This window comes from Bufo bufo, chromosome 5 (genome assembly GCF_905171765.1).
Source record: "Bufo bufo chromosome 5, aBufBuf1.1, whole genome shotgun sequence".
Taxonomy (NCBI): Eukaryota; Metazoa; Chordata; class Amphibia; order Anura; family Bufonidae; genus Bufo; species Bufo bufo.
The window spans coordinates 122,624,517-122,696,605 of record NC_053393.1 but is presented as its reverse complement, the minus strand read 5'-3'; the positions used below and the strand labels follow the sequence as shown (position 1 = coordinate 122,696,605).

The following is a 72,089-nucleotide window of genomic DNA, read 5'->3' as shown; positions in this document are numbered from 1 at the left end:
ACACTATGTCATAGGTCCATGCTGTTCCCACCCTCCGCACTTCATGACTGGTCCACTATTTTAGCTTTCGGCCTGGCTAACGTCATCATTAATTTGACCTTTCTTCTGATCTGTCAGAAGGAAGGAAAAATGAGACGCACTATGGATCCTGTCTGAGTAGCAGCTGTAAGGCCTGTATTGTCCCATCAGAATTGGCTTATGATTTGGTAGCCAAAAGCAGGAGTGGGTACAAAATACAGAAGACATGCAAATATTCCATTCACGTGTCATCTCAGTTTTTCTGGCACTAGCAATACTGATGGATTATTAAGCAAATTCTGACCGAGTGAAGGAGTATGCTCCACAGACAGGATCCGTTTTTTGTGGTTTATTGTTCTGATGGATCAGAGGAAGGGCAAATTAATCAGTGACATCAACACAAAAACTTTCTGCTGACACCCTCTCCACTCTGTCAGGGGGCTCAACTTGTATAAGTGTTTAATAGCACAGGTTCTGTAGACATCTTTCTGGAATCAGCTGACGATGGTGTAACAGGAGTGCGCTTCTTCTTCACGCTAACATCGACCTGTATTGAATTATTTGGTCAGTTTTGGCCCCGTGACTGCCCTAATAAGTGAAGTGTGCAGTGATTCTAAGTGCGACGCCTGTCATCTGCATGTCATTCGGGTTCACAGTATTATTTCACTACCACAACAGACTTCCTATGTGTGTTACTGCAAGGCACCGTGTTCTACACCACTATAAAGGCTCTCTGCAGCCAGTAAATAGCAATTTTTAAATATAATTCGCAGCTAATAATTTCGGATCGAACTGAATTTTTCCCAAAAAATTCAGCAAATTGGCGAATCAATTTTTTATTTTATTCGCTCATCTCTAGTTACAATAATAGATGCAACTCAACGTCACATGGACACCATCCATATTTTTTGTGGAACCGTGTTTTGGGGACCACAAAATACGGTTGTGTGAATGCATCCTAAAGCAAAGGAATGATATACAGTGTGAAAGAACAGGCATACAGGTTTTTTGTATGAGACAGAGGTTTTTGATTGTGAACCCCAGTGAACACGGGCTAATACAATCCTGATCAAAAGTTTAAGACCACTTGAAAAATGGCAAAAAAATCATATTTAGCATGGCTGGATCTTAACAAGGTTCCAAGAAGAGCTTCAACATGCAACAAGAAGAAATGGGAGTGAGACAAAACATTTTTTGAGCATTCAATTTAATGAAAACAGCGAATAAACTGAAACAGGCTGTTTTTCAGCTGATCAAAAGTTTAGGACCACACCTCCAAAAAAAACTAAACCCCCCCAAAACAGAAATCCAACTTCCAAAAATGAACTCAGTAATGAGTAGCTCCGCCGTTATTGTTTATCACTTCAAAAATTCATTTCGAGATGCTTGATGCAAGCGTTTCCATGAGGTGAGTGGGAACATTTCTCCAAGTGGTGAAGACGGCCGCACTAAGGCCATCTACTGTCTGGAACTGTTGTCCATTTTTGTAAACTTCCCTTGCCATCCATCCCCAAAGGTTCTCAATTGGATTTAGATCAGGGGAACACGCAGGATGGGCCAAAAGAGGGATGCTATTCTCCTGGAAGAAGTCCCTTGTCCTGCGGGCATTGTGTACTGTAGCGTTGTCCTGTTGAAAAACCCAGTCGTTACCACACAGACGAGGGCCCTCAGTCATGAGGAATGCTCTCTGCAACATCTGGACATAGCCAGCGGCCGTTTGACACCCCTGCATTTCCTGAAGCTCCATTGTTTCATTGAAGGAAAAAGCACCCCAGACTATTATGGCGCTCCCTCCACTGTGGCGCATAGAAAACCTCTCAGGTGGGATCTGCTTGTCATGCCAGTAAGGTTGGAAACCATCAGGACCATCAAGGTTACATTTTTTCTCATCAGAGAATAAAATTTTCTTCCACCTTTGAATGTCCCATGTTTGGTGCTCTCTTGCAAAGTCCAAACGAGCAGTTCTGTGGCATTCAAGGAGACGAGATCTTTGAAGATGTTTTTTTGTTTTTGAAGCCCTTTAGTCTCAGATGAAGTCTGATGGTTATGGGGCTGCAGTCAGCACTAGTAAGGGCCTTACAGGGAGTGCAGAATTATTAGGCAAGTTGTATTTTTGAGGATTAATTTTATTATTGAACAACAACCATGTTCTCAATGAACCCAAAAAACTCATTAATATCAAAGCTGAATATTTTTGGAAGTAGTTTTTAGTTTGTTTTTAGTTTTAGCTATTTTAGGGGGATATCTGTGTGTGCAGGTGACTATTACTGTGCATAATTATTAGGCAACTTAACAAAAAACAAATATATACCCATTTCAATTATTTATTTTTACCAGTGAAACCAATATAACATCTCAACATTCACAAATATACATTTCTGACATTCAAAAACAAAACAAAAACAAATATAGCCACCTTTCTTTGCAAGGACACTCAAAAGCCTGCCATCCATGGATTCTGTCAGTGTTTTGATCTGTTCACCATCAACATTGCGTGCAGCAGCAACCACAGCCTCCCAGACACTGTTCAGAGAGGTGTACTGTTTTCCCTCCTTGTAAATCTCACATTTGATGATGGACCACAGGTTCTCAATGGGGTTCAGATCAGATGAACAAGGAGGCCATGTCATTAGATTTTCTTCTTTTATACCCTTTCTTGCCAGCCACGCTGTGGAGTACTTGGACGCGTGTGATGGAGCATTGTCCTGCATGAAAATCATGTTTTTCTTGAAGGATGCAGACTTCTTCCTGTACCACTGCTTGAAGAAGGTGTCTTCCAGAAACTGGCAGTAGGACTGGGAGTTGAGCTTGACTCCATCCTCAACCCGAAAAGGCCCCACAAGCTCATCTTTGATGATACCAGCCCAAACCAGTACTCCACCTCCACCTTGCTGGTGTCTGAGTCGGACTGGAGCTCTCTGCCCTTTACCAATCCAGCCACGGGCCATCCATCTGGCCCATCAAGACTCACTCTCATTTCATCAGTCCATAAAACCTTAGAAAAATCAGTCTTGAGATATTTCTTGGCCCAGTCTTGACGTTTCCGCTTGTGTGTCTTGTTCAGTGGTGGTCGTCTTTCAGCCTTTCTTACCTTGGCCATGTCTCTGAGTATTGCACACCTTGTGCTTTTGGGCACTCCAGTGATGTTGCAGCTCTGAAATATGGCCAAACTGGTGGCAAGTGGCATCTTGGCAGCTGCACGCTTGACTTTTCTCAGTTCATGGGCAGTTATTTTGCGCCTTGGTTTTTCCACACGCTTCTTGCGACCCTGTTGACTATTTTGAATGAAACGCTTGATTGTTCGATGATCACGCTTCAGAAGCTTTGCCATTTTAAGAGTGCTGCATCCCTCTGCAAGATATCTCACTATTTTGGACTTTTCTGAGCCTGTCAAGTCCTTCTTTTGACCCATTTTGCCAAAGGAAAGGAAGTTGCCTAATAATTATGCACACCTGATATAGGGTGTTGATGTCATTAGACCACACCCCTTCTCATTACAGAGATGCACATCACCTAATATGCTTAATTGGTAGTAGGCTTTCGAGCCTATACAGCTTGGAGTAAGACAACATGCATAAAGAGGATGATGTGGTCAAAATACTCATTTGCCTAATAATTCTGCACGCAGTGTAATTTGGGTCGAGGATCGTCCAGTGTCTTGACGGACAGCCAATTGGAACCTCCGGCTCAGTGCTGATGAAATTTTTTTGTGTCTTCCACTAGATTTTTTGTTCCATAACCCTCAGGATCATTTAAGAAATTCCAAATGACTGTCTTACTGCGTCCCACCTCAGCAGCAATGGCGTGCTGTGAGAGACCCTGCTTATGCAGTTCAACAACCGAACCACGTTCAAAAAGGGAGAGTTTTTTTGCCTTTGCCATCACAACGTGTGACTACCTGACAGAAAATGACAATGAATCCACATCTTTGCACAGATTTGGCCTTTTAAAGGCATGTGATCCTAAACTTTTGATCAGCTGAAAAACAGCCTGTTTCAGTTTATTCGTTATTTTCAATTAATTGAATGCTCAAAAAATGTTTTGTCTCACTCTCATTTCTTCTTGTTGCATGTTGAAGCTCTACTTGGAACCTTGTTAAGATCCAACAATGTAAAATATGATTTTTTGCCATTTTTCAAGTGGTCTTAAACTTTTGATCAGGACTGTATCTATGATTGGAATCTCTGTACAACGCTGTGGAATTTGTCAGCGCTTTATAAGCAATATGAATGAGCGAAGACATAAAAAAACAGGCTGTATAGGGGTGATGTGGAAACACAGATTGTGTCTCCAAATCGCAATTTGTCACGGATTTAGATTTCCTCATCGGTAATTTGGAAACATGTGAATCATTGGCAGCATGTACACATTAACTAGTAAATAGTAGTCAAAACACTGCATCTTTATGACTCGATTTCCTTCAATGATTTTTCTGAGACAGTTAGGTTTCCAATGTGTCATTTTTGTATCCTGTGCTACTACCCTTACATCTTTTCATTCTTCCCATCATGCCAGGGCCATACTTGTGTTGTCATAAGCAAGTGGAAAACCTAGTTTCTGCCCACACTCCAAACATGACTGCCTATTAAAGTCCCATTGTGTGTTAGATAGGAAAATTATCTGATGAGTCCCACTGGGGACAGTGACTGACATGAGCAATAACAATCTCTGAACACTGCTACAGAATATGGTGGCACTATGTATTCAATAGACAATGGTTAAATAAGAGGGGTAACAATAACAAACAGGAATTACATATACAGGAGGTAGACCATGGACTGACTTTATAGAACATCTAATACAAGAGGAAGATAAGAAATTCCTTAGATAAGAACCATAGTAAATGATCACACTGTCATAGAATTTCTTGGTAGTGTATAGGACAGTGATGGCTAACCTCCGGCACTCCAGTTGTGATGAAACTACGCCTCCCAGTGTGCTCCATTCATTTCTGTGTTCTAAGAACAGCCAAGCAAGTGTGCATCTTGGGAGTTGTAGTTTTACCATAGCTGGAGTGCCAGAGGTTATCCATCACTAGTATAAGTAGATAGATTCTTCCCAATATGTCTGCAGTAAAATAGCATCATATACTGAACCGATATGTGAGGTACAAGGTATAATAGATGCAGTGCCTACAGATATGTAATATATACAAGAGTGTACTGATATGTGAGGTACAAGGTGTAATAGACGCAGTGGCTACAGATATGTAATACATGCAGCAGTGTACTGATATGTGAGGTACAAAGTGTAATTTATACCTCACATATCAGTACACTGATGTATATACTATATATCTGTATACACTGCATCTATTATACCTCGTTACCGTGTGACCTCTGACATCAGACCTCCGTTTACCCACTCCATTCAACCTTCTACCAAAAGGCTCTCTCCCTAAAACTCGAGCCTCACTGCCCTGTCCTGCAAGTCCCAAACAGAGGTTAGACATTTAAATGGGGACAATGCTGCTGTAAACAGAGGTAAGATATTTAAATGGGGACAATGCTGCTGTCAGTGGGGGAAGGTTTGTCAGAGACAATAATGCTGGGTATTTCGTACTCATGGTGGTATTTATTTGGCACTGTTGGGGAGATATTTTGTTCTGCAATATGGTATTTATATGGGTCTTTGGGCACAATTCAGATTCTTGCTATGGGGCCTAATGATTTCTGTGTACGCCCCTGCTAATGATTCTCACTTTTCAAATATGGAGTGAGTGGTATAAAAATGTAAAATATGTCACAATTTTTTTTTTGTTCAAATAAGTCCAAAAAGTTGAAAAATAAGCCCAGAAAGCGATTGACAGCTATTTCTGTATAAACAGTCTTACAGGGAAGGCGGTTAATGACTGACAGGACCGCCTACTGGACTTCTAGGCTCATAATAAGCAGGAATCAAAATGAACTATACATTGCAATGAATCTCTTCCCACAAAACTATACACAGGGCCGGCGCCACCAGTAAGGCGAACTAGGCAGTCGCCTAGGGCGCCATTTAGCAGGGGGCGCCTGTTGCGGCTTAAAAAACAAAACAAAAAAACATTGGTTATAAGTTCGGGCAGGCGGCTGGCGGCGCCCCTCATGCTGCGCTGCGCCGCCTAAGCGGCTGAGGCTGAGCGCTTTGCCGCTCTAAAGAATCTCCGGCCGGGCCGCCTCCGGCCGCCGGCTCACTGCTGACTGCTGTCGTCCGGTCTGACTACTAGTGACTAACTGCGTCTGCTGCTGTGCACAGTGCTAGCTTACCTGGCTGGCTGCTGGGCTGCTGAGGGTGGAGCGGAGGCGGAGCTCTGCCGCACTCCCAGGCTCCCTGAATGATCTTGATCTGGACTGTCTGAACCCCCTGACCCCTCCCACCCTTGAGCACGTCACGTGACGCAGAGAGAGGGGTTGAGCGAAGGAGGAAGAGAAGGCCGCTGTAATGACCGGCGACACGCACAGGGAGGGAAAAGGGAAAGCCCTGCCCAAGGGAGAGGGTAAGGTGGTGACCCCTGACTCACCTTGCGGCTGGCACCTGACTGCCCTGACGTCCCTAGACGGGTTCCTCACCCGTGCGGCGATCACGTGCCAAAACCCTGGCTTTCCCTAGAATGAGCCCTAGATAGTGAACGGGCTGGTGGGATCGCTAGTCCGCACCACTGACACTAAGAGGGAAACACCAGGGAGAGGACAGACAATACAGACAAACACATACACCCAGGTGGGCGACCACAGCAGACCACAAAGGTCCAACAGGGATCCGGAGGGTAACGTTCTGGACCAACTACCAGAGGACGCAGCAACACAGCTCCAAAGGGTCAGTATAGAAGTCCAGGCAGGAAGCTCTATATCTGGCAACCAGAGAAGTGTGAGAGGGGAATATAAGGAGGTTGGGAGTGCTGGACAAGGAACAGCTGAGGAGAAGGAGCATACGGATCCCTGAGTGATCCAAAAGGGTTGCAAAGCAAACCCAGAAAGCTACCATAAGGAAACAGCCCTATCTTACATAGAGCACGCAGCCAACCGCTGCGACTTCCTGACCCCGGGTATAACGGAGTCAGGCGTGGTTCTTGACACCCTCGTGACAGCCGCACACTGAGCAGCAGTTGAGCAGCCAGCCAGCCACGGCCACGGTCCAGCAGTCCCACCACTAGGCCAGCAATTTGCCTCCCCCGACCCCCAGTGCGGCAGCAGCAGCGGCAGTGCCTAAATTGCCTTCTCCTAAAGTCCTAGTTCTGGGACAGAACAGAAGTGGGCTCCAGACCATCCTACCTGGATTGGAGTGCAGGACAGGTGCAGCTGCTTTCTTCTTCCCCAGGACGGACGGACCCCAGGGCGACATTGGTGAATTACTACCTACCGTGTGTTTGTCTCCAGGAGCACCAGGACCATATGTAAGGGGTGGAACATATGTGATGTCATGATATGGGCAGATCATCTGATAAGGGGGGGGGGGGGGGGGCGGCAATTTTTATCTTGCCTAGGGCGGCAAAAATCCTTGCACCGGCCCTGACTATACATCAATCTGCTCTGCTCCTCTTGCTCTTTAACATACTGCCTGAGGCTCAGACACCATGCCACAAGTTCCGACACCATGCCACAAGTTCCTTTCAAACCCAGCTTTTCTAATTGGCTTTTATTTATCTGCTCTGACCTTCTGTTCTCTGTGCTACAAAAATGATTCTCCATCCAAAAGGATTAGCAATGTTAATACTGGAATATGCTTACCCAAAATTGGAAAATAATAGAAATATCATTCAAATTGTTAAAGAGGACAAAAGAAGACAAAACGTTCCCTTTGCATCTCTCTAATAGTCGTGTGTGCACAAAGCACTTTCAGTAGGAATCAAACATTGCTCTCATTACCCAGGTTATATAACACTCTTGTTATGTCCTATTCAATGATCAATTAGCAGTTTGCTCTGGGGGTGTTGTTTGACCATGGTGGCTTGCTGTAGGCGCTTAACTCCAAGCCGAGGGGCTTCATTAACATAGACCAGCCAAGCATACATCCTGATCTCTGAACTACCTGGAAGGACATGTAATGACTCTAATATCTGCTTATTTCGTACACTCCAAATAAAAAATCACTACCAGTTAGAGAGCATGTAAAATGACCCAATCCTGACTTGTTGTGTGACACAATATTACAAACCCTCTCCAATACACTTTATATTTCCCAATCAGTGAAACAGGTAATTACTTTTTGCTAAAATTAATAACATTAATGCTATTAACCAGCAAGTCTGCTTCAAGCAAGTGTTCTTTGATGTAGGAACAAGAAATGGTTACCATTGGTGGGACAGTATGGTAAAGGTGTCATCACATGTGGAGGAAGAATCTGCTAGAAAATACACCAGTGCAGATTTTTACATTCGGATTAGGATGCAGATTTCTTGGGCTTCTGTCACATTTATGGCTATGCCTTCCAGTAGGCTGCTTCAGCGTAGAATGCAGGCAATCGGTCAGACAGCAGTAAAGGGCAGCCCACCCGCAATCACTTGGGAATACACGGATCACGCCCTAACTATAATCCAAAACAAGGAGAGATGTCCAGATTTCCATAAAAAAGTGATAGCCTTTATTCTTTAAAGCAATAAAATATCCAATGACACAGTACAGACGCACAGCGTTAGCTTCTACCCGTTTCGGATCTTAAAATGTGACCCTTATTCGTGACAATGCATTGTCACGAGTAAGGGTCACAATACATCAGTCAGTGTTATACAATACATTCCAGAACTGTAAGGGTTACATAGCATCATAAATCATTATAATGCTATACGACCCCGTCAGTGCTAGGGAGGTCAGGACGGGAGCTGCCGCAGACAAATGCTGTGAGTTCAATGCATTGGACTCGCTCATGTGAAAGCGGCCCTTGTCTAAGTTTTCTAGTTATCTAGAGGTCCCTTTACACTGACAGATGACGATTGTCGGGAAGAAAGCGTTCGTTCCTGACAATCCCCTACTTTCCAGTGGAGGAGACACCTGCTATTTCATGCAGTGATCTTCTCCACAGTATGGGGAGAAGTAATCACTAATGCATCGCTCATCCTGATACAGAGTCATTGTTTGCTGGCAGCTGTTTAGACAACACGATCTGCTGCCGCCAAACGATGATTTAGGTGTTCGCATCAATGATCTATTACCCAATGATCGAGTGTTTCGCTCATTCATTGGGTAATCGGCGGCACCTTTACATTAGCAGAAGATTGGGCAATGTAAAGGGGCCTTTAGTAAACCTGGCCCACTGTGTGAAGGAGCCATAAAACACATAAGGGTACTTTCACACTAGCATTATTCTTTTCTGGCATTGAGTTTCGTCCTGATCAGTTTTATCCTAATGCATTCTGAATGGAGAGCAATCCGTTCAGGATGCATCAGGATGTCTTCAGTTCAGTCTTTTTGACTTTTCAGGACAGAGATAATACCGCAGCATGCTGCGGTTTTATCTCCGTCCAAAACTCCGGAACACTTGCTGGAATGCCAGATCCGGCATTTTTTCCCATTGAAATGCATTAATGCCTGATCCGGCCCTGAGTGTTCCGGCAAAACAGATCCGGAATTGCGGTCTGCGCATGCTCAGACCACAAAAAAATTTGAAAAAAATATAAATGTCGGATCCGTTTTTCTGGATAACACCGGAGATAGGGATCCGGAATTTTGAATGCATTTGTCATACGGATCAGGATCCTGATCCGCCTGACACATGCCATCAGTTTACATACGGTTTGACGGATACGGCAGGCAGTTCCGGCAACGGAACTGCCTGCCGGAATCCTCTGCCGCAAGTGTCCTCTGCCGCAAGTGTTGAAGTACCCTAACTTCCCTACCTCACTTTACCTTACAAGAGGTCTCTATTGCCAGGGTTTGTATGGTCTCATAGGGTATATTCACACGACCGTATGTGTTTTGTGGTCTGCAAAACACAGATACCGGCCGTAAGCATTCCGCATTTTGCGTAACAGCTGGCCCATAATAGAAGAGTCCTTGTACGAAATGCGGACAATAATAGGACATGTTCTAATTTTTTGCGGAACAAACATGCGGACATATGGATATGGCATGCACATGGAGTCATTTCTGTTTTTTTTGGCGGCTTTAGTAAAGAATTGACTAAGATTCATATGCCTTCAGCCGTGCTGTGTAAAAAAGTGAATCACTTTGCAGACCTGAAAGAAATTTTTGCTATGCCCTGACCATGGCTGTAAGGTGACTCATTATATCTCCCTGTCTGGGCAGCCCTGCCTGGTCTACAAAGACCTCCTGACTGTTCTCCAGGTTCTCCAGGTAGATTTTGATGAAAATAAACATGCATGCTTGGCCACAAGAAGTGCATATATTTATAAGGAGGCTGTAGGAGATACCTGTGAGCTGGGCAAGCATTCACCCAACAGCTATGTAATGCGAATGGCCAGTTTAAAGGTGGCCATATATATTAGACTACTGATGTCCGACAGCTATTCTTCCCCAATCCCCACATTCACATGCACTCTGGGCTCGGTTGAACTTGGACTTATGTCTTTTTTCAACCGCTGTGGTGTATCTCCCTTGAGAGCAAAAGGATTGGGCATGTTGGATTTCAACATACTGTATGCTGTTGGGGGAGAGTTGGGACACACCTATGCACACTAGATGGTCATTTAGACCTGCCAAAATTGTATACCGTTATGGGCCACTTACCAGTGTTGTCATCTAGTTTCACCGCAGAGCAGCACCCCTTTCTATCAGATCTTGAAAATGGTGGAAAATGAAACTGAGGATCTCATTTATCAAGACTAGTATGTGCTGGAGAAGGCATGTAATTTATGACACTTTGAGCTACTGTAGATTTCCGTCATTATTTATGCCAGTTTCTGGCTTAAACAACGATAAATTAGCTGGGACTAATAGACTTGCCCATAGAACCCCCTACTCCGACCTTGCCACATCCCTTTTTCGTACATTTGGTGTCGTAAAATGCAGAATGCAACTAGAAAAGTCGCAAATCCATTGAAAAGTCGCAAATCCAATGGATTTGGCCTCATTCACACAAACATAGCAGGTTTGTGCCCATATTGTGGCCAGCAAACAGCAGTTCTGTAATATACGGGCACCGGCCATGTGAATGCCGTATTATGAATGTGGACCCAATGACTTGAATGGGTCCGCAATCTGGAAGATACGGTGCAACAGGCCCCGGACTGACCCACAGGGGTACAGGTGAATCCACCGGTGGGCCCCTAGTCTTCCACCCCCTGCACAAGTGGCACATAACACAGTAAGCACTACATACAGTGGCGTACCGCCAATATAGGCAGGGTACGCCACTGCTATGGGGCCCGCGGCACAGGGGGGACTGGAGCGCATGGAGGGCCCCGCCCCCTACGTCTACTCTGCATAACTATTCATACTATGAATGAATGGGCCGGCATTGAGGTGGCCCGGGGCGCCCCACCCCCCTGTTTATTTACTTCTGTCAAATGTGCAGGCTCAGGAGGCCGGCAGGGCAGCAGCATTACACGCTGAGCCAAGGAGGAGTGGGCTCTACACACGTGACTGCTGATGCTGATTGATGCTGCCAGGTCCACGCTCAGAAGGAAGCATGCAGAGCAGAGGTCAGGAAGAAAAAACCTCTCTGCATGCTATCAGCGGTGCTCCCCCTCCTCCTCCGTGCCTCCTGACTGCTCCTCTCCTGCAGCATCCAAGTAGAAAGGTAAGGGACCAATCTGTGTTTGTTTTGTGTGTATATATATATATATATATATATATATATATATATACACACACTCACCTAAAGAATTATTAGGAACACCATACTAATACGGTGTTGGACCCCCTTTTGCCTTCAGAACTGCCTTAATTCTACGTGGCATTGATTCAACAAGGTGCTGATAGCATTCTTTAGAAATATTGGCCCATATTGATAGGATAGCATCTTGCAGTTGATGGAGATTTGAGGGATGCACATCCAGGGCACGAAGCTCCCATTCCACCACATCCCAAAGATTCTCTATTGGGTTGAGATCTGGTGACTGTGGGGGCCATTTTAGTACAGTGAACTCATCGTCATGTTCAAGAAACCAATTTGAAATGATTCGAGCTTTGTGATATGGTGCATTATCCTGCTGGAAGTAGCCATCAGAGGATGGATACATGTTCTCATTCTGTTTACGCCAAATTTAGACTCTACCATTTGAATGTCTCAACAGAAATCGAGACTCATCAGACCAGGCAACATTTTTCCAGTCTTCAACAGTCCAATTTTGGTGAGCTCATGCAAATTGTAGCCTCTTTTTCCTATTTGTAGTGGAGATGAGTGGTACCCGGTGGGGTCTTCTGCTGTTGTAGCCCATCCGCCTCAAGGTTGTGCGTGTTGTGGCTTCACAAATGCTTTGATGCATACCTCGGTTGTAACGAGTGGTTATTTCAGTCAACGTTGCTCTTCTATCAGCTTGAATCAGTCGGCCCATTCTCCTCTGACCTCTAGCATCCACAAGGCATTTTCACCCACAGGACTGCCGCATACTGGATGTTTTTCCCTTTTCACACCATTCTTTGTAAACCCTAGAAATGGTTGTGCGTGAAAATCCCAGTAACTGAGCAGATTGTGAAATACTCAGACCGGCCCGTCTGGCACCAACAACCATGCCACGCTCAAAATTGCTTAAATCACCTTTCTTTCCCATTCTGACATTCAGTTTGGAGTTCAGGAGATTGTCTTGCCTAGGACCACAACCCTACATGCATTGAAGCAACTGCCATGTGATTGGTTGACTAGATAATTGCATTAATGAGAAATAGAACAGGTGTTCCTAATAATTCTTTAGGTGAGTGTATATATGCACAGTATTTATGTCTATATGTCTATATATATATATATATATCTAGGTATGCATGTGTGTATATATGTATGTGTCTCCCTCTGTGTGTGTGTCACCATCACCATGCCGACAGTGTTCCTATGTCTTGACGCGGCTGCATCAGGACGTTCTGTGCGGGGAAAGAAGAAGAAGAAAGCGGAGGCAGCTCTTTGGAGTCCATGGGAGAGACACAGGGAGGCAGACTAAGGACTTAGGTAACACTACCACATGCTTTACACTAGTGTTATCTGTGGTTTTACATAGGACTGTAGGTAACACTACCACATTATCAGCACTAATGTTATCTGTGGTTTTACATAGGACTGCAGGTAACACTACCACATTATCAGCACTAGTGTTATCTGTGGTTTTACATAGGACTGCAGGTAACACTACCACATTATCAACACTAGTGTTATCTGTGGTTTTACATAGGACTGCAGGAAACACTACTACATTTTCGGTAATCAGAGAGCCGTCACTGTGTTGTTTGTGGTGTTACGTAGGACTGCAGGTGACATCTACTACATTATCTGTACTCAGAGAGTTATCACTGTGTTATCTGTGGTATTACATAGGACTGCAGGTACCATCTACTACATGATCTGTAGAGCGTTATCACTGTGTTATTTGTAGTGTTACAAAGGACTGCAGATAAAACTTTTATGGAATATATTCAGATACCACAGGGTTTTGTTCCTACGGCATTCCTTTTGCCGCAAAACTGACCTGTGCCCTTCATTCTCTGGGTTAGTATAAATACGTACGAACGTATGTATACATTTCTTTATTGGCGTGTGGGGGTGTGGCATGGGAGGAGCCATGACAGGAGGTGGGATGGGCCAGGGGTGGGGTTAGGGGCCCAATTCAGATTCTTGCTATGGGGGCCAATGATTTCTATGTACGCCCCTGACTACATACATATATTCAATGTACAGCACATCAACCAGCCTATGTTTATATAAAAAACTTTATAGATTATTAAAACCACCCAGTTTATTATTATATACATGATCAGAGCAGAGATGACTTCAAGGTATAGAGGAAAGCTCTTCTCCCCAGGACCCTGCAGGGACCCCCATATTCAATCATCTGGTAGCATCTTGCTGCTGTGTGAGCAGGTAATATTTGAATGTATCCGTACGGTGGGCCCCCAAAATAAATATTACAGGAGGACCCTAGGCACCCCAGTCCGAAGAGGCGGTGTAGTGCAAAACGAAGGCATGGTCCGGAAGCAATCGGAAGCACTGTGGATTGCTTCCATGGGTTTACTGTCTGTGCATGCACTACTTTTTTGCAGTGCGGACCGTCAGATGAGGATCATAGACCTCATTCAAGTGAATAGATTCGCGTCCACAGATGGCAGACACACGGTTGGTGGCCATGCATCGCGGACTTCAATTTGCAGTCTGCAGCACAGGCACAGACACCAAATGTACGTGTGCATGAGGCCTAAGGGAAATTACATTTCCCAACATCTGCTTTGTAACTAATTTGTCAAACTTTCCAGCCAAACCGCTACACTTTTATATACAGTTGCAAGAAAAAGTATGTGAACCCTTTGGAATGATATGGATTTCTGCACAAATTGGTCATAAAATGTGATCTGATCTTCATCTAAGTCGCAACAATAAACAATCACAGTCTGCTTAAACTACACTGCTCAAAAAAATAAAAAAATAAAAGTCAATTACACTTCTGTGAAATCAAACTGTCCACTTAAGAAGCAACACTGAGTGACAATCAATTTCACATGCTGTTGTGCAAATGGGATAGACAACAGGTGGAAATTATAGGCAATTAGCAAGACACCCCTAATAAAGGAGTGGTTCTGAAGGTGGTGACCACAGACCACTTCTCAGTTCCTATGCTTCCTGGCTGATGTTTTGGTCACTTTTGAATGCTGGCGATGCTTTCACTCTAGTGGTAGCATGAGACGGAGTCTACAACCCACACAAGTGGCTCAGGTAGTGCAGCTTATCCAGGATGGCACATCAATGCGAGCTGTGGCAAGAAGGTTTGCTGTGTCTGTCAGCGTAGTGTCCAGAGCATGGAGTTGCTACCAGGAGACAGGCCAGTACATCAGGAGACGTGGAGGAGGCCGTAGGAGGGCAACAACCCAGCAGCAGGACCGCTACCTCCGCCTTTGTGCAAGGAGGAACAGGAGGAGCACTGCCAGAGCCCTGCAAAATGACCTCCAGCAGGCCACAAATGTGCATGTGTCTGCTTAAACGGTCAGAAACAGACTCCATGAGGGTGATATGAGGGCCCGACGTCCACAGGTGGGGGTTGTGCTTACAGCCCAACACCGTGCAGGACGTTTGGCATTTGTCAGAGAACACCAAGATTGGCAAATTCGCCACTGGCGCCCTGTGCTCTTCACAGATGAAAGCAGGTTCACACTGAGCACATGTGACGTTCTGCTGCCTGCAACATCCTCCAGCATGACCGGTTTGGCATTGGGTCAGTAATGGTGTAGGGTGGCATTTCTTTGGAGGGCCGCACAGCCCTCCATGTACTCGCCAGAGGTAGCCTGACTGCCATTAGGTGCCATTAGGTACCGAGATGAGATCCTCAGACCCCTTGTGAGACCATATGCTGGTGCGGTTGGCCCTGGGTTCCTCCTAATGCAAGACAATGCTAGACCTCATGTGGCTGGAGTGTGTCAGCAGTCCCTGCAAGATGAAGGCATTGATGCTATGTACTGGCCCGCCCGTTCCCCAGACCTGAATCCAATTGAGCACATCTGGGACATCATGTCTCACTCTATCCACCAACGTCACGTTGCACCACAGACTGTCCAGGAGTTGGCAGATGCTTTAGTCCAGGTCTGGGAGGAGATCCCTCAGGAGACCGTCCGCCACCCCATCAGGAGCATGCACAGGCGTTGTAGGGAGGTCATACAGGCACGTGGAGGCCACACACACTAATGAGCCTCATTTTGACTTGTTTTAAGGACATTACATCAAAGTTGGATCAGCCTGTAGTGTGTTTTTCCACTTTAATTTTGAGTGTGACTCCAAATCCAGACCTCCATGGGTTGAAAAATTTGATTTCCATTTTTTTATTTTTGTGTGATTTTGTTGTCAGCACATTCAACTATGTAAAGAACAAAGTATTTCAGAAGAATATTTAATTAATTCAGATCTAGGATGTGTTATTTTTGTGTTCCCTTTATTTTTTTGAGCAGTGTAATAACACACAAAGAATTAAATGTTACCATGTTTTTATTGAACACACGATGTAAACATTCACAGTGCAGGTGGAAAAAGTATGTGAACCACTAGACTAATGACATCTCCAAGAGCTGATTGGAGTGAGGCGTCACCCAACTGGAGTCCAATCAATGAGATGAGATTGGAGGTGTTGGTTACAGCTGCCCTGCCCTATAAAAAACACACACCAGTTCTGAGTTTGCTTTTCACAAGAAGCATTGCCTAATGTGAATGATGCCTCGCACAAAAGAGCTCTCAGAAAATCTACGATTAAGAATTGTTGACTTGCATAAAGCTGGAAAGGGTTATAAAAGTATCTCCAAAAGCCTTGCTGTTCATCAGTCCATGGTAACACAATGCAGACTGCCCAATGAGGTGAAGAAGAATCCTAGCGTGTCAGCTAAAGACTTACAAAAGTCTCTGGCATATGCTAACATCCCTGTCATCCCTGGCATATGCTAACATCCAAAAAAAACATTGCTGCGCGTTTACAGTTTGCACAAGAGCACCTGGATGTTCCACAGCAATACTGGCAAAATATTCTGTGGACAGATGAAACCAAAGTTGAGTTGTTTGGAAGAAACACACAACACTATGTATGGAGAAAAAGAGGCACAGCACACCAACATCAAAACCTCATCCCAACTGTGAAGTATGGTGGTGGGGGCATCATGGTTTGGGGCTGCTTTGCTGCGTCAGCGCCTGGACGGATTGCTATCATCGAAGGAAAAATGAATTCCCAAGTTTATCTAGACATTTTGCAGGAGAACTTAAGGCCATCTGTCTACCAGCTGAAGCTCAACAGAAGATGGGTGTTGCAACAGGACAACGACCCAAAGCATAGAAGTAAATCACCAACAGAATGGCTTAAACAGAACAAAATACGCCTTCTGGAGTGGCCCAGTCAGAGTCCTGACCTCAACCTGATTGAGATGCTGTGGCATGACCTCAAGAAAGCTATTCACACCAGACATCCCAAGAATATTGCTGAACTGAAACAGTTCTGTAAAGAGGAATGGTCAAGAATTACTCCTGACCGTTGTGCACGTCTGATCTGCAACTACAGGAAACGTTTGGTTGAAGTTATTGCTGCCAAAGGAGGTTCAACCAGTTATTAAATCCAAGGGTTCACATACTTTTCCACCTGCACTGTGAATGTTTACATGGTGTGTTCAATAAAAACATGGTAACATTTCATTCTTTGTGTGTTATTAGTTTAAGCAGACTGTGATTGTCTATTGTTGTGACTTAGATGAAGATCAGATCACATTTTATGACCAATTTGTGCAGAAATCCATATCATTCCAAAGGGTTCACATACTTTGTCTTGCAACTGTATACCATTTGTAAACTGATTTAAGCCGAATGCACACGGCAGTGTTTCACGGCCGTGAGAGGTCCGTGGTAACCCGGCCTGGATTCGTGCTGAGAGCAGGAGCGCATGGCGTCATTGGTTGCTATGACGCCGTGCGCTTCTTGCTGCCGCTGCACTACAGTAATACACTGGTATAGATCATACCAGTGTATTACTGTAGTGCAGCGGCGGCATGAAGAGCACGGCGTCATAGCAACCAATGACGCCGTGCGCTCCTGCTCTCAGCAGGAATCCAGGCCGGGTAACCACGGACCGCTCACGGCCGTGAAACACGGCCGTGTGCATTCGGCTTTACATGTTAAAGCTGCATGCACATGACCGCATGTATTTTGCGGTCCCCAAAACACGAATACACACAAAATATGGAGGAAGTCCGTGTGACGTCTGTGTTGCATTGTTTTTTTTTGCAGACCCTTTGTAACAATGCCTATTCTTGTCTGCAAAATGGACAAAAATAGCACATGTTCTATTTTTTGTCGGGTGCAGAACAGATATATGGATGCGGACAGCACATAGTGTGCTGTCCGTTTTTTTTTCCGGACCCATTGAAATGAATGTGTCCCTGTGCGATCTGCAAAAAATGCTGATCGGATAAGGACTCGAGTTACATTTGTTTGAATAGGGCCTTGCTCATTTGAATTGTTGTATTATACTTTAATGAAAAATCTTTAATAAGTAATAGTATAGTTATTTAAAAAGATAATAATTTAGCTAGAGATGAGCGAATAAAAAAAAAAAAATGATTCGCCAGTTCGCCAAATTTTTCGTGAAAAATTTAGTTCGATCCGAATATATTCGCAGCGAATTACATTAAAAAACGGCTATTTCCTGGCTGCTAAGAGCCTTTATAGTGGTGTAGAACACTGTGCCTTGTAGTAACACGTAGTAATAATACTGTGAGTCCGTATGACATGCAGATGACAGGCATCGCTCTTAAAATCACTGCACACTTCACTTATTAGGGCAGTCACGGGACCAAAACTGTCCAAATAACTCAAGTATGAACTCAAGCTTACAGGTCGATGTTAGCGCGAAGAATAAGCGCACGCCTTTTACACCATCAGCTGATTCCACATAGATGTCTACAGAACCTGCTCTATTAAACGCTTATACAAGTAGAACCCCCTGACAGAGTGGAGAGGGTGTCAGCAGTAAGTTTGTGTTGACGTCACTGATTAATTTGCCCTTCCTCTGATCTGTCAGAACAATAACCCACAAAAAACGGATCCTGTCTATGGAGCATCCGCCTTCAAAATCCATCAGTATTGATAATGCCCAAAAAAAACAGGACTGAATCTAAAACAGAGATGATACGTGAATGGAATATTTGCATGTCTTCTGTGTTTTGTACCCACTCCTGCTTTTGGCTACCAAATCATAAGCCAATTCTGATGGGACCATACAGGCCTTTCAGCTACTACACAGACAGGATCCATTGCGCGTCTCATTTTTCCTTCTTTCTGATAGATCAGAAGAAGGGTCAAACAAATGATGATGTCAGCCAGGACGAAAGACAAAATAGTGGCCCAGTAATGAAGTGGGGAGGTTGGGAACAGCATGAGGAGACCAAAGAGTGGCCCAATGACAGTGTCTGGAGGTTGTGGCAGCATCAGGAGGCCACATAGTGGCACAATGACAGAGTCTGGAGGTGGTGGCAGTATGAGGAGACCACAATGTGGAGGTGGCGGCAGCAGCAGAGTCTGACAGATTTTGGAGGTGGCGGCAGCAGCAGCATCAGTAGGAGGCCACAGAGTGGCACAATGACAGAGTCTGGAGTTTATGGCAGTATGAGAAGACCACCGAGTGGCACAATGACAGAGTGTGGAGGTGACAGCAGTATGAGGAAGTCACTGAGTAGCACAATGACAGAGTCTGGAGGTGGCGGCAGCAGCAGCATTAGCAGGAGGCCACAGAGTGGCGCAAGGACAGAGTGTGGAGGTGGTGGCGGCAGCAGCATCAGGAGGATGCCACAGGGTGGCACAATGACCGAGTGTGGAAGTGGCGGCAGCATCAGAAGACCACAGAGTGGCAAGGTGACATAGTGTGGAGGTGGCGACACTGCGGCCGACGTGAACTGAGAATGTATTTTTCTTTTTGTACTGAAATAGGCCACTAAACGCTTTCAACACAAATAATTTAGCTCCTGACCTCCCACTTCTGCCGCCGTGCTGACTCCCAGCTATGCTTTCAACACATATAACCGCCGACTTGAACTGAGAATATATTTTTCTTTTTGTACTGAAATGGGCCACTAAATTCTTTTGCCACAATTAAGTGCACCAGTGAAGTGCGTACATTTTTTCTTTCTGCACTAAAATAGGCCACTGAACACTTTTGCCACAAATAAGTGCACCAGAGAAGTGCGTATATTTTTTCTTTCTGTACTGAAATAGGCCACTGAATGCTTTTGCCACAAATAAGTGCACCAGTAAAGAGTGTATATTTTTTTCTTTCTATAATGAAATAGGCCACTAACTGCTTTTGCCACAAATAAGTGCACTAGTGAAGTGCGTATATTTTCTCTTTCTGTACTGAAATTGGCCACTAAATGATTTTGCCACAAATAACTGCACCAGAGAAGTGCGTATATTTTTTTCTTTCTGTACTGAAATAGGCCACTAAACCCTTTTGCCATAAATAAGTGCACCAGTAAAGTGCGTATATATATTTTTCTATAATGAAATAGGTCACTAAATGCTTTTGCCACAAATAAGTGCACCAGTGAAGTGCATATATTTTCTCTTTCTGTACTAAAATAGGCCACTAAACGCTTTCAAGACATATAACCGCCGACATGAACTGAAAATATATTTTTCTTTTTGTACTGAAATAGGCCACTAAACCCTTTTGCTACAAATAAGTGCACCAGTTAAGTGCGTATATTTTTTTCTTTCTATAGTGAAATAGGCCACTAAATGCTTTTGCCACAAATAAGTGCACCAGTGAAATGCGTATATTTTTTCTTTCTATAATGAAATAGGCCACTAACTGCTTTTGCCACAAATAAGTGCACCAGTGAAGTGCATATATTTTTTCTTTCTGTACTGAAATAGGCCACTAAACGCTTTCAAGACATATAACCACCGCCGACATGAACTGAGAATGTGTTTTTCTTTGAAATAGGCTACTAAATGCTTTCAACACAATTAACCGCCAAAGTGAACTGAGAATATATTTTTCTTTTTGACTGACTGCTAACCCCTGCACCACTACTTCCCGGGTAGGTAGGCTGCTGCGAACCAGGTGGTCTACCCCGGGCACGTTTGGCTCCCGATCTCCCACTGCTGCCACCCTGCTGACTCCCAGCCATGCTTTCAACACATATAACCGCCGACTTGAACTGAGAATATATATATTTATTTTGTACTGAAATAGGCCAGTAAACACTTTCAGCAGAAATAAATGCACCAGTGAAATGCGTATATATTTTTCTTTCTGTACTGAAATAGGCCATTGAACACTTTTGCCACAAATAAGTGCACCAGTGAAGTGCGTACATTTTTTTTCTTTCTATAATGAAATAGGCCACTAAACTCTTTTTCCCACAAATAAGTGCACCAGTGAAGTGCGTATATTTTTATCTTTCTGCACTAAAATAGGCCACTAAACGCTTTTGCCACAAATAAGCGCATCAGTGAAGTGCGTATATTTTCTCTTTCTGTATGCTTTCAATACATATAACTGCAGAAATGAACTGCGTATATATTTTTCTTGTTTGAAAAGATATAAGCCACTAAAGGCTTTTCAACATAGCACTTGCACCCAAGAACAAATTGCTGGAATGACAGAGCTGTAAAATGGCTATTTGGATCCCCAAATTATCTTTCCCTGCACTTGTAAATGGCTTTTCTAACACTGTCCCTAACACTTTCTGACGTCTCTCCCTGCACTAAGATGCTGTGAAATTATTCCTCCCTATCCTTTCCCTGCACTTATAAATCGCTTTCAGTTTTTTTTTTCACAATGAGGTTTTTCCAATTTCTGTCCCTAGCGCCTTTTCACGTCTGTCCCTGCACTCAGAACGCTGTAAAATGTCTGAATCTAAGATGGCTGCCGTATTTATAGGGCTGTGACATCACAGGGCTGGCTGGCTGCTGATTGGCTGAATGCATGACATTATGGGTCAGCCTGCCTTCCCAGAGTTCCTTGCCCCATGTCCTCACACATCTAGCCACCATTGTAGTCACAATTTTAGGAAAAACTGATTCGCTATCACGAAGAGCGAGGAAATTCACATTCGTTGCAAATCGAATTTTTCCTGAAATTCGGATCGAATTCCACTTTGTCTGATTCGATTCGCTCATCTCTAATTTTAGCAGTACACTACAAAGTGGAAATGACAGATTGGCAATGATATATAGATGTAGACCAAAGAAATGTGCTTGAATACTGGAACAGGATCTGTAAAAGTTGTCCAACCATGTACATCTACATTTTTGTGTGCAGAAGATTAGGAGCAATTGATCTGCATGTGCAACAATCATTAATCTCATCTGAATACTACTTGCTCCTACCATGCAGTGCGAAGCTGAAAATAGATCAGGCTGTATGACAGGATCTGGACGATCGAAAGCTTATTTTAGACTTGCCAACTAAAATTACTTCCCAATGTGACATTGCTTCCTGCTTAGAAAGAAAAAAGTAAAACCTTTATGTGAATGGTAGCATACTAGCATTAACAGAAAATGCTAGAAAAACATCTCAACTTGAAAAGACATTCATGAAAGGGTGAGTCCAGTGAGGAGAGAGGGTTAAAAAATAAATGTATATAGAAGAAACAGAACTGGATCGCACATCCTCAATACTATGCTTTTATCGAACTGCTTCTCAGCATAATAAACATCGCTTCTCAGTGTAATTTATCGTATACCTACTCCTAAGTTGCATACTAACATGAGGCATTAGTTTACAATTTGATCAAAAAGCATAGGCTCACTATGTAGTGATAAATGTAGTAATACTCACCTTACTGATGCCCTGTCTGTCCTGTGCCAACAGTTACCGACTTGTCGCGGTTCTCTACTAAACTAAATGTCAGGAATCAATGGCTGAGGTGGGTCAGAGAAGCAGCTCTTTATGATACAGAAAGATAATGATATGTACACGTGACTGAACCTTAGGGCCATCACTGAGCACGTGAGTAATATATCAGCCACTAATAGCCTGTACTTGCCCCCATGCCATGGTTTGTAGGAGTTTTACCAGGGGATTGGTTTGATTTTCCAACACATTGGCACAGCTGGTGTGTTCTAAGTTGAATGTGGTTACATTGACCCCAATAAAGCATATAGCAAGAATCCTTGGCAAGTTCTCCTTTAGCACCTTAGTGACCAGCCTGTTTTGTGCCTTACTGACCAAGCGTTTTTCTTGCGTTCTTCATCCTTGTCTTCCAAGAGCTATAACTTTTTATGTTTCCGTCTATGTAGCAATACTGCCACAGAGTTTTTACGTTATGAATTTTACGGCGTTCATTTCTTTGTATAAATAATATAATATCTTTATTCTCTGGGTCAGTACGATTACAGCGATACCAAATACATATAGTTTTTTTTTTTACGTTTTACTACTTTTGTGCAATAAAACCCCTTTTTTTAATAAGGAAGAAAATCTTTTTGCATCACTGCTTCCCAAGACCCATAACTTTTTTTATTTTTATTTCTATGGAGTTGTGTGCACACTTGAATTTTGTGGGATGACTTGTAGTTTTCATTGGTATCATTTTGGAGTAAATAACACTTTTTGATCGCTTGGGGACAGGCAGCTCACACTACTGCTGCCCTGACACATTGGACGACAGGTGAAAGCAAAGTCCTGATCTACTCTATATACCAGCCTCTGGTCAAAGGGTGAGGTCAAGTCACATCAGCACCCTACACTGGTCACTTAGAGTGGCACATGCACCACTCCAATCAATCATGGCAGCTGGGACTGATACTCCCCAATTCCATATTGCTCACAATTGAGCACACAACACCCCACAACTGCCTGAACCATACCAGTAAAGGTCTCCCACTGCCAACTTTCCACAAGTCCTGACTCAACGACCCTCACAGTTCTCCTTAGCAAGGTGGAAATACTTTCTGCCCACTTTACATGTCAGACGCCGTTTCTTTCAGCCATCTGATGGAACCGATACTTCTATAACTTTTGTTGTTTTGCTCCTACTGCGGAGCAGACTGACGGAAATGATTCTCAAAGGTGTAGTGGCAATGTATATGAGCCCTCATACTAAAGAGCACAGGTTTGGGGAATGTTGCACAGCAGTTCTGTGATGGCCTAGGAGAGGACAATGTAAAAATATTGTAATCTGAAGCCATCTTGTCTTGGAGTACACTAACTTAACTTTTATTATTAGCATTATTATGAAAAAGATAAAATTACATAAAGTTTGATGAGTAGCTTGAAGACCCTGAACCTCAGTGCAAAATCTATTAATACCTACCGTATGTGTATATATATATATATATATATATATATATATATTCTGTTCATTATATTGGATCGATTAAATGATTTCAGGGATTTAGGTCAAAAGCTGAGGGCAAGGACCTCAAAGGTAGTATTTTCCGAAATACTGCCTGTACCACGAGCCACACAAGAAAGGCAATGGGAGATTAGGGAGATTAACAAGTGGCTCAAGAACTGGTGTAGGAAGGAGGGGTTTGGGTTCCTGGAGAACTGGGCCGATTTTTCTATCGGCTACAGGCTCTATCGTAGGGACGGGCTGCACCTCAATGGGGAAGGGGCAGCTGTGCTGGGGAGAAAAATGGCTAGAAGGTTGGAGGAGTGTTTAAACTAGGGACTGGGGGGATGGGTAATTACATTATAGGAGGGGAAGATAGTGCAGATAGAGACCGGGGGCAAGGTAATAAGAATGGGGGAGGAATGGAAGGAGGGACTAGAACAGTTCAGAAGGAAAGGTGTAGGGTAAAAAATATACATAAACCTCTCAGATGTATGTATACTAATGCCAGAAGCCTGACTAATAAAACTGGTGAACTGGAATTAGTGATGTGTGAGGAGGACTATGACATAGTGGGAAATAACTGAGAGATGGCTGGATGATAGCTATGACTGGGCAGTTAATGTACAAGGTTACAGTCTGTTTAGAAAGGATCGTCAAAACCGGAGAGGGGGAGGGGTCTGCCTTTATATAAAGTCCTGTCTAAAGCCCACAGTCCGAGAAGATATAAGTGAGGGACATGAACATGTGGAGTCACTGTGGGTAGAGATACATGGAGCTAAAAACAACAATAAATTACTAATAGGAGTTTATTATAAACCACCTAATATACCAGAGTCCACAGAAAATCTACTACTAAACGAGTGAACTAAATCCTAATGAGGTGGTTATTATGGGGGACTTCAACTACCCAGATATAGACTGGAAAACTGAAACTTGTATATCTCATAAGGGAAACAGGTTCTTGGCAATAACCAAAGACAATTACCTCTCCCAACTGGTTCAGGACCCGACTAGAGGGACGGCCATACTGGACTTAGTATTAACCAATAGACCTGACAGAACAACAGACGTGCAGGTTGGGGGACACCTGGGAAATAGTGACCATAAAGTAATAACCTTCCAATTATCATTCAAAAGAGCGTTTCTACAGGGAGGAACAAAAATACCAAACTTCAAAAAAGCTAAATTTAGCCAACTAAGAGAGGCCATAGGCCAAACTAACTGGGACAAAGTCCTCACAAATACAGACACAAAATGGGATATCTTTAAAAACATCCTAAAATCTCATTGTGAGAGGTACATACCGTATGGTAATAAAAGGTTAAGGAACAAAAAGAAACCAATGTGGATAAATAGAACTGTAAAGAAAGCAATAAATGACAAAAAGAAAGCATATAAAACACTAAAACAGGAGGGTAGCACGGAAGCACTGAAAAACTATAAGGAAAAAAATAGAACATGTAAAAAACAAATAAAAGCGGCCAAACTAGAGACCGAGGGATTAATTGCCAAAGAGAGTAAAACTAACCCTAAAATGTTCTTCAATTATATAAATGTTAAAAAGTATAAATCTGAAGGTGTTGGCCCTTTAAAGAGTAATGAGGGGGGAGTCGCAGAGAGCGACGAGGAGAAAGCAAAGCTGTTAAATATTTTTTTCTCCAATGTATTCACTGAGGAAAATAAATTGTCAGATGACATGCAGAATGCAAAAATAAATTCCCCATTAAAAGTGTCCTGTCTGACCCAGGAAGAAGTACATCAGCGACTTAAAAAGATTAAAATAGACAAATCGCCAGGACCGGATGACATACACCCCCGTATCCTAAAGGAATTAAGTAATGTCATAGCCAGACCCTTATTTCTGATATTTGCAGACTCTATACTGACAGGGAATGTCCCACAGGATTGGCGCGTGGCATATGTGGTGCCAATATTCAAAAAGGGGCCAAAAACAGAGCCTGGAAACTATAGGCCGGTAAGTTTAACATCTGTTGTGGGTAAACTGTTTGAAGGTTTTCTGAGAGATGCTATATTAGAGCATCTCAACGGAAATAAGCAAATAACGCCATATCAGCATGGCTTCGTGAGGGATCGGTCATGTCAGACTAATTTAATCAGTTTCTATGAGGAGGTAAGTTCTAGACTTGACAGCGGCGAATCAATGGATGTCGTATATCTGGACTTCTCCAAAGCATTTGACACTGTACCACATAAAAGGTTAGTATATAAAATGAGAATGCTCGGACTGGGAGAAAACATCTGTATGTGGGTAAGGAACTGGCTGAGTGATAGAAAACAGAGGGTGGTTATTAACGGTACACACTCAGATTGGGTCACTGTCACTAGTGGAGTACCTCAGGGGTCAGTATTGGGCCCTATTCTCTTCAATATATTTATTAATGATCTTGTAGAAGGCTTGCATAGTAAAGTATCAATTTTCGCAGATGACACTAAACTGTGTAAAGTAATTTACACTGATGAGGACAGTATACTACTACAGAGGGATCTGGATAGATTGGAGGCTTGGGCAGATAAGTGGCAGATGAGGTTTAACACTGATAAATGTAAAGTTATGCACATGGGAAGGAAAAATGCAAGTCACCCGTACATACTAAATGGTAAAACACTCGGTAACACTGACATGGAAAAGGATCTAGGAATTTTAATAAACAGCAAACTAAGCAGCAAAAACCAGTGTCAGGCAGCTGCTGCCAAGGCCAACAAGATAATGGGTTGCATCAGAAGGGGCATAGATTCCCGTAATTTTTTATTCCCCTAAAGTGGAGAGAATTGGCTTCTACCTCACGGGGTTTTTTGCCTTCCTCTGGATCAACTTGCAGGATAACAGGCCGAACTGGATGGAAAAATGTCTTTTTTCGGCCTTATGTACTATGTTACTATGTTACTATGATTGGATGGCCTTAAAGGGGTTGTCTCTCTTCAGCAAAAGGCATTTATTATTATTGGCCATTACAGCTGTCATACGGCACTGTGTCATTAATTGTCGATTACACCAAGCAAAGCATGATCATCTCAGAAACAATTACCGGTATTCCCATGTACCCTCCTCCCTTTTGTGTTAAAAATTTCAAACATGGCCAACTTCTATCCTCAGACTGTTTGTTATTGGTCGACTAAAGCAATCTTTCGCTGATCTTTCTTCATAAGAAGCATCTCCTTAGCTAAAAATCATGCTACCTGTGGCTCAGGAGCAGGAGCGCACATTGAAAAACTGCAGAACCATCTATGTTGAGTAGAAAAAACTACCACAGATAGTAAGGAGCTCAGTGGTGGATCTACAATATCATCAGAAGTGACAAAAATAGATAAAAAGACCGAATATGAAAAAAATAAACTGGTGAGTATTAACAATTTACTGAATGGGACTGAGGGGTTTCAAGAGGTTGGGACGAAAGAGAGAAAACCTTTAATGAAAGCAGAAAAGGAGAAGGTTCATGCATAAATCTTTTCCATAACTGTGAGCCAAGAAATAGAGAAACTTATATCCTCCACTAAAGCAGAATGAAATAACTCAATATACACTCCTCATCACTGAAACTGCAACACCAAGAAGAAAAAGTATTTATATAACATGTTAATGATATGCAAATGGTACAAAACGGAAACAAAATATTTAAAACGTCTCAATTTATTCAGTATCGAGTATGAGCACCACAAGCAGAAATACATACACTTACACGTCTTGACATACTATCAATGTGGTTATAATGGTTGTCTGAGGAAAGTACTGCTATGCTGAATACACTTGGGAAGCAAATCATCAAGATTTGCTGCTGGCAACATCCTTTGCAATTGCCTACCACAGGCAAGACAAGTCCAGAGACGCTGTAGGCCATGGCAGCACATTTAGGCCATGCAGACTGCTTACAATTGCATGAGCAACATGCAGCCTGGCATTGTCCTGTTGAAAAACAGCTCCTGGGACACTTTGGAGAAATACTGTGCCATCATTTCATGACCAAATCAATGTAATGCTAGCTGTTAATGTAACCAAAATGAAGACTAGAGGGGTCCAGCTACCATACATTATTCCACCCTAAACCATAATCCCGGGTGTAGGACCATTGTGATCTTTCCTTGTGAAGGCCACTTCATGGCATTGCCCACATGATCTCTAGACCAATCTCTGGCTATTATTGCATCAGAGACAAAAGTGGGACCCATTGCTCAAGAGGACAGACCTCCATTCAAGCTTCTACTGCCGTCTTGTGTGTACCATTATAGCCTTTGAGTGATAGCCTGAGGTTAATGGAACTCCTATAGCTTCACATCTGGCTTGTGGCCCAATGTCATGCAAACGCCTTTTGATAATTTGTGTTGACCCTGTTTTTCAACTTAGACTTGAGATATGACTTCCAATTTCACTTGCAGTAAAGATGGATCACTATGTGTCATTTTTCTAATAATAAGATCTGTCCATCTGCCTCTGTGACCTCTTGCTGTCATTCTAGTACATTGTTGTTTCTCCCAACCACTGGAACATGCAGCGTTAAACAGTACTGGTATCTCGGCCAAGGCGCCTAGCGATCTGACAGAGTTCCAAACGAAGGTCTCGCACTTCAAGGATTCTGTCCCTCTCGGTTTGTAACAACAGGTAATCACTTGCACATCAACGAATAGGAGGCATCTCACAATCATCGCACACAACTTGGTCCAATTTTTGAGGTTTCCCCTCTCACATGTCACAGATTGGAGCTAGGTTCTTGAAAATGTATTCATCTGCAGATGACACCTCTTAGTGACACCTTCTGCTTTCTTGATTTGCATAACCTTTTAGCTTATCCTTCTTGGTGTTGCAATTTTAATGTTGAGAAATATAAAACCATGTATTTATATTACTAGACATAGAGGACATAATTGTAATTTTTAGATAGGTTTACTATTATGCTTTGTAAAAGGTGATGGAGAACATTTATAAAATCTGACAAATATTTTTAAAGTAGCTATGTATGGTTGAAAGTTGCACAAGTACAGGTCAAATTTATAACACATTTGGCTACCGTTTTTGCTTGTCTTCCTCTGAGGTATGGTTTAAATTGTCAATAGCTTGTGAAATTTTCTGTTCCAAAACTCTATTGGACATCTACCTGTTTTAGACCAACCATACATTGTAAATAAGGAATGTATTATTTTTTTATGTATTTGTGCAACATCTGGTTTCAGATGAACCAAACTCTCATCCATTAATCAATGATTTTACACACTTGGCACAATGGTTTCTTGACATCAAATTAATTTCAGCAAAAAAACATGTCGATCATAGCAAAAATTGCCTTCTTTCATTATCCCAGATGTTCTTGGTTGATGCAACATTTTATCATTAATGATAGTAAGAAAACTAATCTTCATTTTTGTTTGATAAATTTGGGGACAAACTGAATAGCTTTGAGTAGTCGAGAAGAATAGTACATGAATAGAATAAGCATGCCAACATATCAAGTAAACAGCAAGCTTGGGAATAGGGTCTCTCTCCACCATGACCCCCGATGGCAGGCAGTCATCTCCAGGTATGAAATGATTCTTTTGGTCTCCACGCAATTTTCCTCACTGCTTCTCCTCACATTCACTTGTTCCATCCCTCTCAGTCATCCACAGTTATGACAACCTGAGCGTCACTTCTGAATGATGGTGAGACCCTTAGGTGCTCTGCCTACTAATATGGTGGTATTTAGCCTACAGATAAGCTTCAAATAAAGTGACCTGCAGATAGAAAAAATGTTCCATTGTAGTATGCTGGCCTTGAAAGAAAAAAATAAACTAGCAAGATTTTGAAACTGTCACACTATTTCTAAAATATTTGCCTTGTTTTGCAAAAGTGTAGAAACAGATATCATTTCTCTTTAGCGAGACTAATCTTTCAGGATAATGTCTGTGCACATTGCAATTTCTTTATGTTCGCAATAAACTACTTGCTATCGGTGATGCTTGTCAAACAGTGTACCATGCATTGAGAAACATGTGATAAAGTGTTTTTGCTCAATATTTTTCATTCAATGTCTAGTTAATGTAGAAATATAATAATTCCTGACAGGGGCATAACTATAATTCATGGGGCCCCATAGCAAAATAAAATGGCACCACCTAGTATAATTTATTTTAAAAAAACAGCAGCATAAGTAATAATTAAAGGTATGTATACTAGTAGTGATGAGCGGCAGGGGTCATATTCGAATTCGCAATATTTCACGAATATTTAGTAGAATATTTGCAAATTCGAATATTCGTTATATTCTACGATTTTTTTACAGTATATAGCAATATAGTGAATATTTGGGAAAAAACAAATATAGAGCAATTTAGCTAATATAGTGCTATAATCTTCTTTGTCAAATAGTTGTAATTTTTTTCTCATCTGGAGTTCAGATTGGAAAAAAATTACAACTATAAAAGAAAAAGATTATAGCACTATATTAGCTAAATTGCTGTAATGACCGGCGTCACGCAAAGAGAGGGAAATGGGAAGGCCCTGTCCAAGGGAGAGGGAAAGATGGTGACCCCTGACTCACCTTGCGGCTGGCACCTGACTGCCCTGACGTCCCTAGACGGGTTCCTCACCCGTACGCCGATCACGTGCCTAAACCCTGGCTTTCCCTAAGATAAGCCCTATGTAGTGAACGGGGCGGTGGGATCACTAGTCCGCACCACTGACACTAAAGGAAAACACCAAGGAGAGGACAGACAATACAGACAAAACATATAATCCCAGGTGGGCGACAACAGCAGACCACCAAGGCCCAACAGGGATCCGGAGTGTAACGTTCTGGAACAACAACCAGGGAACACAGCTACACAGCTCCAGTGGGTCAGTATAGAAGTCCAGGCAGGAAGCTCTATATCTGGCAACCAGAGAAGTGAGAGATGGGAATATAAGGTGGTTGGGATTGCTGGACAAGAAACAGCTGAGGAGGAGAAGCTACGGATCCCTGAGTGAGCCAAAAAGGATTGCAAGGCAAACCCAGAAAGCTACCATTAATAAACAGCACTGTCTTTAGACATAGAGCGCGCAGCCACCCGCTGCGACTTCCTGACCCCGGGTATAACGGAGTCAGGCGTGGCTCTTGACACCCTCGTGACAATTGCTCTATATTTGTTTTTCCCGAATATTCACTATATTGCTATAACTTAGTTTTTTCGAATATTCGTAATATTCTAAAACAAGAATATATAGCATTATAGTGAATATTCGGGAAAAAACGAATATAGAGCAATTTAGCTAATATAGTGCTATAATCTTCTTTGTCAAATAGTTGTAATATTTTTCTCTTCTAAATTTCAGATTGGAAAAAAATTACAACTATTAAAAAAAATGATTATAGCACTATATTAGCTAAATTGTCTATATTCGTTTTTTCCCGAATATTCACTATATTGCTATAACTTAGTTTTTTCGAATATTCGGAATATTCTAAAACAAGAATATATAGCAATATAGCAAATATTCTGAAAAAAATGAATATAGAGCAATTTAGCTAATATAGTTCTATAATCTTTTTTTTTATAGTTGTAATTTTTTTCCAATCTGAAATTTAGATGAGAAAAAAATTACAACTATTATACAAAGAAGATTATAGCACTATATTAGCTAAATTGCTCTATATTTGTTTTTTGTTTTTTCGAATATTCGCTACATTGCTATATATTCCTGTTTTAGAATATTACGAATATTCAAAAAAACTATGTTATAACAATATAGCGAATATTCGAAAAAAAAAGAATATAGAGCAATTTAGCTAATATAGTGCTATAGTCTTCTTTGTCTAATAGTTTTACGAAAATTCGCAAACACTACTCCTAAAGTCAAATATACTGTAGCCTTCTCATTGGCCCACAAGCTAGAAGCAGGGAGGGATCATGTGTACTGATTAAAAAAAAAAATTGATTATTTTCACTATATTCAATATATTCGAGAATTTTCGAAGTACCTATATTCGTGATAAAAATTCAAAAATCGAATATTCGTGATCAACACTATATACTAGAACCATATATCAGAAAGCCCACATTATAGCAAAAAGCCACTATTTAACCATATGCAGTGTCCCACTACAAGGGATAATATCACTGTATTTTACTCACTATGTGTCCCGTAGACTGTGTCTGGGCAGCAAGGGAGTTAGCTAGCAACAAACTTTAGGCTGGGCTGGAACCACCCTTTCCTCTAGTGCAGTCTAGTGTACGTAAAACAGCAGCAAGGAGCAAACTAAACAGAGAATGTAACACCTACATTAAGGCTACAGACTTCCATGCATTGTGGTTGGGATGATATACCACATGGTCCTTACCATATTAAAAGTACAGACTGGCCATCTACTTGGAGAAACTATATCCTGCTGAGGAAACTGTGGATATATAGATCTGAAGATAGAGAAAGTGCACCCCTTAGGCCAAAAAGAGAGATTGTATAGATTGATTTAGAGACCCAAAGGGAACTAATAAACTATTAGGCCCCCTTACACAGCTTTGGGGAACTGCATTTGCTGACTGTAAATACGGTACTTAATGTGCTTCATGTCTGTGGAAACCATCTATCAACTGCTGCCATAAAGTACAGTGAATTTGTTGCACTAAAACCTGCTTCATCTTTGTACCACACCACCATGTGCATCACCATAGCTTGCATGCCACAGCCTGTCCATGGGATCCCTGCCTTGTACTACAACACCTATTTACACCAAGGACACCTCCACTACCACCAGACAGAGGGCCCCAGTACCAGAGTGTGTCCGGAGGGAAAAAAGGGTATGTCCTCCAGTGACTACATGGCTCAGGGAGCACCTCCAATGTGACTACAACTACTCCCATCCTCTCCACCACATACTGATGCACATACAGGCCTGGTTGACAGAGCAGCAATCAATCCCCACAGAAAAAAACGTCTCTTAAACCACTTTTCACAGAGCAAATGTCTCCCAAAACAACAAGTTAATCCCCTTGTGGGCTGAATCACAATAAAGTGTCTTATATGGGGTGTTCATCCTATTCAAGACATCATAATTATTGAACAACCCCGGGGGGGGGGGGGGGGGGGGGGGTTGAGAGGATGGGAGTTGTAGTAGACAGGATAAAGGTGGTAGTCCTTGGTCTGGGTCTGACCTGGTCATGGTGTTCACAGTGGCTGGGCATCTCTCTACTAACCCTCCCTCACTTATAGGGTTGATGGAGTGAGGAAGAAGTAGCACATGGGATGAAAGTGAAAGTAGTTCCCCCAGGGCTCTCCCTGAGTAAGGGTCTTCTGGCTAGTAAAAGGTGGGTTGTCCTTGATGTAAAATGATAGGCAGGGTACAGAGATGAAGGTGAACAAGTAACTCACAGTTTGCTTACTTACACTGCGTGCAGAATTATTAGGCAAATTAGTATTTTGACCACATCATCCTCTTTATGCATGTTGTCTTACTCCAAGCTGTATAGGCTCGAAAGCCTACTACCAATTAAGCATATTAGGTGATGTGCATCTCTGTAATGAGAAGGGGTGTGGTCTAATGACATCAACACCCTATATCAGGTGTGCATAATTACTAGGCAACTTCCTTTCCTTTGGCAAAATGGGTCAAAAGAAGGACTTGACAGGCTCAGAAAAGTCAAAAATAGTGAGATATCTTGCAGAGGGATGCAGCACTCTTAAAATTGCAAAGCTTCTGAAGCGTGATCATCGAACAATCAAGCGTTTCATTCAAAATAGTCAACAGGGTCGCAAGAAGCGTGTGGAAAAACCAAGGCGCAAAATAACTGCCCATGAACTGAGAAAAGTCAAGCGTGCAGCTGCCAAGATGCCACTTGCCACCAGTTTGGCCATATTTCAGAGCTGCAACATCACTGGAGTGCCCAAAAGCACAAGGTGTGCAATACTCAGAGACATGGCCAAGGTAAGAAAGGCTGAAAGACGACCACCACTGAACAAGACACACAAGCTGAAACGTCAAGACTGGGCCAAGAAATATCTCAAGACTGATTTTTCTAAGGTTTTATGGACTGATGAAATGAGAGTGAGTCTTGATGGGCCAGATGGATGGGCCCGTGGCTGGATTGGTAAAGGGCAGAGAGCTCCAGTCCGACTCAGACGCCAGCAAGGTGGAGGTGGAGTACTGGTTTGGGCTGGTATCATCAAAGATGAGCTTGTGGGGCCTTTTCGGGTTGAGGATGGAGTCAAGCTCAACTCCCAGTCCTACTGCCAGTTTCTGGAAGACACCTTCTTCAAGCAGTGGTACAGGAAGAAGTCTGCATCCTTCAAGAAAAACATGATTTTCATGCAGGACAATGCTCCATCACACGCGTCCAAGTACTCCACAGCGTGGCTGGCAAGTAAGGGTATAAAAAAAGAAAATCTAATGACATGGCCTCCTTGTTCACCTGATCTGAACCCCATTGAGAACCTGTGGTCCATCATCAAATGTGAGATTTACAAGGAGGGAAAACAGTACACCTCTCTGAACAGTGTCTGGGAGGCAGTGGTTGCTGCTGCACGCAATGTTGATGGTGAACAGATCAAAACACCGACAGAATCCATGGATGGCAGGCTTTTGAGTGTCCTTGCAAAGAAAGGTGGCTATATTGGTCACTGATTTGTTTTTGTTTTGTTTTTGAATGTCAGAAATGTATATTTGTGAATGTTGAGATGTTATATTGGTTTCACTGGTAAAAATAAATAATTGAAATGGGTATATATTTGTTTTTTGTTAAGTTGCCTAATAATTATGCACAGTAATAGTCACCTGCACACACAGATATCCCCCTAAAATAGCTAAAACTAAAAACAAACTAAAAACTACTTCCAAAAATATTCAGCTTTGATATTAATGAGTTTTTTGGGTTCATTGAGAACATGGTTGTTGTTCAATAATAAAATTAATCCTCAAAAATACAACTTGCCTAATAATTCTGCACTCCCTGTAGTAGCATTTTACAGAACATGGCCAAACAAGATGGAGGCACAAGTTTTACAAGACAGTTTCCCAAGACAGTTACATTTTCTGCAGTTCCTAGCGGTAAAGTGCAAATCTTTAAATCACAAGCAGGAATGAAAGCTGCAAAAACTGCTAAACCATCCAAGGGGTTAATCAGTGGTAAAAATAACATACTCACCTCATCCATTTGCTTACGGAGAGGCCATCGCGGCCATTTTGATTGAAGAAACCGCACAAAATCTCGATCGGTGACGTGATGACGTTACCAAGTCATCACACTGACCGGGCACAGTGATGCCGTCACACGTCACCACATGATAGATTTCAAAGGGTTTCTTCAATCAAGATGAGCGACGGATAAGGTTAGTATGTTTTTTTTTTTACTGTCATTTCAGGAAGAATTGATTTGTTACAACAAAGCATTAGAAATTTTGGATTCATGGCGAGTCAAATTTTTTCTGAAATTCAGGTCAAAGTCAATTCGTTTTGTGAGCAATTTTTTCCTCCCGGTTTCCAAGAGCCAAAATGTTCTTAGTTTTCCATTCACAAGACCCCAGGCTGCTATAGGAACTAAACAGCATCCACAATCTCATTGCAGGGGCTGCTGTTCGGTCATCAGAGGGCGCCCCTCCCTTCAAATTACCTATGAAATGCTGTGTTCACAAGTAACCACAGCATCTAAGGGGTTAAATGTCCATGATCAGAGCTGTCTCTGATCACGTACATTACCAGTGTATGTCTGCTGTGTAAAACAGGAGATAAGTGCGCTCCATATTTAACCCCTTCCTGACCAGTGCCGTACTAGAACGCCCTCCTGAGCACACACAGTATACACCCATGGCTCATGTCCTTGACCGGCGAAAATGCTGGTCATGGACATTTAACATTTCAGAGGCCGTGGTCAATCCTGACCACGGCATCTGAGCGCGTGCAAACCTGAAAGTGAGCACTTCTGGGTACGCTCCGGCTTCCTCCGGTAACAATCGGAGGAGCTGTAGCTTGTGTGCAGCAACCCCTGTCATAGAGAATGACAGGAGGCTGCTGCATAGAGTTTCCTATGGATCCCCTGCCTGTAGCAGGGCTTAATAGTAAACTAGTACATTTCTTATAGACTCCAATGCTAATGCAATATTGTTTTAATGAGCCCTCAGACAAGACCATCACCAGAAAAAAAAAAAAAAACGTTTCTGGCAATGGTCTTGTGTGAGTGCCCATTTTTTGCAGGATAAGGTGACATTGCCATTGGTGCGATTTTAGGGTATATAAGACTTTTTGATCGATTTGCTATTACGCTTTTTGTGAGACAAGCAGGCCAAAAAATAGCACCAGTTTAAAAAAAAAATTTACAGTGTTAATATGACGAGGTCAGTTATGAAATAATTTTTATAGAGCTGGTCGTTACGGACGCAGTGTCATCAAATACTGTCTGTCTATTTTTATTCTATTTTTTACAATGAAAAATGGCTTCCTGAGGAGAAAAGGGCTTTTTTTACACTTACTTAAAAAAAATTATAAAACTTTCACACGTTGTGCCCCTCAAGGTCATACAAGATCTTTGGAGGCATTTAACATAACTTTTTTTTTTATTGCTGATTTCCACTGTAACTGGGGTTGACACAGTAGCTCCAGTTACAGGGGGAATACAACCCCCAGATAGGTTGTACAGCACTATCTAGCACTGTACAGCCTGACTGCAAGGCTGATCTGGATATGGTAAGACCCAGCAGCTCCTACAGACTACCGGGACCCAAAGGCGGTCACATGATCACTGGGGTCGGAACAGGAAGCGGCATAGCACTTCCTGATTTGTGCACACAGTGCTTGTTCAGAGCTGTTTATATATCGATTGGTAAGGCAGGGACACTGAAGGACCCTCCCTGCCTTCTCTATGGGGAGCCCTGCTGTCATTGACAGCAGGCCTCTCTCTCAACAACTACACAATTAGCATGAAGCTGCAAGCTCTGAACCAACATTCTAAAATGTCCATTCAGAAATAAGTCCCGACCACCCAGGACATTTATAGTCTATGGGCAGTCGGGAACTGGTTAATGTAATGTACACAGCATGACCTCTTATGGTTGGCAGGGACAGGGATAACCACCCTGTTCCTCCACTCTTGGCAGGAGTGGGATGGTCCCATTTCCTGACTAGGGGAGTCTAGTGAGTGAGAGGACAGGAAGCAAGTCCATGTGCTCCTTCTGCTTAGATCTCCAAAGACTAAAGGTCCTTTCACACAGGACGATATTACAGCAGATAGTTGTGAAGGAAGCATCCTTTCCCGACAATCTGCTGATGGCTGGTGGAGGAGACTGCTGCATTTACATGCAGTGATCTCCTCCAGAGTATGGGGAGGAGCGATCCCTAATGCCATCACTCTGCCTCTTCTCCATACTGACTTGTTATTTGCCCGCAGGAGATCATGTTTACACAGCACAATCTGCTTCAGGTAAACGATGATTTTTGCTTGTGCACAAAAGTTCGGATGATCCGATGAACGAGTGTTTCGTTCGTTCATTTGGTGATCGATGGTACATTTACACCACCAGATCATCGCTAATAAACGTTACTATGAACGCTTGTTAGAGATAATCTGTGCGATTCTTGGCCATGTAAAGGTTCCTTAACTGATCGCTATAAAAAAGTTACTGCTTCTCCCACAGCAAGAAAGAAAGAAGAACTTAGAATCTGCAAGACTGAAGCATAGGATTCAGCAGGGTAACCTGCAATCACAGCTATACAGACTTTGCTGCTTGTGAGGGACTACAGTTAAGATACTCAGCACACTTAACCACACCCTGGCCAGACGTTCCTCTAAAGACCTGTATCCCGTGGTGGACACTACATCCACAATTGCAAGATAACAGTTGTTACTAAGAGATTCTAGAGAGAGATTTAGCAAGATCACATACCAAGAGTGCCATTATTTGGAACTTTGCCAGCCTTGATACCATGCCATCTGGTCAAAGGATTTGCACTTCGTATAGAATATTGTTGGATGAACTACAACTCCTATTTTCCACTCAAGTAAAAAAATGTTTATTCTTCTACCACTGCCCTAACTTTCTGACTCCTACTACACTATACGCTGGCCATTGCACTACTACACCCCATGCACGGCACCCATACGGCCACCAATATCAAGGGCACTCCAAACTACCATCAGGCTGGAGCCCCAACTACAGAGAGTGCCCCGAGGGAAAAACTAGTGCACGCTCCTTTCACTACACTGGCCCTAGGGAGCAATGGCCTAAGGGAAAACACAGTAACAAGTCCTATAGTCAGAGCCACTACCACTTCTATCCTCTGCTCCGGCTCTTCAAGGGCTCGCTGCATGTAAACTGTATAAAACATATATGTAATAATTAGCTACACTAGTTACCATGTAAAATAACCAAGTAACTAGTAAATGAAACTTTAAATAATCCTCACATACTTGAGGTTAAATATTACTTATTTCCATGTAAACATGTCACTTTTAATAGTGAGCTGACAAGCAGTTCCACGTAAAGACAGCAATGTCTCTAGGCCATATTTCCTAATCAGGACAATCTTAATGACTTAATATGTCAGATAATAATGTGCTATGTCTAATGAGATGGCAAGGTAGCATATAATATCACTTTAAACAACAATCTTGGTAATTTCACTGTACTTTGTTTAGCTAGGGATAAAAATAAATGCTGTGGAGTAAGTTTAACCCTCAGTGTCTCTAGGTGTCCTCCTTGCTGAGGAAAACATTTCAAAGCTTCATACATATTTTTTCCATGGTAGAAAAAGATGTAGATTTAAAATGGCATATATGAGAGAAAGCTGTTAAGATATCACATTTTTGTAAGTGATTCATTTAAATATTCTTCTCTAAGCTCTAGTATATATGGATGCCACCCTATAACTCTCTGTATAAATCTATTGCTATTAGAGATGAGCGAATTTCTTAAATTCGATACGGCTGCTTCGCCGAATAAAAAAAAAAATTGCTTCATGACGAATTACTTCGTCACGAAGCGCATTTTATTGTAAGTAGCAGGTGCAATGACAGGCAGCCCCCGTCATTGTACCCCTCAGATGCCGCGTTCATACATGATTGCGGCATCTGAGTTTAAAAACAGTGTAAAATTAACAATAAAAAAACTATTACATCAAACTTACCGCTTCCATTTGCTCTCGACGGGCTGGCCGCCGCCATCTTGCTTGAAGATCTAGGCCGAAATCCCGTGCTGCGCGAGATTACGTCATCACGCCGGCTGGCGTGGTGACGTTTGACGTCATCACGCTGGCCGGCGTGATGATGCAATCTCGCGCCACACAGGATTTCGGCCGAGATCTTCAAGCAAGATGGAGGCTGGCGGCCCATCGCGAGCAAATGGAGGCGGTAAGTTTGACATTTTTTTGTTTTCTATACTATTTCAGGAAAAAATCGCTGACACGAAGCACGAGGAAATTCGGCTTCTAGGCAAATCGAATTTATCCTGAAATTCGGATTGAATTCCACTTCGTGGGATTCGATTCGCTCATCTCTAATTTATATACATTTAACCCCTTACAGACACATGACGTACCAGTACGGCATGTTTCCCGAGTCCTTAAGGACACATGACGTACCGGTATGTCATGTGTTGTTCCGCTCACCGCCGCTTGGCGGGCGGTGATCGGAACAAGGTGCCTGCTCAAATCATTGAGCAGGCACCTCGGCTAAATGCGCGGGGGGGTCCCGTGACCCCCCGTGTCGACGATCGCCGCAAACCGCAGGTCAATTCGGACCTGCAGTTTGCGGCTATTTATGGTGCGGGCGGCGGCGGCAGCAGTGCCATCGGGTACCCATGGGGCTGTGGGGGGACCCGATGGCATGGAAGGCAGCGCGATGCCTTCCTGAGGCATCGCGCTGCCTTCCGGTGAAGAGCCTGTGAGATCCAGCCCCCCTGGATCTCACAAGTCCCGGAAGCTGTATGAGTAATACACACAGTATTACTCATACAGCCAATGCATTCCAATACCGAAGTATTGGAATGCATTGTAAAGGAATATACCCCCAAAAGTTCAAGTCCCAAAGTGGGACAAAAAAATAAAGTGAAAAAAAAAGTTGAAAAAATAAAGTTTTCCCCAAAACAAATTAAAAGTTTCAAGAAAAAATAAACAATAACGTCATTTTCCCCAAATAAAGTAAAAGAAAATTGGTAAAAAATAGGGGGGAAAAAAAAGTATACATATTAGGCATCTCTGCGTCCGTATTGACTGGCTCTATAAACATATCACATGACCTAACCCCTCAGATGAACACCGTAAAAAAATATAAAAAAAACTGTGCTAAATAAACCATTTTTTGTCACCTTACATGACAAAAAGTGTAATAGCAAGCGATCAAAAAGTCATACGCACACAAAATAGTGCCAATCAAACTGTCATCTCATCCCGCAAAAAATGAGACTCTACCTAAGACAATCGCCCAAAAACTGAAAAAACTATGGCTCTCAGAATATGGAGACACTAAAACATGATTTTTTTTTTGTTTCAAAAATTATATTATTGTGTAAAACTTACATAAAAAAAAAAAAAGTATACATATTAGGTATCGCCGCGTCCGTATAGACTGGCTCTATAAAAATATCACATGACCTAACCCCTCAGATGAACACCGTAAAAAATTTAAAATAAAAACTGTGCTAAATAAACAATTTTTTGTCATCTTACATCACAAAAAGTGTAATAGCAAGCGATCAAAAAGTCACACGCACCCCAAAATAGTGCCAATAAAACCGTCATCTCATCTCGCAAAAATCATACCCTACCCAAGGTAATCGCCCAAAAACTGAAAAAATTATGGCTCTCAGACTATGGAAACACTAAAACATGATTTTTTTTGCTTCAAAAATGAAATCATTGTGTAAAACTTACATAAATAAAAGAAAAGTATACATATTAGGTATCGCCGCATCCGTGACAACCTGGTCTATAAAAATATCACATGATCTAACCTGTCAGATGAATTTTGTAAATAACAAAAAATAAAAACGGTGCCCACACTAAACAACATGCTCTTCCAGGGTATCCAGCAGCTCTCCTGGCCAGCTCAATAGCCAGATCTTGCCTCACAAAAAGTGTAATACAGAGCAACCAAAAATCATATGTACCCTAAACTAGTACCAACAATACTGCCACCCTATCCCGTAGTTTCTAAAATGGGGCCACTTTTTTGGAGTTTCTACTCTAGGGGTGCATCAGGGGGGCTTCAAATGGGACATGGTGTCAAAAAAAACAGTGCAGCAAAATCTGCCTTCCAAAAACCGTATGGCGTTCCTTTCCTTCTGCGCCCTGCCGTGTGCCCGTACAGTGGTTTACGACCACATATGGGGTGTTTCTGTAAACTACAGAATCAGGGCCATAAATATTGAGTTTGGTTTAGCTGTTAACCCTTGCTTTGTAACCGGAAAAAAATCATTAAAATGGAAAATCTGCCAAAAAAGTGAAATTTTGAAATTGTATCTCTATTTTCCATTAATTCTTGTGGAACACCTAAAGAGTTAACAAAGTTTGTAAAATCAGTTTTGAATATCTTGAGGGGTGTAGTTTATAGAATGGGGTCATTTTTGGGTGGTTTCTATCATGTAAGCCTCGCAAAGTGACTTCAGACCTGAACTGGTCCCTAAAAATTGGGTTTTTGAAAATATCTGAAAAATTTCAAGATTTGCTTCTAAACTTCTAAGCCTTGTAACATCCCCAAAAAATAAAATATCATTCCCAAAATGATCCAAACATGAAGTAGACATATGGGGAATGTAAAGTAATAACTATTTTTGGAGGTATTACTATGTATTATAGAAGTAGAGAAATTGAAACTTTATAAATAAAAATGAATTTATTTGACTTCATTTTACCAGTGTCATGAAGTACAATATGTGATGAAAAAACTATCTCAGAATGGCCTGGATAAGTCAAAGCATTTTAAAGTTATCAGCACTTAAAGTGACACTGGTCAGATTTGCAAAAAATGGCCTGGTCCTTAAGGTGAAATAGGGTTGAGTCCTTAAGGAGTTAAAGGAGTTTTCCATTACTTAGATTTTAATGATCTATCCTCAAGGTAGATCATTAGTATTAGATCGGTTGGGGTCCAGTTCCTAGCATCCCCAGTTCCCCACCAATCATCTGTTTCATTTAGCTGCAAGCATCAGAAACTATAAAGTCTACAAAGTTGGCATATACTGTGTACTGGCCATGTTGGGGTACTGTAGCTCAGCTCTCATTTAAGTGAATAGAACTGAATTGTAGAACACTGGTGCCAGAAACTACACAATGCATGACGTCTTCTGCTTTCACTTCGTGAGTCTTGCAGTTTCCTTGTAGTAGTGTGGTTGTTGGTAATTTTTCTTATTTAGAAATTACATTTTTTTGGCTCTGGAACAAGGGACATACCAATGGATGGTTAATTTTAACACATGACAGGAGGCGACTATTTTGCATAAACTCTCTTTACTAACTCCACAGCAGTAAGAAAAAAAGTAAAGAGTAACAGGTAGATCACTGCGCAGCATAGTATATAAGGGTCATGCCGCCTGTACACTTCCCCTTTTTTTACTGCTCCATCGCAGACAGGTCCGATTTTTTGCTCCCCTGGAGCTATATTACTTATTGTACATTTATATCTTGTTATCTTATTATTATCATTACCTCGGATTCCTGAGGTCCCCCCCTAACCTGCACTGCCTCCGGGCTTCCTTTTCGCGCCGTTTTCGCGGCCGTTTTTGCGGCCGTTTTCGCGCCGGCCGCTTCCAAATCACGGCCGGCCTCAAAATTTAGTCCCCGGCTTGCGGCCTACACTCGCGGCCGCCATTTTGGATTGCAGACATCGCGAGATTTCGCGGCCATCTTAATTTACCTCATAATATCTCATTTGGGATTCAGTGTGGCTGTACTAATTAGCTGTTATCCTCACATTACTGGTTTTTCACCAAACTCCTAAAACCGGTGGTGGCCCACTTGAGGTCCAGGGGCATTCGATGCATCATCTACTTGGACGACCTCCTCCTGTTCTGCTCCGATGAACGCAGACTACGCCAACACACTCACCTGGCAGTATCCCTACTGGAATCTCTGGGCTTCGTGGTGAACCAACAGAAATCAGAGCTGACCGCTACCCAGACGATACAATTCCTCGGCTTCGAGAAAGACTCGACGACGTGCACTCTGAGGCTACCAACCTCAAAGATCGCAACCACCCCCAAGGAGATTCGCAGAGTTCTCCGGCTCGATTCCATCCCTCTACGCAACCTGGCCAGGATTGTGGGACTCCTCTCAGCTTCCATTCAAGCCATATTTCTGGGTCCTCTCCACTACAGGGCCATGCAACGACTCAAGGCAAAATACCTTCGCCACAAACCTACCTACGATCAACACGTTCCGGTGACGACGGAGGTTCGCGAAGAGCTGTCATGGTGGCTGGACAGCATGCAAGCCTGGAACGGCAAGGCCATATTCGGAGACACTCCAGATTTCGTTTTAGAATCAGACGCCAGCTTAGGGGAATGGGGTGCCACCAACGGAACCATCTCCACGGGAGGAGCATGGACGACACAGGAGCTCTCCATGCACATCAATTGCCTCGAACTCCTAGCAGGATCCTTCGCGATCCGCAGCCTGGCCCGGAAGAGCTCCAATTGTTGCATTCTCCTTCGCATGGACAACGTCTCCGCAGTCCAGTACATCAACCGCCTAGGAGGCGCTCGTTCACGCCTGCTGTCAGACATCACGAGGGACATCTTCGATTACTGCCTCCCTCGCAACATCACGTTACAAGCGGAATACTTGCCGGGAGAAATCAACCTCACAGCCGACTGGTTCTCTCGCCATTGGAGAGACGTCAGCGATTGGAAGCTAAACACAAGGATCTTCAGGGCCCTGGCAGCCCGGAGGGGTCCCTTTCACCTGGATCTGTTCGCTTCTGGCAACAATCACCAGACCCCGGAGTTCTTCAGCTGGCTCCCGGACCCGGAGAGCAAGGCGACAGACGCATTTCTCCAACAATGGCCGGCGACAGGAGCCTACGCCTTTCCCCCATTCTCCATGATTGCGAGAACACTACACCAGATGCGGATGCAACAAATCAAACTGGTTCTCATAACGCCCTTGTGGCAGAGTCAACCATGGTTCCCGGACCTCCTGGCCTCCTCCTACATGGATCCTCTCCTCCTTCCATCCTTCCAGGACCTGCTCACGGATCCCAAAGGATGTCTCCACCCGCTCATCCTGGAAGATCGACTACCCCTGGTAGCTTGGTCTCTTTCCGGGGTTCCTGGCGAGTCAGCGGACTATTGCAGACTGCTAGGGACCTCTTATGGGACTCATGGGCCCCGGGAACTAGACGCTGCTACCTTTCAGCTTGGACCTCCTGGTCTACTTGGTGCATGGAACGGGACTCCGATCCATTTACGGCACCTGTCCCCATGATTCTCAATTTTCTTTCCTCCTTGTTTTCTTCTGGTCAATCTTATCGTTCTATCAACGTCGTTCGCTCCGCGATTTTGGCAGCACATACCCCCGTCGGGGATCTCCCGGTCGGCAAAGATCCTCTGGTCTGTCGCCTACTCCGCGGCATGCGGCTCCGCCGCCCCCCGACCCCCAAATACCATCACCTATGGGACTGGTTCTCCATTTTTTCAGGGATTGGCCTCCAAATGAACGCCTTTCCCTTCGCCAACTTTCCGCTAAGTGCGCTTTTCTGCTTTGTCTCGTGTCTTTCCGACGGGTGTCGGACGTTCGGGCCTTCGATGTCGATGCCTTTGAGGTGGCCCCTGAAGGAGTCACATTCCATATCTCTCGTCGCACTAAATCGGGTTCGACGTCGGTCTCTTATCCCTTTTTTCCAGACGACCCGCAGCTCTGTGTCGTGTCCACCCTCCGCAGTTATGTTTCGGTTACTTCCTCACTCCGTTCCTCTACGTCGGGTCAACTCCTACTTTCCTACGTGCGCCCTTACGCCCCAGTCTCGGTTACCACGCTGGCCCGCGTTGGATCCGTTGGATCCTTTCCCTCGCAGGTATAGATCCCGCTTTCGGTGCCCACTCCGTTCGCGGAGCGGCGGCTTCATCAGCCTTAATGGCAGGGGCGTCCCTTTCGGATATTCTCCGAACGGCGGACTGGTCTAGGGAATCTACTTTCCGTACCTTTTATTTTCGCACTCCCACTTCTGCTGGGACATCTCTTCTTCAGCGTTAAAATTGCAAAATAGGAAGCCTCCTGTCATGTGTTAAAATTGAAGATTATGCTAGCTTTAGTGTACTAATAATCTTAATTTTAATAAGGACAGGAGGCGACTATTTTCCCTCCCTTCTGTTCCCTACCCTGATTTTTCGGGGGAGTGGATCTCAAGGTGTCGGATATGGGACTTGATCTTAGTAATCACTCTGTTTTGGGACATATTCGAAATTTCTCACCCTAAATATTGCCTTCCTGACGGACAGTTCTTAGTTGTACTACATATTTACACTTACCATACATTTAACCACTAAATAATTTGCATTCTATTTGTAATGATTTAACTTTACACTTTTCCATTAAGGCCCATAGGCGTGAATAGTTACGATTCTTTACCTAACCTATTTTTATACTCTCCTTTCAGTGTAATCCCCTTCAGGACCTCCACTGGTCGCTGGTTTGTTAATCTTACCACTCCATAGGATGAGATTAGAGCTTTGTTCGGTTTTACCTCCAACCTCGTTTACCAAGAGTCTCCTCAAGTTCCCCTCACCAGAAACCGCTGTTACAGTTCTCGTTGAATTTCTGGACTTTGATGTCGCTTTAGAACGAGGAAGTGTACAGGCAGCATGACCCTTATATACTATGCTGCGCAGTGATCTACTTGTTACTCTTTACTTTTTTTCTTTACTGCTGTGGAGTTAGTAAAGAGAGTTAATGCAAAATAGTCGCCTCCTGTCCTTATTAAAATTAAGATTATTAGTACACTAAAGCTAGCATAATCTTCAATTTCCCTCCATGAATAAGAGACATGAGTGGCCATGGCCACCTCTTGTTGGTTCTGTGTGTATCCCCCTATGCATTATGGTAGTAGGCACTCTCCAGCCCACCACCTTAGTGCAGAAACACAAGCCCAACACCAGGTGCCATAGTTTATGCCAAAATCAGCTATCATAGCTATAACCATTTGGGAGGGAATACTAACCAGCCTTCAGTATTTCCAGGGCGTTGTAGAACCAGTCCTTCTGCCTTTTTTTTACTTTAGTGTTCTAATAAGATAACGTCTAGCCACAAATTGGCCGCACTAAACAACATGCTCTTTCAGGGTATCCAGCAGCTCTCCTGGCCAGCTCAATAGCCAGATCTCTTCCCCACTGAAAACATCTAGGACTGGATGGAGTGACTGATCTCCCATGCACAACAGCCAACAACCATCTTGGCTGAACTATGGGTCTAGATTGAAATAATCTTGGAATGACATACCACAGGAGGATATCCGGCATCTGTACAACCATTACCATGGCAGAGTGGCAGCCTGTATTGCAGGAAGGGAAAATGCCATCCGCAATTAATGTGACCCTGCCTCAACATATACCCTGCTGCAGAACCCAAAAAGAAGTGTGCACCACCTTGACCATGCACCGCTAACAGTTTATACTTTGGCAATCTCAATTTTGTCACATTAAGTTTTCCAGCTGTTCTCTTTCTTTTTTCCAGTAGTGTAATTTCTGACTAATGCAATTTATTTATTGGCATAAGCGAATGAGGGTCCTAAGGTGCCAGGTGTTTGGTGCCTATAGGTTTCAGATTTAATTTACTGATTAAAAGTACATTTCCATTTGTATATATACAAATCTTTCCATTAGTACTACAGTATAGTTATAAAGAAAAAATATACTAATCCTTAATAATTATAATACTATTTCTAACTATATTACTATAGGTATATACTATTGGCTCTAAAATGACTGTATAACTACAAGTCCCAGAAAGTTCTGCTTTCTGCCCATGAACCACAGGTTGTCTAAATTTGATTGAGATGGCAAATAAATGAAAGTGAACTCTCTTTTCAATATAGAGATGACTTATTTTGTCTCATAAATTGCATCTCCTAGGACATTCTGGCTTCTGAAATACCTTTTTTTCAGGTGCTTGGGAATATAGCTGGTACTCTTGTCTCATTACCACCAGCTTATCAGAAGTGGCTGTGCCATTAGAGTATACCATGGCAGTTTTATGTCTAATGACCCCAGAGGTTACGTCTAATTGCACTTTTATTTTAATAGAACATAAAAAGGCATCTGTCCCAGAAAGCAGACTGCTCAGACCTCAGATCATAGAAGTAAAATGTAATTCCAATTATAAGGTCAAAGATAGGTCACCTGTTCTTTGTGATTTTTTTTTTTAATATAAGGTGAAGTATTTTACATGTGTAGGGGGAGATTTCATTTTTTTCCTTTACATAGCTGGTCATTGGCATAACCTGACCCTTCTGGGACCGATGCAAAATCTGTAACAGGATCCCACCTACCATGTGCCATTTATAATACAGGTGTCTTCTCATGTGTCAGAGGGAAGGTTACGTGTGACTCTGCACCCACTATAGCCATGACACTGTAGCCAGCCATATGTAGTCAAGAAGATTTGCCCCAAAACACCAATGCTTTAGTATTTTGTATATGAGCATGCTTTCTATGCTAAGAACATTTTTTAGCTTATTTTTCAGTTTGATAAAGAATGTGGGCTTGTCTAAGAATTAAGTAAGAATTTTTATTCACAGCCTGTAAAGAATAACACCGTTTATAGTCTGGACTAGAGATGAGCAAATCGATTGTAACTGAATCGGATTAATCACGAATTTCTGAAAAATTATTTTGCCAAACAAATGCAAAGTTTTTATGATTCACTACAAACGAATTGCCCAAAATTGCACCCACCATTTTACTTTTAAAATGCAAGATAAACAGGGCAAGGAGAATGAAGACTGAGGATCACATGACCCAGGCAGGGTAAGTGGGCTTTCCTATAGCTAGCCTGATCGTGTACTGCAATGGAGGTATCAAAGTCCTGCACAAAGATAATGTTTTCTGTGTATGAGTAGTCAGCCTTTTTTAAAAAAGAATCTCAAGATTTTATAGTTCATACAGTAAGTATTTTTTATATGCATATTTCAGCACCTCCAGCAGCATATGTTTTGCTTGATATTATGCACAATTGCACTTTTTCTTTCTAAAAATCTGTTTCAATTTTGGAAGCATTTATAATCGTGCAGTTCAATACAATTTATTGCATCAATACACCAGCTTAATTTAGTGCATTCTAATTTATCAATAAACCACTTTGATTGAACACATTTTCTGCATCAATATATCAGTTTAATTCAGCACAGTCTAGCATGTCAATGTACTAGTTTAATTCAGCACATTCTATTGCGTCTATATACCAGTTTAATTCAACGCATTTTCCTGCATCAATATACCAGTTTAATTTAGCTCTTTCTAGTACGTCAATACACCAGTTTAATTCAACACATTTACCTGTATAAATATACTAGTTTTATTCAGCACATTGTACAGAGTCAAAATACCAGTTTAATACAATGCCTGTTTATGCATCAATATACCAATTTAAATTAGTGCATTCTAGTGCGTCAATATATCATATACTGTATACACTTGTGGAGGGGTAGGCATGAGTCAAAATCCCATCTTTGTCAAAGTCCTATCTTGTTTAATATTAGTTAATTTGATGAAATAGAACATACTTCTCTCCTCTCTCCATACAGGTACATACTGTATTCCTGCTATATAATAACCATCTATGATGAATTAACTGTTCTCCCTACAAGTGTTATTTTATGGTACATATTTCTGCTATATAATAACCATCTCTCCTGATTCCACTGTTTTTCCTTCTAGTGTTATTTTATGGTACATTTTTATTCTTCTGTTTTCCCGACTGATCTGATGTTATCGCTGTAACTTTTGTAAAGCCTATGATCCTTAGTGATTTTATGGCCTATACAGGCCTGCAGCCATGTCTGTTTACCTCTGCATAGCATTTCCCCTGATAGGTTATCACTATAATTTCCTAGATAACCTCTTTAAGTGCCCTGCAGTTAATCATGGTGGTTAGACAGGGCAGGAGACAGGGATGCTATGTGAGCTACACAAACAAAGTTGTTCACAGCTCAGGTATGTTGCAGTATTGTCTCACCCTATTCACTGCCTCTGTCTTCATTGTTGCTGCTGCTTACCTTCAAACTCAGTGTCTTCAAAAATATTGAGGTTTTATTCACCAACAGTGCAATGTTTCGACTTCAAAGAGTCTTTCTCAAGCAAGTGTATTACAACAGTGTATAATTAATAAATATATATATATATACACACACACACTTAATACCTAATAGCAAATGAGGGAATGGGACCGCGCTGAATGGGTTATCCTCACCCACTCATGATACCACTGTGATGCTTCGGTGTGGGAGGGAAACACCACACCGAACATAGGAGGGAAGGGGGGGAACAGGGAATCAGGCCTCAGAGCTAGGGAAGGAAGATAGACACCTCCTAGTAAAACCCTAACCAAAATCTTGACTGACTACCAGTATAAACAGTGGTAGGTGTGTTCATACACAGGAATACCTAGAGTCCTATCTAGCCCTATAGGATTCTAATGGCAGCAGTATAAATTGGAGTCCTTCTTTTGTGTCAATAGGGCATGCCCCGCATGCACATCACATTTGGGGAGGAGCAGGTATCTGCCCGCTTAGAAATACTGCTAGCAAGATCAATCAAAACTTGCCAATTATTTAATGTTCACTAAGAGCCATGTCCATAGGATGACTCACTCTATAGTGCTATTAAGCGCAAGTGTGAATAAACTGTCAGTAGCACTCTCATGTACGTAGCCCCCCGCTTGTGATAAAATGTATGTTCGGACGGGAGGTGAAGAACCCCAATATTACCTACTGCGCATGCGTAGGGCAGCGCGTTGCTAAGCAGTGTGAGACGCTCCCTTCTGTTTGGGCCATAGAGTGTATTGGCTAATGGGAGTGGACATTGCCTACAGTTAATGTATGGAGGTCTCTGAGGATTCGGGGCATATTGATGATATAAAGTATACATAGATCTGTGGAAGGAACACTTTAGGAATTTCAAGTGTTTGAAGCATTGACCCATCATAACCATATTCTTTTCCACTGCTGTCATCATATCTCAATATAATGTGAGACATTCACTGTATACATTTGTTAACTCTTATGTTAATTACAAATGCTGTAGGTTGGAGGTAAGGGAATAAGGTAGCTCGATAATAGGTGGGACGCCACCTAGAGCTAAAAACTCCAGATTTATTCCAAATTTCGATAAGCCTATGAACTGTATAAGAACTATCTGGCTCTTTTAACTACTTGAACTAATAATTTCAAAGTATATAAATGCACTATAGTACCAAGAATCAACGACTATATCAACCGAATATCTGGTGACTATTTAATCGACGATTATATCAATCGCATATCTGGTGACTATTTAATCGAGAACTTTGATGAACTATCGATAATTAGATCCTTATGTGGTGGATTTATTAAGCACCCATATGCTGCTGACTTATGTGACAATCAGTTAAATCCACACCTCAAGTGATTTTTATTCATCGTCATTTGTGATGTTTTAACCATTTGTTTTTTAATTTCTGTACAATTTGCGCATCTTGTATGACTTTTTAATATTGTGACTTTTATTATTAATAGTTGAACATAAATAAAATAGTTTGTTTTGAGCAGTCCTCCGGTATATGAGTGCCATATCTCCATTATTATAATTTAAATTTACCCTCTGGTGTTTTGGAGTTAACACATAGATATTGAGCACCATCCTTTCCTACTGATTGGTAGAGCCACCCCATACTGTGTACAATTTTAATTACAAATGCTGTTACAAAAATTTGATGTATGATACAAAGCTTTCTAATAAAGCTCTTTTGAAGAAAAAAAAGTATACATAGATCTGTGGTGCCAGGTGTCTGTCAAGGGTATTAGAACAAGAATGACATGATTATTAATTGCAAACTAATAGATATGGTCCCTGTGAAAGTACTGTATAGAGGGGTGAACCCTAGCCAAGGGGGTATATATAGTAACTATGGGAGAAAGGGGCCTCAATCGTACATTGTGATCAATCTTGAGTGCACCAAATGTCCAGTGATTTTTATCCTGGGCATGGGGGCTTGTCAGTCACCTCACACTCACCGGTCAACATGCTGCCTATGATCTTCCCCCACAAAAGGGGAGGAGCACCACGATAGGCAGCATGTACCTCAGCAGATTTTCTCTATGATAAATTTATGCTTTGAACCTATAACTCTCCCCTTCACTTTGCCTACTTCAACCTACATAACTCCCCTCATCTTGTCACTTTCAAATAAGCCAAAACGACTCTTTGATATTTTTATTTCCCTCCTCAGCAATAAGGTGCACATGCCCATTACTGACCTTGATGCCGAAGACCTGGCCACTTACTTCAAAGATATGATTGAAAACAGCAGGAAATAATGTTCCAGTAACCAACCAGCTTTAATCCCCTCTCTCCAACATTTCCCCTTGATCTCTTTCCTCTTTGGACTTAAAAATAGAAGAAGTCTCCAGGCTACTCTCTTCTCAAAAAACTACTTGCAGTAGTGATCCTATTCCCTCATAACTCACCTAACTACAATATTTAACCTATTTGTACTGGCATCTTTATTTTCTCTTTTAAACATTCTTTTCTAACCTGACTACAAAAAATATATATCTCTTGACCCAACCTGTCCTGCTAACTACCAACCTGTCTCTTATCCCCCCTTCATATCTAAATCCTGAAATGTATGGTATACTCTTTGCTAACTTTCTTCTTGTCCCCTGGTCCCCTCACACTCTACACTCAACAGAAACTGTCCTTACCAAAGTGTCTAATGATTTCCTGAGAGCAAAAGGGAATGACAACTACCCTCTACACATTCTTCTGCATCTCTCTGCAGCATTTGACATGGTAGATCACAAACTTTTCCTTAGTATGCTCTATGCTATTGGCCTAAAGGACACTGCTCTCCCTTGGATCTCGTTCTATCCCTCTGGCCACTCTTTTAGTGTATCATTTGCTTTCTCTACTTCTCCTCTTCCTCCTGCTGTTGGCATTCCTCAGAGTTCACTCCTAGGTCCAGTCCTCACTTCTCTTTACACAGCCACTATCGGACAGATTTGGTTTTCAGTAGCATCTCTATGCTAATGACTACATAACTAATCCTGTGACTTCACTCCAGCAGTACTACAAAACACCAGTGATTGTTTTGCAATTGTCTCTTAAATCATGTCCTGAAACTTTAAAAAAAATGTACTTATTGTCTTTCCCCTATCTACTAGCCTTCCTAAACCTGATATTTCAATTTCAGTCTTAGAAATTATGTTTGACAATGATGTTTCCTTGCTTCCCTTATTCAATCACTGGCATGTTCATTTCATCATCTGCAGCTCAAGAAGATTTCTAGAATTCTTTTCCCTGCAGCGGTAATAAAAAGCAAAGGAAAATACAGCCAAAACCTCCAAAAAAACTGGCAGGGCCAGATATGCTTCTATTATGGTCAGCTCTATGTCACTTGTGATGCTGCTGAAACTGCTGCTAGTTCTGTATGAGTATCTCCCATTCGGCAGTTTTTCTCCACAAGGCCAGCAAACAAAACCACAAAGGTGTGCAAGATCTGCAAGATAATAATAGGCCTTGGGTATTCAAACACAAATGTAGGTAACGGAGCTCTATTGCAGAATGTGAAGTGGCATCACCATGTCCAGTGGGAAAATAGAACTGGCTGGCATTCAGAACAAGTTTGTCCAACTTCTTGACTTTTTTCTGACAGTCGGGCCGCATTCCCAATCAGTATAATGTCTTTATTATTATTATCAGCACCAGCAGCTACTTCTCTTGCTCAGGCTCCTCCTTGTTGCCCCCCACACCATCATGAGACATTCATAACGGAATGTGTGGTCATGAGAAAGCTGATGTCACGGTGGGGAGTGGGGGAAACTCCCCACTGTATAGTGGGAACTGTTACTAGGCCAGACTACAGTAAAGGGAGCAGGCCACAACCTACAGCCGCCCTAATGATGACCCTGATCTCCTGACCGCATGAGTGAACCCTGAAGGTTGGAGGGCTCATGCACTGGAACCTGGATCCTGCTGACCCTGACGGTCCCTGGCATAGGGGTCAAGAATAGGAGACAACCAGTTCCTCAGGGAATCAGACGAACCGGAGTCTCCAGCTGCCTAGTAACAGGTGGAGGGAAGACCATATGCAGCAACTGAACGGCAGGTAAGTACACAGTGTAACAACAGAACACTAGCAACAACCAACACTTACCTGCCACAGCAGAAATGGAAAGACGGCACCAAACCTCCATGCGAACACCAGATGCACGGAAGCTCCAGGCAGCGCTGCATACAGGCGTATGGTTCCGCCTCCGGGAAACCAGCCCCCTCGCGGAGGTACAACACACACAGGGAAAACGTCTTGCACACATGCAGGGACAAACACCAATAACAGCCCAGACATGTAACAAAAAACCCTGAACATAAACCTACACCAAAGATACAAGTGAGGTTGGGTACATAGAGGATACAAGGGAGAAACAGGGAAAACCTTGATGACCACAAGGATGGCCCTCACTGGACAGATGGTAAAGCCAGGAGCAGTGAACCACCAGCACACACCAAGCCTGGAGGAACACTGAGCTACAGGCTTCCAGCAGAAGCTAAATATACCCAAAGCGACCACACCCAATCATGGGGTTAACCCTTACAGCACCAGACAGGGGAAGGGTACAACTTAAAGGGGAAGTGCATACATCAGCCACCACGTTGCCATCGGCAACAGCATGTGTGGCAACCATGTCACGGCGCACACACCAAAGGCCGTGACAGCTGAACTCACACCTTGCCAAGTTGCTACTGGTGCAGTTGCTGCCATACCACTTAGTTGCAGTTCTGCACCCTCACCAAAATGTAATTTAGCAGGCATTAGTACTTCTGACCAGCTGTACATAAAAATTGTAGCATTCTCCAAATATGGCACAGTTTCACACCTGCATCAAAACTAAATTAATCAGACATTAGTACTTCTGGCCAGCTATAAAAATGGTCTCCTTTTAGAAATTTCGCACTGCATATTTACCCTAATTTTATTCTTCTCTGTGACAGTAGTACTTCTGGACAGCTGTCTGTAAAAACGTTCTCATTTCTCAAATGTTGTGCAGATGCACACCATCACCAAAATTAAATTCTGCTGTAGGATATCTGTACTTCTGGTCAGCTGTCCATTTCTTTAAATTAGTTAAAATTGTTTTGTTTGCTAAATGACTGTGCCATTCTCTAGAACAGGGCTGGCCAACCTGCGGCTCTACAGCTGTTGTAAAACTACAATTCCCACCATGACCTGCTGTAGGCTGATAGCTGTAGGCTGTATGGGCATGCTGGGAGTTGTAGTTTTGCAACAGCTGGAGATCCGCAGGATGGCCAGCCTTGCTCTAGAATATACCCTGTTCCCTGATCCCATGGACTTGGGGGGAGGCAGGCCGGAACTGGACCCTTTTGCTATCTCTGAAGCAAAAGGGTCCAGATTCGGCACATAACCGACAGGAATGGAGCCAAACAAATTATATTGACTAAAATGGGATCAGTTCAGTTTCCATTTAGGAGAACACTTTTTTAGCGGAGAAAAAAGTCCTGCATGCAGGACTTTTCTCCCTACTATTTTTATATAATCTGTGATGGAAGCCCTGAATTGAGCTTCCAACACAGATGTGAACATGCCCTAAGTCAAGTATTTTATTTATTTTAATGTTGTTGGTGGCCTTTTCATTTTATGTTATTGTCGATAAATATTGCAGTTTTCACATTGGCCACTGAACCTTCATTTTAGCCTTAGGGATAGTCAGTGGTCATCTTATTATCATCACAGGGAGAGTAACAATGAACAGCAACATCACTATTATAAAGATGGAGATTTATTTTTTTCCAAATACCTGCTGAAAACAGTTTTCTCAAGATGACTGTCCCCATAATCATGTAAAGAAAATATAATAAAAAATCTACAGAAAATTGAAGCAAGTTAGAAAATATTAAGTGATCCATTCTATTAACGCGTTGTTCAATGGAATTACTGAGAAGAATATACTACTTACGATATATATTTAAATGAATATCTGTGATATTAACAGCATCTATCACCTGGCGTCATGTACATGACCACATGCATTTCAGCCAGCAGTATGATCAGGGGCAGACAGGCCATATGTGCAACCTTTGCAGTTGATTATGGGTCAGTGAAAAAATCACAGTGACATGGATTACTTTGGTCCGTGATGAGGACGACACACGTCCATTATGGCCTATGGGTCAGGGAAAAAACACGAACACAACATGGATGGCATCCGCACAGGGCCGACATTAGGGGGCGGAAAACTGCACAATTGCCCAGGGCCCCGATCCTCTAAGGGGCACCCTGCTTCAGTCCTGCCTGGCAAATCACAGATAGCTTAACAGTCGGGACTCCAGAGTGGGTAATTTCGCAGCTTAGGAGTCCTTGCTCTGACTCCATATATGCATATGTCCATATATGGAGTCAGTGTTATGAACAAGCATTGTCATTATGCTTAGGAACACCCTGTGTATATAAATATAATTTAGACTCTATTTTTAAAATGTTTCTGTGGGCCTTTAAACTCACAACCTTCTACATTACAGGAAAAAACTTTAACCACTGGGCTATAAAGCTCAATGCTTAGTTACTGCTGAAAAACCTCATAGAAGTTTCTCTTGTATAATACAAGATAAACTTCTATGCTGTTTTTAACAGAAGAGAAACTTCTATGAGGTTTTTCAGCATTGACTTAGAATTGAGCTCAATAGCCCAGTGGTTAAGGTTCTGCCCCTTAATGTAGAAGGTATGAGTTCAAATCCATACAGAAACCTTTTTCAAATAGAGGCTAAATAAAACTTAAATATACAGGATGTTCCCAACAGTAAAAAATGTGATTTTATTGAGAAAAAATGCAGCAAAACGTAGAATATCATCAAATAACACCCGTATTAACCTACGCCAACTATTTTAACTTGTGTAACCAGTATTATTTAAAATGTTTCTATGGGGATTTAAACTCACAACCTTCTACATTACAGGTAAAAACCTTAACCACTGGGCTATAAAGCACAATGCTAAGTCACTGCTGAAAAAACCTCATAGAAGTTTCTCTTATATAATAAAAGAGAAACTTCTATGAGGTTTTTCAGCAAAACCATAGCATTGAGCTCTACAGCCCAGTGGTTAAGGTTTTTGCCCTTAACGTAGAAGGTTGTGAGTTTGAATCCCACAGAAACATTTTAAAAATAGAGGCTAAATGAAACTTAAAAACACAAGGTGTCCCCAACAGTGAAAAGTTTGATTTTATTGATAAAACAAATGAAGGAAAACGTAAAATACGATCAAATAGCACCCGTATTAACCCACACCAACCTTTTTAACTTGTGTAACCAGTATTTTTTGTTGGGAAAGGTGGCAACCCTAAAAGCCCCTGCCCCTACCCCCCCCCCACTCAGGACCTCTATAGGCCTGCTCACTGCAGCAAGCTAAGCCTCATCAGGACTCACTTAGTAAAAAAAAATATATATATTTTCATCGCGATATTCTGACCATCATAACTTTTTTATAGTTATGTCCACTGAGATGTGTGGGGGCTAATTTTTTGCGGACGATCTGTCATTTTTGACAATACCATTTGGGTTGTGTATGACTTGATCACTTTTTATTCAATTTTCTTGGGAGATAAAGTGATGAAAAAAGCTCAAAACAGCCGTAAAAATCTGTTACGCCATTCACCATATGGGCTAACTTTTTTTAAAATATTTTGCCCATAATTTTATAATTTTTTTTGTATCTTTTTATTTTTTATATTTTAAAAACTTTTTTAAATTTTTTTTTTCTTTTTGTTAAGTCCCCCAAGTGGACCACAACTTACATTCATCAGATGTAAATTGCTCCATTATTCTGTATAGAAATCACTTTATCATGGTTCAGTGCTGCCATCTAGTGGCCTGAACTGGGATATACTAACAATGAGCCTAGTACAGGCTGAGACTCATTTTTAAAACAGGGTGCTTTCCCTGATTTCCTCTGGGGAAAAGCGCGCCTAAAGAGGAATCCCACGCTTCAGGTTTTTAAAGAGGACCTTTCACCTGGAAAAACATTGTGAACGAAGTATGCTGACATGGAGAGCGGCGCCCGGGGATCTCACTGCACTTACTATTATCCCTGGGCGCCGCTCCGTTCTCCCGTTATGCCCTCCGGTATCTTCTCTCACTAAGTTATAGTAGGCGGTGTCTTCCCTTGTCCTGTGGGCGTCTCCTTCTCCTAGGCTGCAGCGCTGGCCAATCGCAGCGCACAGCTCACAGCCTGGGAGGTTTTTTTCTCCCAGGCTGTGAGCTGTGCGCTGCGATTGGCCAGCACTACAGCCTAGGAGAAGGAGACGCCCACAGAACAAGGGCAGACACCGCCTACTATAACTTAGTGAGAGAAGATACCGGAGGGCATAACGGGAGAACGGAGCGGCGCCCAGGGATAATAGTAAGTGCAGTGAGATCCCCGGGCGCCGCTCTCCATGTCAGCATACTTCGTTCACAATGTTTTTCCAGGTGAAAGGTCCTCTTTAACATTCTCAGGTGCCGTGAGTAAGAGGAACTCATTGCTGTGAGGAGATGGGGCATGTGGCATATTCTGGGGCCATGAGGATGAAGAATTGTGTGAGGAGCTTTACGGGGTGTAAATCTGTGAGGGAGCACTGCTATCGACAGAATGTAACTGTGTTGTTAGTACCACTTTTGATTTTGCCCAGGGCCCCATTTTGTCTGAAACCGGCCCTGCATCCGCACTTGGTGTGTTTTTCACTGACCACTGATAGGAGATGCAGTGTTTGTGGAATACAGATGACACACAGAGGGCAAAAAAACTGACACAAACACAGACAACTTCACGGATGAATCAAGTACTGATTTTTTTCACGGACTTCAAAACGGACACGGAAATCTGAACGAGGCCTAGGCCTAAGGCCTCTTTTACACGAACGTAAGGGTTCCGTGCCCGTGCTGCGGATCATATACGGAGGTTCCGCAATACACGGGTCACCAGCCATGTGCATTCCGCATCACGGATGCAGACCCATTCACTTAAACGGGTCCGCAAATCTGGAGATGCGGTGCGGAACGGAAGCACAGAACAGAACCTCACGGAAGCACTACGGAGTGCGAAAAGATAGAATTTTTTGCGGAACGGACGGATTGCGGACTCCATTCAAGTGAATGGGTCTATGATCTGCATGCGGCTGCCCACGGTCGGTGCTCTTGCATTGCGGACTGTAATTTGGGGTCCGCAGCACAGCACTGAACCCTTACGTTCGTGTGAAAGAGGCCTAAGGGCTCATGCACACGACCGTTGTTGTTTTGCAGTCCCTTTTTTTACTGATTCGTTGTTCCGTATCTGAGGTTTTTTTTCTCTCTGATTTAAGTCCTCTTCCGTTCCGTTATTCCACAAAACATATCCGTATGGTTTCTGTATGAGATCCATTTTTTGCGCCACACACACTCACTAAGTGATGCAGACAGTATATTACAGTGGCACGTGTATCCCGGCTAACAGTAACCATACTGGCTGACATCTAACCTGTATCTAATATATGGGGCACGCAAGTACCTTATTCCTCTGCAATCTTTGATTAAGCAGTATCTACCTTACATCTTATGGGAGGATGTATATTATTTACTTATATAAAATGTGAGGGTGTTTGCAGGCGCATCGGCGCTACCTTCTGACTATTGCCTTCTTCCTGAATAAATATCAACGTCTATCTTTTACCTATGATCAACTGGTGTTACAAAACACGCGAAACGCGTTGGTGTAGGGGACCAATAAATTGATTGCGATGACCTTTGCAAACTGAAGGTATTTTGTGTTAATCAGGATACAATCTGATATTGCAGAAACTGTACTGAGCATCTATTCATCATTCTGTATTGACCAATGACTTACCTTGATGTATTCAGCATTTTTTTACTTTCATGTACTCAGCATGTATTCAGCATCTATCTATTTTGATGTATTTAGCATTCATTTGTTTGTTTTCTTTTGATGTACTCAGTGTTTATTATTTTTTGTATTTATAGTAGGGTATCTAATAGATCCACCTTAGGACACCTTATCTAGGTGCCTTGCACATTTGTCTTCAGGGCCATCCGAGTGCTTGTAGGAGGTTCCTGAATACGGGATTGCCCCTATCGGGGTGGCCATTCCATTTTATAGGCAGGGATCGATAGAATAGGGTGAGAATCAGGGAAAGGTCCCCCATCAGACCATCACCATCCTGCCTAGAAATCCCCCTATCCCGTATTATGGAATACGAATGACTGCTGTACTTACACAGCCTTTCTTTTGATTTAATATTTCTTTTGTGTTTTGCATATTTGTGTTGTGTAATTTCAGCGCTTTGATTAATGGCTAATTAGGGTGGTACTCTGTGAATACACAAAACACATGAGCAATATGGGCTGGGTATAGCATTTCTACAGTATGGATCCACAAAATACGGATGAAATACGGATGACATACGGATGTGTTTCATGTGCATTCCGTATTTTTTGCAGACCCATTGACTTGAATGGGGCCTTGGACCGTGATTTGCGGACAATAATAGTACAGGCACTACTTTTTTTCGGAACGTAAATACGGAAACGGGATGCACACAGAGTACCTTCCGTTGTTTTTGCGGACCCATTGAAGTGAATGGTTCTGCATATGGTCCGCAAAAAAAACGGAACGGAAGTGGAAAGAAAATATGTTCGTGTGCATGAGCCCTAAGTCAGTGTTTGAGCAGTGATTTTCATCAGTAATCGTGATTTGAAGGTCCAAAACACAGACAGAACAAATGCAAATCCTTCCATTATACACTATCAAACACTGACCGGACTCTGACTGTGTGAAACGGCCTAACAGTTCAATATCTGAACGCTAACTTGATTGCCAAGCTTGTTTGGTGAAATAAACACGGAAAATTTTTGAAGACATAGAGTGCCGCAGTATCTTGTAATCTTTAAACAAATTGTACTATCAAAGAATGTTGCCGGAAAAAAAGGCACTTTTCTGCTCCTGTGTTTTTCTGGTTGAATTTATGATAAAGTGACAGTTATTATGTCCAATGTGATCTTTCAGTAGCTGGAAGGTTTATACCACCCTATATATGGCCTCATGCACACGACTGTTGTTTGTTTCCGCGTCCGTTCCACACATTTCGCGGTTCAGATGTGGAACCATTCATTTTCTATGGAGCCGTTGTAAATGCTGGTAGTCCAATGTTTGTTATACGCCTCTGTGGTCCGTGGTTCCAGTCCGTCAAAAAAATATAACCTGTCCTATTCTTGTCCGCGAAAAACGGTTCGCGGACCCATTCAAGTCAATTGGACCGCTAAGTCAATGGGAGGCACACCCGATTGTTATCCGCGTCCGCACCCGTTTTATTCCTATCATTTGCATGGCAAACCTGTCTGCCAGAGCTTGTGCCAATAAAATAAAATAAAAATAATATACAGGAAGTTCAAGGTCACAGGTTATGCTGATTGCTAGCCACTTGTGGTGAAATTCTGTAGTGTGGAGCGGCAGTCAGGGCCTTGAGAATTTCTGCTAATATGCCACGATGGAATGTGGAAAAACTAATAAATTTGGTGCAGGAGAGGCCCGAACTCTGGGACACCAGGTACAATGCATACCAGGACCGAGTTAGGAAGGAGGCGGCCTGGGAGCAAGTGGCCCGTAGCATGAGGCGGGCCGAATGGACCAAAGCAGATGGCAGAGGGCGGGCAGATTTTGGTAAGTGCTAGCAATGTCGTTGTACTGTCCTTGCCCTGTGTGTCACTAAATGATGTAGCTATAAATTCCATGAGGTCATAATACTGTATATTTTGTGGGCCAGCTTCATTTTGTATAGGCCTGTACATGGTTTTTGGAAGAGTCGTGCACTAAATACCATACCCCATCATTTTTTACTTTGAATGGCTGTCCCTCCCTTTGCTATAGCAAACAGTAGTCATGTATAACCTGCATATGCACTTTTTATTTGGTGACACATGTGTCCCTGTTGTAATTGAGCATCCTATAGTTGTCACCATCACATATTATAAAGTATTTTAGTACAAATGGCTTGCACGACTAATCTCTTCCTTCCTGAACTTATTGTACATTAGTATCCCCACATGGGTGTACAGTACCATGTGCTGTATAATCTTGCAAATTCTGAAATTTTTCTGATTTGGCGACTTGATTTAGCTTAACATTTTCACTTTAGTATTTGTACTGTTATTATTTAGTAGTTGTTTCTCCGATGTTTTTATATTTGATTTCTTTACAGTGAAACAGACAAAAACCCGGTGGAACAGCTGCCAGGATCAATTCAGCCGTGATCTAACTGCCAAAGGCCGGAGTGGGAAAGGCAGCTCCAAAAAAGGCCATACTTGTACATGGCCCAGTTGCAATTTTTGAGGGCGGTGATGGATTTGAGGCCGTAAGTATTTTTGTTGATCAAAAAACCTTATTTGCAGGTTATCAATAGTTCATAATCTTGGTTAGCAATAGTCGTAAAGAATTTAAGGGGTTGTGTGGCGTTGTACTATTGATGACCTATCCTCTGTGTAGGTGATCCATATCATTTTTGTGTGGGATTAACACCCGGCACCACCGCTGATGAGCTGTATGATGAGACGAGCGCACATGCCACTTCCCGTATCTCTTTTTTTTCCTGTGTGGCACTATTTTCGAGATCAAGTAACATAGATATCTGCAATCAGAGCAGGAATAGAGAAGGGAGATGGCACGTGCGCACGCATGCATTGTCTCCTCATACAGCTGATCGTCGTGGTTGCCGGCTGTTGGTCCCCCGCCAATCTGATCTTGTGTACCTATCCTGTGGATGGGTCATAAATATGAAAAAGCTGGATAAACCGTCTTGCCTTTTTTTGGCCCTGAATAGTGTAGTCATTTGTGTATGTGTAGTTTTGTTCATATTTTTTGGAACATACATGCTAACTTTTTTGTTTTTGTTTTTTATTTTGTACCCGTTCTGTACTGTAATTGTCATTTACATAGTTTTAATGTTGGCTTACAAACCACAACATGGATTCCTAAAAGTTCAACTATAAAATGACAATTACATACTCCTATTTATAATAGAGTATAATGATGCTCCAACTGCATCCCTCCAGCTGATTTTTAACTACTACTACCACCATGGCCTTGTGATGCCTGGTCCATGTTGTTTGTCTGGAAATGATGTTCTTTTTGGTTTTCCTTACATAGGTTTGGATGGTAGAAGCAGGCCAGATACAGAAGATACGGACAGAATATCAGCACTGGTTTTGGTCCTTGAATGTGTATACCTCGTTTTGTGCTGGACAGCTCCAAAATCCAAACAATGTTTTACAAATAGTTTCCCATTTGGCGTTTTTATATAAAAATAAACCAAAGTAATGTTTATGGGTTTTTTATTTTGGAAAATTCTCATTGAAGGTGATAATCCAACATTATTAAACAACATGTGATGTATGCAGGCTCTCCGTCTATAGTACACACACAGCTGGTTTTATTTTTGAAACATTACGAAATGTAGTAGTCAAATGATATAATATATGTTTTCATGTCATTTTTCTATACAGTACTGTGGACAGTCTGGATGACCCAGAGGACTCTGAGACGGGCGAAAGTGACACTCCGGCAGTATTTTCCCCTGAAAGTAGTCCTGCCCCAACATCGGCTGAGGAGCCTGACCAGCCATCACTGGCCCAGCCCACCCTTTCACAGCCCAGGCGTCGCCGCAATGTCCCTCACTCTTCCTCTGGGCAACCGACTCGGGAGATGATAGATGCCCGAGTCATTGAATTCCTTGCCCAGAGGAGGAGTGATGGAATTGAAGAGTCGATGTTGAGGGGCCTTGCTCCTTTATTGAAGCAGGTCCCTACAGAAAAACATCACGAGTGTGTTGGTTCGCTGGCCCTTGTAATCAAAATGTATGCCTCCCCTTACCAGGGAGATATACACTCGCAAATTAATGACTTGCGAAGACACATATTGAGCATCCCACCTCCCCAGCATGGACGCAGCTACCACCATCCTCCACACCCACCTCAAGGTCCATCTCTCCCCCCCCCCCAACCACCATACCACCGGTCACAAGACCTTACACAACCTGTTGGGCAGCCAAGTTATCAGCCCAGGTTGGCAACTGGGGCCACAGATCCTGGCCATGTATGGCCAGGCTCAACATATGGGCCTGGCTCGTTTACGTGAGACCTGTTTGACCTTTGATATGGTCCAATGTTATATTTTGTGTTATTTTTAAAAAAAATCGTTTATGTGATTGTCTGGGATTTGGATTTGTGTTCAACATGTTTTCTTTAAAGCTTGGTACAAATCTTTCAGTTGGCTTGTGTTAATTTTTTTAAATACACAAAACATTTACAGTTCTGCACATTTCCAATAAACATAGACACGCACAATAGTTAAAAAAAAATCACTTTATTTAGAGGAACATAATCGGTATTTGGGTAATGTGAACATGAGGTATTAGAAGATTTTTTTAGACCATATAGGCAAAATACTAACGATGTTAATGTCCTTTACATTTTGGTGAAAACATCATTAGTATTTATATTTACTTTGAACTATGTGATGGCCAAAAAACTTCAGCCCGCAAGCCCACGTCAAGGGTCCTCATTCTCTTGCGAGTCCCTACACTCAACTACCACAATAAATTTACATTATCTATCTTCAAAATAAAAAAAAGTGAAAGAGCCCAGAAGATATCAAACACTGCCACGAATAGCGTCCCTCTGCCATGGCAAGGACCCCTCTGGGCTGTAAAAATAGTCTGCATAGAGTCGGGACCCCTCTGGGCTGTAAAAATAGTCTGCAATGCCTGCAGTCCCAGGTTGTCTATGCAGGGTCCTTTCCAAACTCAAACCTGATGACGTAGGAAAATCTTCCATGTCAACAGAAGAGGAAGCCTCATTAATCCTGGTGAAGTTGTGTAGAACAACACAAGCTTGAATCACCAGGTTAGCAATTAATGTTGGATATGAGACGTGTTTAAACAATCAATGTCCATTCATGAAAAAAAAAATATTTCTAATGTGAATTTGTGTGTACGAACCAAACACTAGCAGCAATTGGGGTGTGGGCACTAGTCCCACAAGCTATGTTACACCAACTGTGTTTACGCCATTTCCATGCAGAAGGGATGGGGGCGACTTAAGGGTGATGGGAACACTCTGCATGATAATGACGTTAGATGACTACAAATTGTAAACCTGTTTAAAATAAACGACTACCTTTAGGCCCCTTTCACACGGGCGAGTTTTCCGTGCGGGTGCAATTCGGGAGGTGAACGCATTGCACCCGCACTGAATCCGGACCCATTCATTTCTATGGGGCTGTTCACATGAGCGGTAATTTTCACGCATCACTTATGCGTTGCGTGAAAATCGCAGCATGTTCTATATTCTGCGTTTTTCACGCAACGCAGGCCCCATAGAAGTGAATGGGGTTGCGTGAAAATCGCAAGCATCCGCAAGCAAGTGCGGATGCGGTGCGATTTTCACGCACGGTTGCTAGGAGACGATCGGGATGGAGACCCGATCATTATTATTTTCCCTTATAACATGGTTATAAGGGAAAATAATAGCATTCTGAATACAGAATGGAAAGTAAAATAGCACTGGAGGGGTTAAAAAAAAAGAAAAAATTATTTAACTCACCTTACTCCACTTGCTCGCGTAGCCCGGCATCTCCTTGTGTCTCCTTTGATGAAGGACCTGTGATGACGTCACTCCGGTCATCACATGGTACGTCACATGATCTTTTACCATGGTGATTCACCATAGTAAAAGATCATGTGACGTACCATGTGATGACCGGAGTGACGTCATCCCAGGTCCTTGAACTATAGTTAATGCTCACCACAGGTCTTTCATCAAAGGAGACACAAGGAGATGCCGGCTACGCGAGCAAGTGGATTAAGGTGAGTTAAATTTATTTTTTATTTTTTTTAACCCCTCCAGTGATGTTTTACTTTGCATTCTGTATTAAGAATGCTATTATTTTCCCTTATACCCATGTTATAAGGGAAAATAATACAATCTACAGAACACCGATCCCAAGCCCGAACTTCTGTGAAGAAGTTCGGGTTTGGGTACCAAACACGCACGATTTTTCTCACGCGAGTGCAAAACGCATTACAATGTTTTGCACTCGCGCGGAAAAATCGCTGGTGTTCCCGCAACGCACCCGCACATTTTTCCGCAACGCCCGTGTGAAAGAGGCCTTAATCTTGCCATGTTATGTGTCAGGGATTCACCCCAAAAAAAAAAAAGAGATATTACAATGGTCGAAAAACATTATGGACAAAGAAAGGTTACTTCAGCAAACATTACCACATGTGTGACACCAGCCATTTCCAGAAACATGTTCCTCCTGACAGAAGCAGTGCACATTACTGTAAGTAAGATATTGCTTACCTCAACGTGACGATGAGCCTTTCCTCTGGAGAAATGCTGCGCCTCATATTGGTGTCCATGAAGGTAAGGACAGTACGTAGAGACGACAGCAAGCATTCAAATGTAGACACTGATATCCGACAGAAGGAATAGAACTTCTCTGGATGCTGCCGAAGATCTTGGTAGAGGGTATGAAAGTGTCCTTTCCGGTAGCGTTTGAAACAATCAGATGGACCCAAAATCGCCGCCTTCTACTCGGTTCCTCGTCCAACAAAAGGGAGCGCTGTCCCCATCGCCGAGAAACAAGCCAGTGCAGTACGACCTCTTCCTCAGAGTCATCGGCCATGGTGAAACAGCATAGACAAGCAACCAAACGAACCTCTGTACCCTGTAAAGACTACAGAAAATGGCCACCAAACCAAACTCAGGTGACCAGCATATATACCAGTATCCTGGGTGGAGATATTAAAATTACACTTTTTTTTACCTTCCTTTTTTTCTGGCGGTCCGCCCAAAAAAACGGAAGACACACGAAAACACAACGAAAACGGAAACGGATCACGGAACAACGGAACCCCATTTTGCAGACAGCAAAAAACAACTGTTCTGTGCATGAGGCCTAACCCTGAGAGTAAGGCCTCATGCACACGACAGTTGTTTTTTGCGTCCGCAAATTGTGCCTCCGCAAAAAAAACGGATGCGGCATCCATTTTATTTGGGAGGATCCGTTTTTTCCACAGATCCCTTGTAATAAAGGTCTATCCTTGTCCGCAAATGTGAAAAAAGTAGGACATGCACTATTTTTTTTGCTGAAGGGAAACACGGACAACGGACGCGGAACACAAACGGATGATTTATCAGCATTTTTTGGCTGACTCATTGAAATGAATTGGTCCCCATCCTATCCGCAAAAAAATTGGAACAGAGGCCGAGAAAAACAACTGTCGTGTGCATGAGGCCTAATGTGCTTTCTCCTAGAAGGTGTTCTTGTTAACGTATCAAGATCTCTCCATATCCTTTCTAGTGACATTTGTAGGTACCAAGGATTCACGCAAGTCGGTTTGCTAGAATTCTGAAGTATTCCTTGACTTGTAAAGAATCTTTTCATTAACTCATGAAAACATCTAAATTGCACCTATTGTTTCAAAGGATACAACAGTCACCGACATTCATGTGTTGCCATCTAGTGGACATAAATGTTATATATGTCAGCAATATAGTGACCTTTAACTTAGGCCTATTGCACACGACCGTATGGCTTTTTCAGTGTTTTGCGGTCCGTTTTTCAAGCATCCGTTGTTCCGTTTTTTGTTTCTGTTGTGTTTCCATTTTTCCGTTCAGTATTTCCGTATGCCATATACAGTATACAGTAATTACATAGAAAAAATTGAGCTGGGCATAAAATTTTCAATAGATGGTTCCGCAAAAACGGAACGGATATGGAAGACATACGGAGTACATTCCGTATATGTTCCGTTTTTTTTGGGGACCCATTGACTAGAATGGAGCCACGGAATGTGATTTGCGGGCAATAATAGGACATGTTCTATCTTTCAACGGAACGGAAAACTGAAATACGGAAACGGCATGCATACGGCGTACATTCCTTTTTTTCGCTGACTCATTGAAATGAATGGTTCCGTATACGGACCATATACGGAACGCAAAAAACGGAACGTAAACGGAAAAAAAAATGTTTGTGTGCAAGAGGCCTTACTGTACATGAACATCTGAAGCTCCACATTAGGGAATCACATTCAGCTATCATCTGATGGGTATCCACAGGAATGACCAAGGTGACCACTTTAATAACCCCCAAAAGGAGGACACCATACTGAAGGCAGTGGATAACGATACAACACACAGAATAGAAAATGCAATCTATATACCAGCCTCAGAGGACATTACAGGGAGGAGATATAAGCGGAGAGGACTACAACTCCCGGCACGTTCAGGCTGATATTATGGGATATCAGAGACAGGGAGGGGGCATAAGGGGGAGAAATACAGCTCCTAGCATGCCCAGGCTGATATAATGTGAGTACAAAAGCAGAGGACTACAACTCCCAGCATGTTCAGGCTGATAAGATATGTCAGAGCATATTTCAAGGTGGAGTGTAAGAGAAGACTACAACTGCCAACATGTCCAGGCCATTATTAAGCGATAAAAGAGAATATTTCAGAGAGGGAATAAGAAAAGAGGATTACAACTCCCAGCATGACCATGGGATATCATATGACAATTTTAAGAGGGAGTATAACAGGAAAGGACTACAACTCCCAGCATGTCCAGGCTATTATTATGGGATATATTATAGCAGTGTTCCTCAACTCCAGTCCTCAGGGCCACCTACCAGTCTTGTTTTCAGGATTATCTTAGTATTGAGCAGGTGATATAATTAGTGTCAATACATCAGGACTTACAACAGGTATTCATTCTGTGGGATATCCTTAAATCATGACCGGCAGAGGACAATTCAGATAGGAAGTATAAGAGAGAACTACAGCTTCCAAGGTTTCTCAGGCTCACCACTTCTCTACTGCTGAATTCTGCCCCTACACAGTTCACATGGCGATCACATCATCACAGATCCTTACCACTTCTGCCCTCCACTGCCGAGCTCCGACCCCTCATGCACTGATCACATGGCGGTGATGTCATCACAGGTCCTTACAACTATTTTTCACTGCTGAGCTCTGGCCCCTCCTGCACTGACCACACAACGTCATCACAGATCCTTATAACTTCTCCCCACTACTGATCTCCAGCTCTCCCTGCATTGACGGTGATGTCATCACAGGTCTTTACAATTTCTCCTCTCCACTGCTGAGCTCCAGCCCCTCCTACACTGATCACACGACGGTGACATCATCACAAGTCCTCTTGCACTGTAGCAGATTATCGCCCCCACTTGATAATCCCAGATACATTTGGTAATTTATAAATCCCAGACGGACTATTTTTTAGGTCCTAGAAAGAGATTTTAGAGGCCAGATGTAGACAATTTGTTTTCCTGTACCCCATTAGAAAGTTAACTGTACTTTTAAAAACTTTTGATATGTCAAGGTTTTGATCGTTGGGGGTCTGAATGCTGACACCTCCACTAATCACTAGAACAAAGAGATAGGCCCCTTTCACACGGGCGAGTATTCAGCGCGGATGCGATGCGTGATGTAACGGACCGTTTCCGCAGACAAGGGGTTAAAATCCGTTTAGGCGATGTGCCCCTTTCTGAGAGACAGGCACAGCTACTGCAGGATACACCAAACTCCCGAACTGGATACGAAATAGCACTCCAAACTGGAACCTCACGAATAGCTGCTAGCAGACGAACAGGAATCAGCTTACACTTCTGGCAATCGGTCTTCTAACAGCATACAGTGAATTCCCCCAATAACGAGACAAGGCTCCGTGTTGAGGGTCAAGCAGTGGTCTGACTGTACTTCAAGTACAGCCTCTTTTATTGATAAACCACAAACATAGTACTGCCCACAGGGGTTTGAAATGCAACCAATCAGTAATTTACAACACATACAATGTAGTACAGCCCATCTGGTGTACACGCCCCTAGGGGACCAGAATGAAGACTGTGACATAGGACAGATAAACAGCACTTAGGACACACAGACACAACACATCCCCACAATGCATCATGGTTTCCTCCTCTCTGCCCTCGAGACACCCGAGGCGTAATCCAATTATCTCTCAAGACAAAGAGAAGATCGCCAATACACATGTGAGGACAACAGAACAGACATCGCCATTTAAACACACAATGGGACAATGGCACAATAGAAACACACCCGCATATTCCTCCCAAGCTGACAAGTTACACTTATTATAAATTGTTACAACTTTGTGAGTTTACATTGGCCATACATATAACTTACATTAATTCAAACAGTATAACGTGGGGACAAACCTATCCAAAATTCACTTGAATAGGTTCAGGGGTTTAAAAGTTAGTATATGGCCCATAATCCAGGGGCAAGAGGCCAGCAGCCAGTCCTCTCCAAAACCCAGTGGCGAGGTTGGTTTCGCCACACATCTCCCCCCCCCAGGGAAGACTAACCAGATACCTGACCTCACGCCGGTCGGTACCTGAGTTAGTTTGGCAGCCCACCCACAACCCAATACTGGACCTGTTGCATTTGGTAGCCTGTCTCTGTCCAGTGAGTCCACCAAGGTTATGTTGGAAGCTGGTACTCCCGGTCTCTGTGTTGCTCCCTGGCTTGGAGTGGAGGTTGCTTTGTGGGCAGGGATCAGCGGTACTCTGCCCTGGTGCCAGCGCTACCACGGAAGAAGCCTGGTTGGAGCCTGGTTGTTGGAGGGGGAGACCGACTGTCTCTACCCCCTGTGCTGTAAGTGCAGAGACCACGGTCCCATCTGCACTGTTGTGGGGCTTACTGTCTCCCCCTGGTGCGTTAAGCTGCTGCTGGGGAGAGGGGGGTAACAAGCTCCTCTCCCATACATACTTCCAGCCGCTGGGGAGGGCGACCGACCGTCTCCGCTCCCAATACAGTGTCCTGCTGCTGGGGAAAGGAGACTGGGCTCTCTATTCCCTGCTGGACACTCTGCCACTGGGGAATGGAGACTGGGCTCCCAATTCCCAAAAAATCACTCTGCTGCTGGGGGGCAGGAACAACTACCTCTGCCCCCTGTAACTCAGCCTGCCGCTGGGGAGAGAGGACGCTGCTCTCCTCTCCCTGCATTTCACACTGCCTTCCCGGCATATCACTCTGCTGCTGGGGGCAGGAACAACTACCTCTGCCCCCTGTACCTCAGCCTGCCGCTGGGGAGGGAGGACGCTGCTCTCCTCTCCCTGCACTTCACACTGCCTTCCCGGCATATCACTCTGCTGCTGGGGGGCAGGAACAACTACCTCTGCCCCCTGTAACTCAGCCTGCCGCTGGGCAGGGAGGGCGCTGCTCTCCTCTCCCTGCACTTCACACTGCCGCTGGGGAATGGAGACTGGGCTCCCAATTCCCTGCAGGACCGGTGGAGAGACCTCGGTCCCATCTCTACCGGCCACCTGGGGTCCTTCCCAGTAACACTCTACAATATCTGCCCAGCTGAATGGGTCTGGATCTGGGTCTGTCACCTTACCGTCCTGCTGAGCCTTCCCAATGGAGTGGAAGAGATCTCGGTAGTCCTGCTCCAGTTCCCACTCCAGGGTTGCTAGGTGAGCCAGGTCTTGCTCTACCTCATGGGGGTCATCCCACTCATGCCTAGCCTCCCTCTCATAGAAAATGTCCTGAAGTCTGGACTGTACAGGGCTCCCGAAGTCAGGCTCTGCAAAGGACTCCCATAACAAGCCAGGACCATAAAACTCCTCTCCCCCTGGCTTGTCATGTTCGGCTGTCCAGGGTATATACTGTGCCATATACCACCAAAGCGACTGGTAGGCATCCTCCAGCCATAGCTCCTGCCATACCCGGTGCTCTAGTTCCTTCACCCATTCCTCCAGGGGCTGCTCTCCCAGGAAGGGCATCCGCAGGGCCACTTGCTTCTGCAACCGCTGCTCTTCACTGGGGAGACTCTCACCCCGCTGGTATTGTAGATTATCCAGGGCCTGGTACCAGATGCCTTTCCTTAATGCATCCCGGCCATCCAGGTCCTCCTCCTCGTATAACACTGCTGGTTCCATCCTGCTGCTGTCAGGGACGCTGTACTGGGACATGCGTTGTCGTTAAATTGTAGAATCCACAAAAATGGTGTCTCCTGTAGCTGTCCTTCTGGCTGTAGGAATGATCCCGCTGCTTGCCACCAATGTAACGGACCGTTTCCGCAGACAAGGGGTTAAAATCCGTTTAGGCGATGTGCCCCTTTCTGAGAGACAGGCACAGCTACTGCAGGATACACCAAACTCCCGAACTGGATACGAAATAGCACTCCAAACTGGAACCTCACGAATAGCTGCTAGCAGACGAACAGGAATCAGCTTACACTTCTGGCAATCGGTCTTCTAACAGCATACAGTGAATCCCCCCAATAACGAGACAAGGCTCCGTGTTGAGGGTCAAGCAGTGGTCTGACTGTACTTCAAGTACAGCCTCTTTTATTCATAAACCACAAACATAGTACTGCCCACAGGGGTTTGAAATGCAACCAATCAGTAATTTACAACACATACAATGTAGTACAGCCCATCTGGTGTACACGCCCCTAGGGGACCAGAATGAAGACTGTGACATAGGACAGATAAACAGCACTTAGGACACACAGACACAACACATCCCCACAATGCATCATGGTTTCCTCCTCTCTGCCCTCGAGACACCCGAGGCGTAATCCAATTATCTCTCAAGACAAAGAGAAGATCGCCAATACACATGTGAGGACAACAGAACAGACATCACCATTTAAACACACAATGGGACAATGGCACAATAGAAACACACCCGCATATTCCTCCCAAGCTGACAAGTTACACTTATTATAAATTGTTACAACTTTGTGAGTTTACATTGGCCATACATATAACTTACATTAATTCAAACAGTATAACGTGGGGACAAACCTATCCAAAATTCACTTGAATAGGTTCAGGGGTTTAAAAGTTAGTATATGGCCCATAATCCAGGGGCAAGAGGCCAGCAGCCAGTCCTCTTCAAAACCCAGTGGCGAGGTTGGTTTCGCCACACGTGAGTTTAACGCATTGCACCCGCACTGAATCCCGACCCATTCATTTCTATGG

The 72,089-nt window shown here is 43.0% G+C and overlaps 1 long non-coding RNA gene across 1 annotated transcript; it reads left to right on the top strand.

Moving 5' to 3' along the window:
- The first annotated feature begins 22,432 nt into the window (after positions 1-22,432).
- Positions 22,433-62,698, top strand: LOC121001796. Its single transcript, XR_005779145.1, has 3 exons — positions 22,433-22,564; positions 61,257-61,409; positions 62,557-62,698. It is a non-coding gene; the product is annotated as an uncharacterized LOC121001796 (long non-coding RNA).
- Positions 62,699-72,089: the final 9,391 nt, after the last annotated feature.